The 60,948-nt window shown below is 35.7% G+C and overlaps 1 protein-coding gene across 1 annotated transcript; it reads left to right on the top strand.

Moving 5' to 3' along the window:
* The first annotated feature begins 19,725 nt into the window (after positions 1-19,725).
* On the top strand, positions 19,726-29,848 carry LOC105034338 (plant UBX domain-containing protein 1). Its single transcript, XM_010909461.4, has 8 exons — positions 19,726-19,873; positions 20,697-20,799; positions 21,060-21,134; positions 21,310-21,383; positions 24,521-24,650; positions 25,675-25,779; positions 28,256-28,470; positions 29,550-29,848. Exons 1-7 carry the CDS (start codon positions 19,814-19,816, stop codon positions 28,453-28,455), a joined length of 747 nt encoding a protein of 248 aa, XP_010907763.1. The 5' UTR covers positions 19,726-19,813; the 3' UTR covers positions 28,456-28,470; positions 29,550-29,848.
* The last annotated feature ends 31,100 nt before the right edge of the window (positions 29,849-60,948 follow it).

Here is a 60,948-nt window from a genome sequence, read left to right as displayed (position 1 = left end):
CACCAAAATCCCAAAGTTATTAGATCAAAACGGATGTTATTGTTAGGGTGATGTTTACGTAGCCCATATGGAGACGGACTCTCTCTTGCTCGTATTCAGATGGTTTTATTCAAACTCGTATTAAGCCTTCGAAGCACAATAAAAACAACAACAAAGCAAGGTGTGAGCCAATCCTTGTAACTCCGGATGGATTTCAAGTGAATGAAGTTGTCCGATTCAATGGCCGCCCTTCGAATTCCCTTATTGTTCCTCTTTTCTTCAATTCTCCTGCAGTTTTTCACTGTTTGGATTCATTTTTTCTCTTCAGCTATGGATTCTCTTGCACTTCTCGAAGCATCTCAAGGCTTTCTCTTCTTCTCTCTTAATTTTTGCTTCTTTTTGGTTTCTTGTAATTTTTTCTTCTTCTCTACTTTTCTCTTAATTTTCTAGAGGGTATACAATATAGATACAGATAGATATTTTTGTCCTTCATCGATATCCTACTCTCATTCTTTATAGGCAACTAGATGTCTAGAACCTTCCATGGATTTCATTATCATCTTCACCCACCACATGCATTCTCAAGGCCATGATCATATAATTTCTACAAACTTTTGTTACTTCTGATAAAAAAAATCTTGGAAGATGGAAAGAATAATACTTGAAAGATAATAAAAATTTTAGATACATATTAATATAAAAATTGCACATAAAGCCATAATAATTTAATCTTGACACAAATAAATTTAGAAGGATTTAAATTCTAGTTTCAGATAAAATTATTGTAAAATATTAGAAAAGATTGACTTATGAAAAATTAAGATAGCCCAAAATAATATTTGAAAATCTACATAAAATTGGTAGATTTTCTTTGCAACTTTTCAATATTTCCCAAAAAAAGAAAAAATGCATTGACTATGCTAAAACTGGTTTCAACAAACCATGATAATTTGGTTATGTTAGGTTATATAATTTTGTTTAGCCAAATTTAGCCATTATCAGTTTGCAGCAAAATAACTAAAGTACCAAACATTGCAAGTTAGTGGTGACTTGCAAGTAATCAAACATCTGCTAGTTTCTTGCAACAAATTGACTTATAGCCCATCTTGTTGCAAAGTACTAAGCATCCTTAAATAAGTGCTCGAATAACAACTATAAAACTTTATCTCATTTATAATGAGTTACTTATGAAGACTGAATAGTTGAACTCAAATATAGAGAGCAGTCAGTTCTTATAAATAACCTACTCTACTCCCTTTCGAAGATGATTTGCTTGATAAGTCACAACAGGGCATCCCATTTGACTCTATTTATATCACAAGGGTGTGATAGTTTATTGGCTCTAGTTGCTTGTTGGTGGCTGGGGCTCTGACATTAAGCACAATTGGTGCATGCAAATAGGCCACAGGCCTTGGTGACGAGCATCGAAAGTAAGGATGAATGAAAAAGAAAAAAAGAAGGTTGAAATAAATTTGAAGACTAGAAGTCCTTACTTCAATTTTGACGAGATGTCGAGGTCGCACAAAAATCAGCATAAGAAACTAGGATGGTCTTAACTAGTGCTCAGATTCAGTATTACATCCACCTTGACATTGGATTTCTACTGGAGTTAGGGAGAAGATGATTCCTATCAAGGTTTGCCTCCTTCTTTGCACATGTGGCACACTTATGCTACACTAACCCCTTCAGCATGTGCAAAGCACGTGCCTAGTCCTTTTTTCTCCCAAATTTTGCTTCGGACTAAATAAATCTTGGGTCAAGTGAGATTTTGGATCCAATAGGCTTCAATTTTTTTTTTTTATCATTTCAAAATGTCAGATTCTTAGGCTGTGTGGGACGGCCCAAGCTAACAAAGCCGGTCAAGTGGACTTGGTCCTGGTTCATTTCAGGATGGGTGTTACAAATATATTACATAAGGAGAGGTTAGTCCTTCGCTGTATGTCCTCATCCTTTCAAATTTATTAATGATAGAATTCATTGTTAGATCATTTGATACAATTGGCAAAATCTTCACCCTTCAGAGATCAATATTGATCATTAGAGAAGTTCAAATCTGATTGGGTTCGAATGTTAGGATTAATGGATTTAGGGATTAGGTTGGGTTAGGGTTTGCTATCAACCCAACCCAATCTAGCTAAGGCAAAGATAGGTTCTTTGCCATTGCAATCTCCGCAATGACATCACACCAAAACTCTGAAGTTATTAGATCAAAACGGATGTTACTGTTAGGGCGATGTTTACGTAACCCATATGGAGATGAACTCTCTCCTGCTTGTATTCAGATGGTTTTATTCAAACTCATATTAAGCCTTCAAAGCATAATAAAAACAACAACAAAGCAAGGTGTGAGCCGATCTTTGTAACTCTGGATGGATTTCAAGCAAATGAAGTTGTCCGATTCCATGACCGTCGGCATCGATGAATCTCAGATCAATCCACCCCTTTGAACTCCCTTATTGTTCCTCTTTTCTTCAATTCTTCTGTAGTTTTTCATTGTTTGGATTCATTTTTTCTCTTCTGCTATGGATTATCTTGCACTTCTCAAACAATCTCAAGGCCTTCTCTTCTTCTCTCTTAATTTTTGCTTCTTTTGGGTTTTTTGTTATTTTTTTCTCTTCTTTTCTCTTAATTTTTCAGAGGCTATACAATATAGATACATATAGATATTTTTGTCCTTCATCGATACCCTACTCTTATTCTTTATGGGCAACTAGATGTCTAGAACCTTCTATGGATTTCATTATCATGTTCACCCACCACATGCATTCTCAAGGCCATGATCATATGATTTCTACAAACTTTTATTACTTCTGATAAAAAAATCCTGAAAGATGGATGGAATAATATTTGGAAGACAATAAAAATTTTAGATACATATTAATATAAAAACTACACGTGAAACCACAATAATTTAATCTTGACACAAATAAATTTAGAAGGATTTAAATTCTAGTTTCAGATAAAATTATTGTAAAATATTAGAAAAAATTGATCTATGAAAATTTAAGATAGCCCAAAATAATATTTGAAAATCTACATAAAATTGATAGATTTTCTTAGTAATTTTTTAATATTTTTGAAAAAAGAAAAAAATACGTTGACTATGCTAAAACTGGTTGCAACAAACCATGATAATTTTGTTATATTAGGTTATATAATTTTGTTTAGCCAAATTTAGCCATTATCAGTTTGCAGCTAAATAACTAAAGTACCAAATATTACAAGTTAGTGGTGACTTGCAAGTAATCAAGCATCAGCTAGTTTCTTGCAACAAATTAACTTATAGCCTACCTTGTTGCAAAGTACTGAGCATCCTTTAATGAGTGCTCGACTAACAACTATGAAACTTTATCTTATTTATAATGAGTTACTTGTGAAGACCGAATAAGTTGAACTCAAGTATAGAAAGCAGTCAGTTCTCATAAATAATCTATTTTGTTCTTTTTCGAAGATGATTTGCTTGATAAGTCACAACAGAGCATCCAATTTGACTCTATTTATATCATAAGGGTGCGGTGATTTATTGGCTCTAGTTTCTTACTGGTGGCTTGGACTCTAACATTAAGCACAATTGGTACATGTAGATAGGCCACAGGCCTTGGTGACGAGCATTGAAAGTAAGAATGGATGAAAAAGAAAACAAAGAGGATCAGAATCAATTTGAAGACTAGAGGTCCTTACTTCAGTTTTGTCGAGATGTCGAGGTCGCACAAAGACTAGTATAGTAGAAGTGTTTGGGATTGAGAGCAGAAAGAATACTTTGGTGAAGAGACCTAAGATATGTGATGAGGGGTCGTTAAGAAACTAAGATGGTCTTAACTAGTGCTCAAATTCAGCATTACAGCCATCTTGACATTGGATTTCTGCTAGAGTTAGGGAGAAGATGATTCCTATCAATAGTCTGCCTCCTTCTTTGCACATGTGGCACATTTATGCTACACTAACCCCTTCAACATGTGCAAAGCATGTGCCTAGCCCTTTTTTCTCCCAAATTTTGCTTCGAACCAAATAAATCTTAGGCCAAGTGGGATTTTGGATCCAATGGGCTTCAATTCTTTTTTAATCATTTCGAAATGTCAGATTTTTAGGCTGTGTGGGCCGGCCCAAGCTAACAAAATCGATCAAGTGGACTTGGCCCTGTTTCATTCTAGGATGGGTATTACAAACCGATTACATGAGAGGTTAGCCCTTCATTGTATATCCCCACCCTTTCAAATTTAGTGAAGATAGAATTTGTTGTCAGATCATTTGATACAATTGGCAAAACCTTCACTCTTCAGAGATCAGTATTGATCATTAGAGAAATTTAAATCTGATTGGGTTCAGATGTTAAGATGAAGAGATTTAGGGATTAGGTTGGGTTAGGGTTTGCCATCAACTCAACCCAATCTGGCTAAGGCAAAGGTAGGCTCTTTGCCGTCGCAATCTCCGCAACGACATCACACCAAAACCCCGAAGTTATTAGATTAAAATGGATGTTACTGTTAGGGTGATATTTATATAACCTATACAGAGATGGACTCTCTCCTGCTCGTATTCAGATGATTTTATTCAAACTCATATTAAGCCTTCGAAGCATAATAAAAACAATAACAAAGCAAGATATGAGCCGATCCTTGTAACTCCGTATGGCTTTCAAGCAGATGAAGTTGTTGATTCTATGGCCACCGGTGCCAACGAATCTCAGGTCAATTTACCCCTCCGAACTCTTTTATTGTTCCTCTTTTTTTCAATTCTCCTACAATTTTTTATTGTTTGGATTCATTTTTTCTCTTCCGCTATGGATTCTCTTGCACTTCTCGAACAATCTCAAGGCCTTCTCTTCTTCTCTCTTATTTTTTGCTTCTTTTTGGTTTCTTATAATTTTTTCTTCTTCTCTTCTTCTCTCTTAATTTTCTAGAGGCTATACAATATAGATACAGATAGATATTTTTGTCCTTCATCGATATCCTACTCTCATTCTTTACAGGCAACTAGATGTCTAGAACCTTCCATGGATTTCATTAGCATCTTCACCCGCCACATGCATTCTCAAGGCCATGATTATATGATTTTTACAAACTTTTGTTACTTCTGATAAAAAAATTTGAAAGATGGAAGAAATAATACTTGGAAGATAATAAAAATTTTAGATACATATTAATATAAAAACTGCACATGAAACCACAATAATTTAATCTTGACACAAATAATTTTAAAAGGATTTAAATTCTAGTTTCAGATAAAATTATTGTAAAATATTAGGAAAGATTGACCTATGAAAAATTAAGATAGCCCAAAATAATATTTTAAAATCTACATAAAATTGGTAGATTTTCTTTGCAACTTTTCAATATTTTCGAAAAAAGAAAAAAAATGTGTTGACTATGCTAAAACTGGTTTCAACAAACCATGATAATTTTCTTATGTTAGGTTATATAATTTTGTTTAGCCAAATTTAGCCATTATCAGTTTGCAGCAAAATAACTAAAGTACCAAATATTACAAGTTAGTGGTGACTTGCAAATAATCAAGCATCAGCTAGTTTCTTGCAACAAATTGACTTATAGCCTACCTTGTTGCAAAGTACTGAGCATCCTTTAATGAGTGCTCGACTAACAACTATGAAACTTTATCTCATTTATAATGAGTTACTTGTGAAGACTGATAAGTTGAACTCAAGTATAGAGAGCAGTCAGTTCTCATAAATAATCTACTTTGTTCCTTTTCGAAGATGATTTGCTCGATAAGTCACAACAGAGCATCCAATTTGACTCTATTTATATCATAAGGGTGCGATAATTTATTGGCTCTAGTTGCTTACTGGTGGCTGGGGCTCTGACATTAAGCACAATTGGTGCATGCAGATAGGCCACAGGCCTTAGAGGCGAGCATTGAAAGTAAGGATGGATGAAAAAAAAAAAAAGAGGGTCGGAATCAATTTAAAGATTAGAGGTCCTTACTTCAATTTTGATGAGATGTCGAGGTCGCACAAAGATCAGCATAGTAGAAGTGTTTGGGATTGAGAGCAAAAAGAATTCTCTAATGAAGAGACCTAAGATCTGTGATGAAGAGTTGTTAAGAAACTAGGATGGTCTTAACTAGTGCTCAGATTCAGCATTACATCCATCTTGACATTGGATTTCTACTGGAGTTAGGGAGAAGATGATTCCTATCAATAGTCTTCCTCTTTCTTTGCACATGTGGCACACTTATGCTACACTAACCCCTTCAGCATGTGCAAAGCATGTGCCTAGCCCTTTTTTCTCCTAAATTTTGCTTCAGACCAAATAAATCTTGGGCCAAATAGGATTTTGGATCCAATGGGCTTCATTTTTTTTTTTTATCATTTTGAAATGTCAGATTTTTAGGCTATGTGGGCCGGCTCAAGCTAACAAAGCCAGTCAAGTGGACTTGGCCCTGATTCATTCTAGGATGGGTGCTATAAACATATAATATAAGGAGAGATTAGCCCTTAGTTGTATATCCCCACCCTTTCAAATTTAGTGAAGATAGAATTTGTTGTCAGATCATTTGATACAATTGGCAAAACCTTTACTCTTCAGAGATCAATATTGTATTGGGTTTCAGGTCACGCAACGGAAGACTCGATTTCAAAATTTTTAGGAAATCCGATAAACCCAAAATCCAAAATCCTAAGATCTCCTTTGGTGTATTCAATCAAACATATATGCCTATAAGGGAGGTTTAGAAATAAAACCTTAGGTCGGTGAAGAATGAAAGAAGCCGGTATCCTTTCTTTTCCACGAGACACCCAAATGTTCATCCTCCAACAGGTGATCCACACGAAATTAAGATCAAAAAAATACTCCGACAGAACCTTGTCTTATCAAATTCTCCTTCCGAGAACTATCTTGCCTTGCTAGGACCAATTCCCAGCACTCCTTCATCAATTCTCTCTTAAATGGCCTAAACCCCTCTCTTAGCCTTTCAAAAGGATCTTCCTAAACCCTTATCCTAATGGAAGACTCTTTGTCTTGAAGTCTAAGATCTTGTCTTAAAGAAGACCCCTTGTCTTAAAACTACAAGACCTTGTCTTAACAAGGGAAGGAAGTAACTTTATCGGACTTCTGATTTGATTTTTATTCGGACCAAGGGAGAGGTATTTATAACTATGAATAGATGCTAATATGTCTATTCATAAAAGTCTTGAATCTGATTATTAACATATCAAGTACATCCTTTAATCAGAAAGACTGTTGTTATGCATTATGAATTCATACGACGTTTAAGCATCGTATGACTTCTTTTCAATAATCGGACTTCCTTATGATTGTTTGACCAGGTCAAATCTGATCCTAGCCATCCAAATTCCATGCCATAATCTGATTAAGGTCTTGGATTTAATTTAAAACCTCGGGAGAGAATTGATACGTGAAAAGTTACGAAAAATTTTCAGCTTTCTAGAATTGGCGTCACCAAGACCCCATCTTGGCCCTCCAAATGTATTTTGACTTGGTCAAATCACTCAACCAAAGGTGGAGATTAAATCTTGGCCCTCTAATCTTTATCGCAAAAAGGTGATTAACATGCAAAAGGACTCTTAGCCCATCTGCACACCAAGAACAATTATCATGCGCCAAAACTATGCGCCAAATATTATCCAATTTATCTCCATGCCATTTAGGTATTTTAATCCCATTAAAATTCTTCAAAAAATGGCGTTCAACAAGATAAAAGAAAGAGGTTAGTTGGCATCAAAAATTAGGATTAGATCCTTCCATGAGAAGGACTCTAATCCTCTCACACGTAGCAAGTCCTCATGCGCTAAAATCAAAATGCATGATTTGATTTTCACACCTCATAAGCCATAGATTTTAATCTCATTAAAATCTCATAAAATTAGGCATTAAACCTCATCAAATAAGGATTAAAATGGCATAAAAAGTTGGAGTAAAATATCTTTGGAGAAGGATTTTTTGTACATGCACATTTCTTGCACCAAACAATGTGGTGCCTTACACCAAGAGTCCTACCAACTTGGGACTCTTGATAAATGATGTTAAAATTATGAAAAAATTCTAAATTAAGACTGATTAAAATAGGCACTAACCAAATTAAGTCTCACTTAATTTTGGTTGACTTATTGGCGAGGTTTCAAATTCAAATAGATTAGGTTAGGAGCTTGAGTTAGCCAACAAGTGCTAGCTTGTCAATTAGGCACCCAACCCGGATCCAATATCCCATGATTAAATCAAATAAAATCTTTGACTGATTTCTTAATGTGTGTGATCCTTTGGGTTCCACATCTAGTCAGCAGTAGATCTGAATTTATGTTGATCCGAATTGATTAGAGTCTATCTAACCGAATTAGGTCAAATCGATGCATATCCAAGTTGTCAAATTAGAACCCTTTCTAATTGACCCATGAATTAAACTCTTTAATTCATGAAAACCTACTAGACATGATTGACGTCTAGCAATGTATTATGCCTATCTGAAAGATATAAAATTTTTTGATAAAAATATCAAAAATATCCTTCATGGCAAGTTACCATACAATTCAATCCTTCGATCATCCAGCATCCCGAATATGATTATGGATATGAAACCAAGTCAAATCTAATTTCATATTCATATTTCTCTCAATCATAAAATGATGATTCAATTAATAAAATATTAAATTTTTTTTTAATTTTTATTCTGCTTTGATCAAAGTCTTCTTGAATCATCTCTCTATCGGAACAAGTAGGATGCGATCTCCTTTTACTAGAGTGATCGATTTTATATTGACCTACTCATAACCTCCATACATAATCCACCATATCCAGAACACCCCATACATGACTAAGTCATGAATGAGTATGAACCAAAACTATGATTTCATATGCATAAGGTACTATAGTGGTCTCAGGTCTAAGGACCACAAGCACAATCCCCACTAGAGAAGTATCTCTTGATATTAGAATTCCATAAGATGTTTCTCATGTCGAATCCATTCAGTGAACTTATTCTCTAATGAGCACCCACACCCTTGAATTAGTGTCTCACACAAGTAGCTTATGAGATCAGCTACTCTCTCTACCGAGCATACATAGGATGTGCCAGTTCTTCCAGAACATCGATCCCTGACTCAATGTCCCTCTAACTAGGAATGTTCTAGATCAGGGTTTTAGAGTTTTAGGTCTCATAGGTATGATTTCATCATAACCCTAAAATCATTGTCCTGATCTATGGGATTCATCATGATCTCAATTTAAACATAAGATGCAGCACATGATGAAACAAAAAAAATATCTTTTATTAATATAAAATATTATTTACATAAGTCTGAAAGATTACAAGAAAAATCTCTTATATACATAAGTCGATTGGCTTGTAGGGCATATTCTTTTCAATCTTCCACTTGCACTAAAGTCAATCGCTCTTATATTTTAACCCCATACAATCGAGATGGTGATCAAACTGCTGCTGTGGTAGAGCCTTAGTGAACGGGTATACTATGTTATTTTTTGTATCTACTCGTTTAATGACTATATCTTGTCTTTCGACAATCTCACGAACGAGGTGGAAGCGCTTGAAAATGTGCTTGGATTATGATGAGACCTTAGTTCTTTGCTTGAGCAACAGCTCCAGTATTGTCACAATAAAGTGGTACTGAATTCTCAATCTCAGGAACAACATCCAATTTGGTGATGAACTTCTTCATCCTAACAGCTTCTTTGGTGGCTTCACTTACAGCAATGTATTTTGCCTCAGTGGTTGAGTCAGCTACAGTCTGCTACTTGAAACTCTTCTAGCTCACTGCTACACCATTCAGAGTAAATACATATCCTGAAGTGGATTTGCTATCATCAAAGTCTGACTGAAAACTAGAATAAGAATATCCTTCTAGTTTTAGATCAGATCCCCCATAAACTAAAAAAATATCTTTAGTTCTTCTTAAATACATAAAAATATTCTTCATTATTTTATAATGATCCTCTCCTGGATCAGTCTGAAAATGACTAGCAATGCCTAAGGCACATGCAACATTAGGCCTGGTGCATAGCATTGCATACATGATTGATTCTACTACCAAAGTATAGGGAACAGAACTCATTCTTTTCCTCTCTTCAGGTGTCTTAGGAAATATTTTTTTAGAGAGATGTACGCCTTGACTCATGGATAAGTAACCTCTCTTACTCCCATCTATGCTGAACCTTTTCAGCACAAGATCTATGTATCTTGACTGGGATAAGCCTAGCATCCTTTTAGATCTATCCCTATAGATCTTTATACCAAGTATAAAGGATGCTTCACCCAAGTCTTTCATAAAAAACTTAGATGATAACCATAACTTGATCGATTGTAACATTGGGATATCATTCCCAATGAGAAGTATGTCATCCACATACAAAACTAAAAAGATAATGGCACTCCCACTAGTCTTCTTATATACACAAGATTCATCCACATTTTTGATGAAGCCATATTCTCTGACTGTTACATCAAAACGAATGTTCCAGCTCCTCGAGGCCTGCTTTAATCATAAATAGATTTCTTAATCTTACATACTTGATTTGGTCTCCCACTTGAGACAAATCCTTCTGGTTGGGATATATAGACCTCTTCCTCAAGATAACCATTAAGAAAGATGGTCTTTACATCTATTTGTCAGATTTCATAATCATGGTATGCAGCTATAGCAAGCATAATTCGAATTGATTTGATCATGACAATAGGTAAAAATATTTTATCATAATTGATGCCCTATTTTTATCTGAAACCCTTAACCATCAATCTGACTTTGTAGGTTTCTATTTGGCCATCTGCTCCAATCTTTTTCTTACAGACCTATTTACATCTGATAGGGGTAACACCCTCTAGTGGATCAACCAAAATCCATACTTGATTGGTGTACATGGAATCCATTTCGGATTTCATAGCCTCTTGCCATTTGTCTGAGTCCTTACTCATGATAGCTTCCGTATAGGTCAGAGGTTCATCATTTTTCATGATGTGGATTTCATTATTCTCAATAACAAATCCATACCTTAAAGGTGCATTTCGTACTTTATTTGACCTACGGAGAGGAGGTGTAACTTGTGATTGTACCTTATCACTAGGTACTTTTGGTTGAAGAATATTTTGTACTTCACTTCGAACTTCTTCAAGTTTAATATTTCTCCCACCGCTTCTTTCTAGGATAAACTTCTTTTCTATGAAAGTAGCATGTCTACTGATAAATATCTTTTGTTCAGTAGGATGGTAAAAGAGGTATCCCATACTTTCTTTAGGATATCCTATAAATAGATATTTATCTATCCTAGCACTTAGCTTATGTTCAAAATTTCTTTTGACATATGCTGGACAGCCCCATATCTTAAGATACAAAAGATTAGGCTTCTTATCTCTCCATAACTCATATGGAGTGCTAGGTACAGATTTTGAAGGTACCCTATTTAAACTATATATGGCAGTTTCTAGGACATACCTCCAGAAGAAAATAGGTAAATCTGTAAGACACATCATGGACCACACCATATCTAATAAAGTATGATTCCTCCTTTCAGCTACACCATTCAACTGTGGTATATAAGGAGGGGTCCATTCAGAGAGAATTTTCTTTTCCTTAAGATGATTCAAGAATTCACCAGAAAGATATTCTTCTTCTCGATCTGATCGAAGGATTTTAATATACTTTTCAGTTTATTTCTCAACCATACTTTGATACTCTTTAAATTTATCAAAAGTTTCAATTTGTGTTTCATAAGATACACATATTTGAATCTAAATAAATCATCAGTGAACGTTATAAAATAAAAGTATCTTCCTTTGGCTCCAGTTATCATGGGACCACATACATCTATTTGTACAAGTCCTAATAACTCATTTGCCCTTTCTCCATGTCCACTAAATGGAGTTTTAGTCATTTTTTTCATAAGACAAGATTCACAAGTCCCTAATGATTTATAATCATAAGCTTCAAAGAATTTTTTTTTGTATAACTTATTAATTCTTATCTCACTAATGTGATCAAATCGATAATGCCAAAATAAAATATTATTTATGTATTCTCTCTTACATTTCTTATTTTTATCAACATGAAAAATATTGTCGTCAAGGGAAAGAATCAGAAGATCATTATGAACAATGCCATCACATATATGCTTATTAGAAAAAGAAATAAAGCATCTAGTGCCCTTTCCATTTATTTCAAAACCTCGTTGTAATAACAATGATACAGAAATAATATTTTCTAATGATCTTAGGCATATAATGATAATTCTCCAACTCTAAGATCTTTTCAGAAGATAACTTTAACATATAAGTCCCCACGGCTTCTGTTTGAATGGACTCTCCTCCAGCGCCATAGAGCTCGAAGTCACCTTCCTTCAAAACTCTAAGATTCTGCAGCCTCTGCAATGACTTACATATATGAGAACTGCAGGCGGTATCCAATACCCAAGAGTCTGAATTAAAAAAACTTAATGATAAAATTATATGTATCTCATACATACCTTTTGGTGCATTGCTTGCACCAGCCTTTACAGATGCAAGATAAACTTTGCAATTCCTTTTTCAGTGTCCTATCTTGTTGCAGTGAAAGTAGGTACCCTTCTCAAAAGCTTTCTTTTCCTTCTTCCTTTTCATGACACCACTTTTAGGATTCAGCTTCCTTTTTGAACCCTTCATGTTTGATTTCTTCTTAGAAGTCTTACCCATAAGAAGAACTGGAGCCTTATCCTTTTTAATATGGCTCTCTGCTGTTTTGAGCATATTCAACAGTTCAGGCAATGAAGCACTCAGTTTGTTCATATGAAAATTAACCACAAACTGAGAAAATAATTTTGAGAGTGATTGCAGGATCAAATCCTGACTTAATTCTCCATCCATCACAAAATCTAATTGACTCAATCTGGTGATCAAGTCTATGACCTTAAGGACTGGTCTTACACAGATAATCCTTCTATCATTCGAGCACGGAATAATTGTTTGGATATCTCATACCTTGTAGTTCTACTCTACTCTCCATACAACTCCTTTAGATTGAGGAGTATGGAGTGAGTATCCATGCTCTCATGCTGCCTTTGTAGATCATTACTCATAGAGGCAAGTATGATGCATTTAACAGTAAGGGAATCATTTTGTCACATCTTGTATGTGGCTAGTTCATCCTCAGTAGCATTATCTCCTAACGGCCCTGGGTCTGGGGTGTCAAGGATGTAGGAGATCTTCTCTTATGTGAGTATAATTTTAAAATTTTTCAACCAGTCAACATAATTTGGACCGATCAACTTATTGGTATCCAAGATGCCTCTCAGTGATAATGAAGATGCCATTTTTAATTTACAATAAATAAAGAACATAACATAAGCGATCGACTTAAGATGGCATGCATAATTAAATAAGGTCTTGTATCTAATTGTGTCTTCTACTATTTTATCAGACACCATAGCCCTTACTATGATGAACGGGATCCTGTAGAGTTATCCAAGTAGGATTGAGATCCTAATTCCTCGTAAGAGCCTTGTGGTTACACAACAAACCCTAACGAGTTCATAGGTAGAAAACTCTTTCCAATTACAACTCATGCAATTCTCAACTCTATCCTGGCCTCTAAAACATTAATGGTTTTGTGATTGCATAACAAATTATAATGTTCTTGTTAAGTATGATCCTTCATTTCTATACAGTCAAAATTGAATTATAACTGCTCTTGTGGTAACACAACAAAGCAGTATATCCAAAATTACCGTAAGCATCTTGTATACACCAAGGCTACATTATATCAGTCTCTACAGCAAGCCTTGTGGTTACACAACAAACCTGCTATGGTTCTTGATATAATATTAACCTAGCATGAAGGAAGGCCCCTTAGTAGTATTTTTTAATATTAAGCAATCCAAATTCAAGATTTGAATTAATACAATTGGTCAGAAAAGTATAAAAATAAGTTTGGTGGGAGTCCTCCCATTGCTTTTTAGATACCAACAAAGTTGGTCAGGCCAGCAAATGGAATCAATTAAATAACCATCGCACTTGAAACGCTCTTAGACATCAATGGATTAATCATTTCAAGAATCGACAGCTTAATTGTTGTTATTACTACTGACTTAATATAATTTTTATGAGGGCTTAGACTGGTCTCATACACATTCTAATAAAGAAGCATATAGCATATAATAAAGATGATAAACTAAATACTTCAAACAATCAGATTATAACTATTCGAGTACTAGGCTACTAAGAGTTCAATTTTAACATATCATATATGTTCTACATAACCATCTCATGAATATAGCATATGATCAATGAATCATAAAATATTATGTATAAAATATAATATTTATTATTTCATCATTTTAAGATAACCATCTACCACATAGCGGACATTCATCACTATACCAGGGCAACCTTACAGAATGCTGAATAACAAAATCTGATCATCAATAAATATCACATCTGATTGAATCGATCAAAGAAGGCTCTGATACCACTGTTGGGTTTCGGATCACGCAACGAAAAATTAAATTTCAAAATTTTTATGAAATTCGATAAACCCGAAATCCAAAATCCTAGGATCTCCCTTGGTGTATTCAATCAAATATATATGTCTATAAGTGAGGTTTAGAAATGAAACTTTAGGTCGGTGAAGAATGGAAGAAGCTGGTATCTTTTCTTTTCCACGAGGCACCCAAACATTTGCCCTCCAACAGGTGATCCACACGAAATCAGAATCAAGAAAATACTCTGACAGAACCTTGCCTTATCAAATTCTCCTCCTGAGAACTATCTTGCCTTGCTAGGATCAATTCCCAGCACTCTTTCACCAATTCTCTCTTAAATGGCCTAAACCCCTCTCTTAGCCTTTCAAAAAGATCTTCCTAAATTCTTGTCCTAATGGAAGACTCTTTGTCTTGAAGTCTAAGATCTTGTCTTAAAGAAGACCTCTTATCTTAAAACTACAAGACCTTGTCTTAATAAGGGAAGGAAGAAACTTTATCAAACTTCTGATTGATTTTTATCCAGACCAAGGGGGAGGTATTTATAACATACGAATAGATGCTAATATGTTTATTTATAAAAATCTTGAATCTGATTATTAACGTATCAAATACGTCCTTTAATCAGAAGGAATATTGTTACGCGTTATGAATTCATACGACGTTTAAGCATCGTATGACTTCTTTTTAGTAACCGAACTTCCTTATAATTGTTTAATCAGATCAAACCTGATCTTAACCATCCAAATCCCATGCCATAATCTGATTAAGGTCTTGGATTTAATTTAAAACTTCGAAAGAGAATTGATACGTGAAAAGTTACGAAGAATTTTCAGCCTTCTAGAATTGGCGCCACCAAGACCCCATCTTGTCCCTCCAAATGTATTTTGACTTGGTCAAATCACTCAACCAAAGGTGGGGATTAAATCTTGACCCTCTAATCCTTATCCCAAAAAGGTGATTAACATGCAGAAGGACTCTTAGCCCATCTGCACACCAAAAACAATTGTCGTGCACCAAAACCATGCACCAAACATTATCCACTTTATCTCCATGCCATTTAGGCATTTTAATCCCATTAAAATTCTTTAAAAAATGGCATGCAACAAGATAAAGGAAAGAGGTTAGTTGGCATCAAAAATTAGGATTAGATCATTCCATGAGAAGGACTCTAATCCTCTCACACGTAACAAGTCCTCATGCGCTAAAACCAAAATGCATGATCTAATTTCCATGCCCCATAAGCCATAGATTTTAATCTCATTAAAATCTCATAAAATTAGGCATTAAACATCATCAAATAAGGATTAAAATGCATAGAAATTTGGAGTAAAATCTCTTTAGAGTAGGACTTCTTGTACATGCACATTTCTTGCGCCAAACAATGTGGCACCTTACACCAAGAGTCCTACCAACTTGGGACTCTTGATAAATGATGTTAAAATCATGAAAAAATTTCTAATTAAGATTGATTAAAATAGGTACTAACCAAATTAAGTCTCACTTAATTTTGGTTGACTTATTGGCAAGGTTTCAAACCCAAATAGATTAGGTTAGGAGCTTGGGTTAGCCAACAAGTGCTAGCTTGTCAATTAGGCATCCAATTCGGATCCAATATCCCATGATTAAATCAAATAAAATTTTTGACTGATTTTTTGATGTGTGTGACCCTTTGAGTTTCATATCTAGCCAGCAGTATGTCTGAATTTATGTTGACCCGAATTGATTAGAGTCTATCTAACCAAATTAGGTCAAACCGATGCATATCCAAGTTGTCAAATTAGAACCCTTTCTAATTGACCCATGAATTAAACTCTTTAATTCATGAAAATTTATAAGACATGATTGATATTTAGTAACATATCATGCCTATCCAGAAGATGTAGAATTTTTTGATGAAAATATCAAAAATATCCTTCAGTGGTAAGTTACCATGCAATTCAATCCTTCGATCATCCAGCATCCCGAATATAATTATGAATATAAAATCAAGTCAAATCTAATTTCATATTCATATTTCTTTCGATCATAAGATGATGATTTGATTAATGAAATATTAAAAATTCTTTCTAATTTTATTCTCTTTGATCAAAGTCTTCTTGAATCATCTCTCGATCGGAACAAGTAGGATGCGATCTCCTTTTACTAAGAGTGATCGATTTCATGTTGACCTACTCATAACCTCCATACATAATCCATCATATCCAGAACACCCCGTACATGACTAAGTCATGAATGAGTATGAACCAAAACTATGATTTCATATGCACAAGGTACCATGGTGGTCTCAGTCTAAGGACCACATGCATAACCCTTACTAGAGAAGCATCTCTTGATATTAGAATTTTATAAGATGTTTCTCATATCGGATTAATTCAGTAAACTTATTCTCTAATGAGCACCCACATCCTTGCATTAGTGTCTCACACAAGTAGCTTATGAGATCAGCTACCCTCTCTACCGAGCATACATAGGATGTGTTAGTTCTTCCAGAATATCGGTCCCTGACTCAATGTCCCTCTAACTAGGAATGTTCTAGATTAAAATTTTAAAATTTTAGGTCTCATAGGTATGATCTCATCATAATCCTAAAATCATTATCCTGGTCTATGAGATTCATCATGATCTCAATTCAAAATATAAGATGCAGCACATGATGAAATAAAAAAAAATCTTTTATTAATATAAAATATCATTTACATAAGTCCGAAAGATTACAAATTTTTTTTTTTATATACATAAGTCGATTGGCTTATAGGGTATATTCCTTTCATATTGATCATTAGAGAAATTCAAATCTGATTAGGTTCGGATGTTAGGATTAAGGAATTTAGGGATTAGGTTGGGTTAGGGTTTGCCATCAACTCAACCCAATCTAGCTAAGGCAAAGGTAAGCTCCTTGCCGTCGCAATCTCCACAATGACATCACCCCAAAACCCTGAAGTTATTAGATCAAAATGGATGTTACTGTTAGGGTGATGTTTACGTAACCCATATGGAGACGGACTCTCTCCTGCTCGTATTCAGATGGTTTTATTCAAACTCGTATTAAGCCTTCGAAGCACAATAAAAATAACAACGAAGCAAGATGTAAGCTGATCCTTATAACTCTGGATGGATTTCAAGTGGATGAAGTTGTCCGATTCCATGGCCACTGGTGCCGATGAATCTCAAGTCAATCCATCCCTCCGAACTTCCTTATTGTTCCTCTTTTCTTCAATTCTCCTATAGTTTTTCACTGTTTGGATTCATTTTTTCTCTTCCGCTATGGATTCTCTTTCACTTCTCGAACAATCTCAAGGCCTTCTCTTCTTCTCTCTTAATTTTGCTTTTTTTTGTTTCTTGTAATTTTTTCTTCTTCTCTTTTTTTCTCTTAATTTTCTAGGGTCTATACGATATAGATATAGAGAGATAGATGTTTCTGTCCTTCATCGATACCCTACTCTCATTCTTTATAGGCAATTAGATGTCTAGAATCTTCTATGGATTTCATTTTCATCTTTGCCCCCCACATGCATTCTCAAGGCCATGATCATATGATTTTTATAAATTTTTATTACTTTTGATAAAAAATATTGGAAGATGGAAGGAATAATACTTGAAAGACCATAAAAATTTTAGATACATATTAATATAAAAACTGCACATGAAACCACAATAATTTAATCTTGACACAAATAAATTTAGAAGGATTTAAATTCTAGTTTCAGATAAAATTATTGTAAAATATTAGGAAAGATTGACCTATGGAGAATTAAGATAACCCAAAATAATATTTGAAAATCTACATAAAATTGGTAGATTTTCTTTGCAACTTTCCAATATTTCGCAAAAAAAAATATGTGTTGACTATGCTAAAACTGGCTTCAACAAACTATGGTAATTTTGTTATGTTAGGTTATATAATTTTGTTTAGCCAAATTTAGCCACTATCAGTTTGCAGCAAAATAACTAAAGTACCAAATATTGCAAGTTAGTGGTGACTTGCAAGTAATCAAACATCTACTAGTTTCTTGCAACAAATTGACTTATAGCCTATCTTGTTGCAAAGTACTAAGCATCCTTAAATGAGTACTCGACTAACAACTATGAAACTTTATCTCATATTTAATGAGTTACTTTTGTGAAGACTGAATAAGTTGAACTCAAGTATAGAGAGCAGTCAGTTCTCATAAATAATCTACTTTGCTTTTTTTTGAATATACTTGGTAAGTCACAACAGGGTATCCAATTTGACTCTATTTATATCACAAGGGTGCGGTAATTTATTGGCTCTAGTTGCTCGCTGGTGGCTGGGGCTCTGAGATTAAGCACAATTGGTGCATGCAGATAGGCCACAAGCCTTGGCGACGAACGTCGAAAGTAAAGATGGATGAAAAAGGAAGAAAAAGGGGTAGAATCAAATTAAAACAAAGGAATCAATTTGAAGATTAGAGGTTCTCACTTCAATTTTGATAAGATGTCGAGGTCACATAAAGATCAGCATAGTGGATAGTGTTTGGGATTGAGAGCAGAAAGAATACTCTAGTGAAGGGATCTAAGATCTGTGATGAGTGATTGTTAAGAAACCAGGATGGTCTTAACTAGCGCTTAGATTCAGCATTAAAACCATTTTGACATTGGTTTTCTACTGGAATTAGAGAGAAAATGATTCCCATCAAAAGCCTATCTTCTTCTTTGCACATGTGGCACACGTATGCTATACTAAGCCCTTCATCATATGCAAAACACGTACTTAGCTCTTTTTTCTCCCAAATTTGCTTTGGGCCAAATAAATCTTGGGCTAAATGGGTTTTTGAATCCAATAGGCTTCAATTTTTTTTGTTTTTAATCATTTCGAAATGTCAGATTCTTAGGCTGTGTGGGTTGACCCAAGCTAACAAAGCCAGTCAAGTGGACTCAGCTCTAGTTCATTCCAGAATGGATGTTACAAATAGATTATATAAGGAGAGGTTAGTCCTTCACTGTATATTCCCAATCTTTCAAATTTAGTGAAAATTAAATTTGCTGTCATATCATTTAATATGATCGACAAAATCTTTATTCTTCATATATTAGTATTGATCATTGAAGAAATTTAAATTTGATTGGATCCCAATGATAGAATTAAGGGATTTAGAAATTAGGTTGGATTAGAATTTACCATCAACTCAATCTAATCTTGTTGGGGCAAAGTTAGGCTGTTTGCCGTTGCAATCTCCATAATGACATCACATCAAAATTTCGAAATTATCACATCAAAACGGATGTTACCGTTAGGATGATACTTATGTAACCCATACGGATACGGACTCTTTTCTGTTCGTATTCGGATGATTTTACTCAAACTCGTATTAAGCCTTCGAAGCACAGTAAAAACAACAGCGAAGCAAGGTGTGAGCCGAAAAAACTCCTTGTAACTCCGGATGGACTTCAAGCGGATGAAGTTATCCGATTCCATGGCCGCCGGCGCCGACGAAGCTCAGGTCAATCCAGCCCTCCAGACTCCCTTATTTTTCCTCTCTTCTTCAATTCTCCCGCAATTTTTTGCTGTTTGGATTCGTTTTTTCTCTTCCGCTACGGATTCTCTTGCACTTATCGGACAATCTTAATCAAGGCCTTCTCTTCTTATCTCTTAATTTTTGCTTCTTTTTGGTTTCTTGTAAACTATTCGATGGACCGCGTTTATGTTTTTTCTTTTTTTCCTCTGGATGGATTGTTGGTTGAATTTTGATGGAGGAGGAGAGAAATTTGGGTCTTTATATTTATTTTGCTTCTGCTAAAAAGGGAGCGGTGGATGCCCATTAGGGTTTGTGGCGATGAATCTGCTACAGAGAAGATCTGTATTCTGATGCATATTGGCTTCTGAGTTTTAGATTCAATGGAAATTTGGAACTTTTGGATTGAATTTAGGGGAGGTATATGATGACATGTGAAAAGAAAAATTGTTGAACGATAATTTATGTTTCTTCCGTGCATAAGATTTGTTTCTAGTAATAAAGTCATTGATTCACATGGAACAATTTTGATTCCTAAATTCTTACTTGACGGAAATTTCAGAATTTTGGAACTTTGGATTCTGATCAGGACTATTATCGGGTCAATTGTAAATTAAAACATGGTGGATGAGTCATGCGCCTCATGCTGACTTCTGTTACCTCCACATTCTGATAATTGGACATGTTCAGTTCACACAGCTGCATCTGGCTTCTTCGCCTGTATACTTGCTTCTTAATGTAATTGCTCATGCTATATGTGTTTCTGTTTGACAAGTTGGTGACTGAAATATATCTACTCAAATAATATCAGACCAAGCTTGCAGCTATCGCTGAAGAGCTTGGGCGAGAAATTCGTGTCTTCAAAAGTTCAGAAAACTCTCTAGCATCACATGTGGCATCTGCCACTTCTACTGGTATCCTTCTCCTCTAGTGTGTTTTTGATGCCTAATCATGATTTTTCTCCTTTATTTACATGGTTTCTAGGGACAGCCTGCTAATATTTTGCAAAAGTTGGATAGAATGTAGGGTTTATCAGCTTAAAATTCATGCAATGAGACATAACATGTTTGTGACCGCCTATGTCTATATTAGCTTTCTATGTATTCAGATTATCAACGGCATTTCATATCAAGTCCTTAGTTGTCTATTTATATTAATTGTTTTTATTTTGCAGCTGAAGAAGTGGAGGATAACTTTTATGATCTCACTCCAGAGGATTATTATCAACTAATGTCAGATAAAGCAGGAGGTAATTGTATTGACAATGAAATTTATGTATCCCTTTTCTGATTTCTAGTATTAGATGGTACTGGTCTCACAGTATTTTTACATTCTAGTTTTCAATTACAGATTCAATATTAGCAGTTTTTCCTTTCAAACTTTCAGCTATTACACTTTTGTTAATTAAGTCAAATCATGAACAGTCCAATCTCAGATTTTGAAGACCCGGAAAACTCGAGAAGCAGAGGCATCAGCTCGCAGAGCAAGAATAACCACGGTGCTCCAAAATTACTTTAGTGTCATTCACTTGCTTTTTATTGCACAACAAGCCCATTGTTTTGACATTCTTTCTTAATTTTTGAACACTCTAGTTGATAACACAGCAGCCTTTTCCTGAAATTTATGTTGCCTACTCAAGCAATGTATTATTGATTGTCTTTTTCTAATCGTATGTTAATATTTTTTCTTGTCATAATTGTTCTTTTTCTGTTCCATGATAATTTAATTTGAGAATTGATGGCACTTATTTTCGAGATTGCAAAGTGTTTTAATGGCTATAAGTAGACAATTTTAGGTTCCATCTGGACATTTTATCTTTATGTGCTATGATTTCTTGCTTTTCTTTGTTCACATAATTAGAATTCAAATGTAGAGGTTTTCTGGGATGCCTAGCTTAGTTTTAGCCTTTTAGGAAATGGAGAGAGTTTAAAAAAAGGAAAGTGGAAGAAATCATGAATTTGAAAAGTTCTTCTCTTGACAGAAATTTCCATTCTGCATTTCTAGTGTTCTTCTAATTTTCTGAAACCCAAAGTTATATTATATTCACTGAAGTTGCAACTTTCTCCATAACCATGCAAAGTCATGTGTTTTGCTTGGTGGGTCGCGTTATTGTGATTTGTTAGTTCTTCCTAACACAAATGCAAACATTTTGGACCTATTCATTGCTTGTATGCTTTGAGGTTTTTTCTAAAGATGGATGTTTTAGCCTGTATAAACTTGAGCATCACCTCAACTTGCTGCTTGTCCTGTTGCAGCTGAGGCATTGGTAAGTTAGAGGGCCTTCTTGTGCTAACCCATTCGAGCTCGCTACAACACACAAACACAAACATTCAGCACCATAGATGTTGAACGAGCAACACGTCCACCCATTTTGGTCTTTAGAACACATGGTTTCAAAATATTTTGTCTTCAAAACTTGTCTGAGTGCCATCCCCCAAGGAAATGGGTGGTGGGTGTGTGAAGAATTAAAGTAAAAGAGAGGAAATATATGAGTATATGTAATATATTTTATTGTTTAGAAGAAAAGTGACTTGCTTAAAAGCATCATCAATAAAAAGAAATTTGTGGTTAAATTAAACAACTTATTTAGGAGAAGGGAAAAAAGGATAATCATCAAACATATCAGTAAAAGAATTGTTGGGCCTGGATAAATTTCTTGAGAGAAATGTTTGTATCTCTATTTTGTGATAATTATCCCTCGATCTATTTCCAAAGTTTCCAAGTCTTGTTATATGGAGTTTGGAAAATCCTACAACCTGTATGATGTTCAATATCGATACAGATACTTATATTAAAATAGTGTGGGTATAATGTCATTATTGCAATGTATTAATACTTGTATTAAGATAGCATGGTGTAATGTCATTATTGATAATTTGTAGAACAAAACGTATGTCTTTGCTAGAGAGCAAAAAGTATCTCACTTTATGAAAGGCTACGTATTGTGAAGCTTTGCATGGTTGTGGTTAGTACAGGAAATAGTTGAGTGTTTGAAAAATACTATAGGTTGGTGACATGATCTTTAACATTGACTCACTTTTTCAAAAGCAACCCAATAATCTAGACATCGATCAGAAAACCCAAGAACTTGTTGACATTGTCACTCTCCTTGGTAGCTTATTGAGAAAAATCTTGTATTGATTCCAGGCTATTCACTCTCAAAGCATGCTATATGTTGGTATAGGTAACAATTGAATGTTTACAAGATGCTGTGGGTTGGTGATTTGATCTTTGATAGTGGTTTGCCCTTTGGAAAGTGACTCAATATTTTGGGCATCAAGATTATAAATACAAGAACTCATCAACATCTTCAGTCTCCTTAGCATGGATAATCTTATTTATCCATTAGTTTGTTTGTGGTTGGAGGGTGCACTAAAAAGATTTTATCCATTAGGATGGAAGGAAGCTTGGCTGAAATCAGGGTGACAGTGTGAGTGAACCTGGGCCACTGGAATAAGTGCCCAGTGATTCACCAACCAAACTGGTTGGCACCCTTCCTCATGAAGAATTCTTGTTTGTGGCTATTTCTGAAGTTGCAATTTTAAGAAAAGACTTAAGCTCTTTATTTGTGTTTGTGCATGGATCGAAACGCAACAACAAATCATCTACTATTTCATCATATTATCGTGATAGTGTGTGACATTTGAAACACATGGTTTGTCCTGACTGGAAGGTGGCATTGTATCCGTCGCAAGTAGGAAGCATATTCTGGAAGTAATCCCCAGTTGATGGTTTAGGTTGTTAGAGAAGATTGGAATGATAAATTGCTTGAAGAAACTAGTATTTTTGAGAAGCATGAGCTATCCAAATGGTCAGAAGCAATATTATGCTTTTTTTCAAAAAAACTTCATTCCCCCCACCCCTCCTCCTCCCTTCAGGTGCTAGTTGAAACCAACTTCTGTGTAGCTTGTTGGATAACTTTCGAGAGTTTTGGAATTGGTGGGACTCTTTCATGCTAATAAAAAAGTTCTTGTTTTCTATGACTCGGAAAAATGAAATATTCAATGGAGCAGAGGCTCAGCCATGCTAATGCAAAAATGAAGAAAGTCAAATTGTATCTTGTGATCCTACAAAAAGGAAAACGTTTATCCCTTAGAGGAATCATTTTTTTCTTTTTGTAGCCCTTGGTGGAGTGTGATTCGCATTTAGAGTAGGCTAAGATCAAAGCATGTGTATATAGATTCTTGCCTTGATTATAAGGCTTTGATTGTTTCATTTTTGCATGTCATCAAGCTAGAATGGGCAGTGCAGCATCATTTAGGGGAGGAGGTTTGGAAATTTATTGCATTGTTAGAAACTTCTTCCTTGAATTGTTTAACCGGTCTGCCCATCCTTCATCATTAGGGAGTGTTCAGTGTTGTTCTGTTATTTCAGCCATTTGGTGAAATGCCAAATATAACCTATGAAAATGTGTGTCAGTTAAGGCAGGCATGTTTCCTGTAATTATGGAGTATGTAATAGTTGTAAGCTGCTTTTAGGAATTTTTGGGATTAGATTTGTTTCATATCACCTCTTTTTATTTATCTTTATCTTTTTTTTCTTTTTGGAGTAAAAGGGAGGATGGTGGTGTCAAGAGTTAGTTTCCTAACTTTTGATTTGCGGCATTTAATTTTAAATACCTTTATGATTATGCAGGCAGTAATCAGGGTTCGCTTCCCCGATGGCTGCATTCTTGAGGCGAATTTTCAACCATCAGAGAAAATTCAAAGTTTGGTAGATCTTCTTATTCAAGTAGTTGCTCAACCAGAGTTGCCGTTCTATTTGTGTAAGTTCCGTCTAATTCTTACATATAAATGTGTGAAGAATGAAGTATTTTCTTACATGTGGCTCATATCAATTCATCGTGTCTACATTCTTATCCACTAGAGTTTGGCAAGTGCAACCCACATAAAGGGTACTTTGGATGTCTATGACGATCCTCTAATATGAGTTTATTATTTATGTAATTTGACAAATACATACCTATGTTTGAGAAGTCATTAGTTGATTATGTTCCCGAGAGTCTAGGGTCATGGGAGGGGCGAACTGGGGGTAGACATAACCATTGGCATTTTTTTTACACAAAGTGGCTGTCCCAGGACTCAAACCAATGGCATTGTGCTAGTTAGCCCAAGCCTTTACCATTACACCACGCAATAACCCTCCTTACCTAATTTTGAGAGGTGCATTTCTATATTTTGTCATCAAAGTAACAACTGAACTATGTAGGGCATATTAATTAAGATAATAGGGGTTTTGTACCAACACTTGCTTTTCAGAGGCTGCACAAAAAAAGTTATGATTCAGATATCAAAGAGAAACAGAGCACACAAATCATGGAATTAGATGTTTACTTCTTTATGCAGTCACAACATAAGAAACCCTGGACTATAGAAGAACTGGTTAGTTGGATAAAAAACACGAAAAGAAAATCTCATACACCCACAGTCCAATTAAACTTCTGGTTAGCTGCATTTATCATTGTTTAATTGAATCAAAACTTCTTAAATGCGAAACATTCTAAATGACTATCTTAACTTAACTTAATCAAAAAGTACAAAAAGAAATGTTTTGTGAAGTTATCATGTAACCTATTGGGCTCATTTGAAACCTAGAATCATTCTGGTAGATTAGGAAGGAACTCAAGTCACATAGCTGTTTCTAGGACTATTTGTTTATTCTATATTGGCAGTACTAGATAGTTACATTTAGTAATAATTAATGCTTTGGTGAACTTAGTTGGCTTTCCTTTTAGCTATGCTATTTCTGTGTTTCATGCAGTTGCTTCACCAAGTTTTATGGTTTTTCAGATACAACTCCTCCAAAAGAGCGAATTAGAGATATGTCAAAGGATTTCTATTCGGCTGGCTTTGCTCCTGGTGCTATTGTTTACTTTTCCCATGATTTGCCAAAAGGTTTGCTCTTGGCTTATTTTAATTGTATGTAAATTCTTATACAACAGTTTTTCTTTTGCTCTTGTACGATTACTGCTATTAATTTATTGTTATCGCTTCATTACATAATCATCATAGTATTTAAATATGTGTAAGTAGTACATAAACCTTTAGCATATAACTGTGCTAGTGTGGCAAATTTATTGTCAATGTGTCATGCATAATTGCACACATGAAATTAGCTTGGCAAGAAAGAGCAAAGCCATTGCCTCATATTGTAATATTTCATACCTTTTTTATTTTTGGTTATTATTAAAGTTTAAGAAAAGCTAATCATGATGCTTTTTTATGTCGTTATGGATTTTTCATAAGGAATATATTTGAGCACCTAATCCATGCGAAAATCCTTCTAAAAGTTATCCTATATCTAAAGTATTAAATATTAGTCATGTGCATTTACATGAAGGCTAGGCCTTGGTGCAATGGTAAGATTACTCCATTATGATCTGAATGTCATGAGCTTGAAACATAGAAATAGCTTCTCCACACGGAGGGTAAGGTTGCATACATTCGACCCTCCCTAGACTCTATTGTAGCAGGAGCCTCATGCGGAGTCTTTTTTTTTAGCCATATGTATTATAACTCTTGCAATGAGATATGCAATTTTACTTGTGTACTGGAACATCAAGCCACATGAAAAGAAGGTAACAAAGGGAAATTTGGGAACTTTTGTTTTCTCAGTGGCACTTAGAGAGTTTGTGCCCTCGAGCATATGCTATAATGTGTATAAGCTACAGGTTAGGGATAATTTACCACAAATTTGTTTGATAAAAGAATGCCCTAGTGCCCTGATTACTAGACAATGTTTCACGAACATTTTATACCACGGTCTACGATATCAACCTGAACTTCCCAATGAAACAAGTGCGAAACTGGGTTGGCTTGGCCTATTGGTTTGGGACTTAGCGTGAACCAGCCCGAATCATGGTTCTGCTCGGTATGACTTGATTCAGTGCCTCTTATGTGTAAAACAAGAGAAGGCCACATGATTCATTTTCCTCTGGTTTCTTCAAAATCAGTGAAGGGAATAGTAGGTTTTGTCGGGATAAGAAAGAAGAGAATGGTTAGAAGAGAATGGTTAGTTTTGTGCTGAAATCCAAGCCAATTTAGGTATAATCCCCTCCATTCTCTCTCCTTTTTTTTTTTTAAAATTTTTACACCTAAAGTAGAATGAAAATTGGTAAAATCTGGGAAATTGTGCAAAAATTTTGTTATTTTGGAGTTCATGATATGTTATAGATATAAGGGTGTTTTGTTTATTGAACAAGAAATTGTAATTTTTCATTCATAATGTAATTTTTAGATTAAAAATATATGTTTGATTTAATAGAGTAATAAATAAAATAACATTCAAAAATTTAAAAATAAGTGGTAGAATGTCTGGGGTTATGCACGTTACTTGCTATCTTATTAACAACAATTTGTTTAAATTTGATTATAGCTACTAGAACCTAAGCTCAAATTGAAATAAACTTCAAAAACCATTGAGACATACCCATAGGCTGAAAGGAAATATGGTACCCATGGTAGGTTCCACATTAATCCAAATCGAAATTTATTTTTATATATTTTATAATTAAATATTTTTATTAAAAAAATAATTATACAAATATAGAAATATAGAAATATAAAAATATGTTTCTTATTTCAAGATCTTGATGTCTACAAGTTAATTTGGTATATATTTTCAAGCTCAAAAATATGCATTGTCTATGTTTAGCAATTACAAATCTATGCTTAATTATTACAAATCCATGTTTAATTATTACATATATATGTTTAATTATTACGGTTTTATCCATTAAGCAATTATACAGTCTCCTAGGACCAATATAAAATTAATAATATAAAAATACCCTTAAAATCATAATTCAGAGATCCTTAAATCTTAAAATAACTATAAAAACCAAAATTGATAGATTAAAAAAGGGCAAAAAACGGTGATAAATGTATGCTTCTATGTGCCGAGTTTTGATACGGTTGGGTTTGGTACTGGTACTGACCAGTATGGTCTCAGTAGCAAGATTGCAAACATTGCTTTACACTATGGGGTTTCTTGACACATGGGACAAATGGACATATGATGACATTCCTGAGGGCTTCATATCGTTAAACTATTATGGATCATATTTCTGACATTAGCACTTCTCACTTTTAATAAGTGATCTGTATGTCTAACACTAAATCTAGAAAGTGTCTAGTTACTTTTTTTGTGCATTCTGACATAGATCCATGTATATTGTGAATTTGTCAGTGAGCTTCTGAAGGTTCCATCTGAGATTCTTTTAGACGCCTTGATGGTTAGACTAGTATCACATTTTTATCAATTTTTTGTGCTGAAAACTTTATTCTATGTATGTTTATCAAGAAGTATTTTGTTTGTTATTTTGTTACTATTCATCAAATATGTTAATGCTGTCTTGTTCTTTCTGTTCAGAGTCTAACAGTGCAGTGACAAACAAAGGACCTTATCTTCGTGATGATATCTTCTCTTTGCAAAAGACAGTTCCTATTCTGGAACAGGTTGATCTAAATTGTTCTAAACCAGAACATGTTGTGGTGGAGAATTCTCCAGCTGTATTCAAGCCTAAACCTGTCATGAATAAGTCAACTAAGCCAAGATGGTTAAAACTTTAACCGACATTCATGCAGGTTTCTACTTCAACTCTTATTTACTAGTGATCAGCAAATGGGAATGAACTGAAATTACTTTAGAGTATTCTCTAAAGATGGCTTCAAAAATCTTTTAAAGCTGATAAATGCAAACTTCTCTTTTCTCTTATATTTCTTCTTCTTCTTCTTCTTCTTTTGAAATACATCGTACTAGCATCAATTTCTTTCTCAAGGTACTATGTGGAATATGTTTGTCATAAGAGAATTGTACACATATGAGTTATTTTTTAAGATATCGCATGTTCTGTTGCCATTCATGGCATTCCTCTTCTTTTGGGTAGAAAGAATTCGATCTATGCAGAGTATCTTTTTGCTCAGAAGAAGATGAGGACACCTATGTGTTGGGAAAAGTAAGGAAGATGAAAAGCTGAGGCTATGTCACGTTAAGATGAAAACAAAATTATGGCTAGAAACTATGAAATCAAGAAGTGATGAAAAGTTTATTTTCCAGCTTTATCGAACTAGGACTTGTTTGGTGAGGGGGTTTGATATGGTAGGGGAGATTATGGCATGGTTCATGCATGTTTATTTGTGACTACTACCAGGCTCTTAGGAAAAATTATAGCATGCGCTGCATGCACCAGCGTGGCCGTCCATGCCACCAATGAGTGAGGTGTATTCATGCAGGCCAATCACCAAGACGAGTGCATAATTAATGGAACCCATGCCAAGGTGTCTTGGTGATTGGCTGCATCCACCACTGGTGCATGCGGTGTGCGCGTAATAATTTCTCGGCTCTTAGTGACCTTGCTTTTCATGTCCAAAAGTACACATACCTATGGGATCATATTAGGATTTAGCTTGCTTAGTCTGCTATCAGGTATAGCTTATTGAAAGTTACAGAACAATGCTCTGTGTACCCTTTTATCACCAAAAGCTGGCTTACAACGGTAGCCTAAAACGTCCAAGGCCTTCTCAGCCAAAAATTGCATCCATATGGTACTTTTGTGTCTCATGCTTGATATGCTCTTAACTTTGGTTTGTCCTGTACGTGTGTTTACTTGTATGCATGATTTTTTACGGCACAGAATCTCATTCTCTTTTCCTTACTGTGATAGATAACCTTTTGTCAATCACAACCACGGGTATGTGACCCATCTCAGCACGGTGGATAATGCAACTGGGGGATAAGGAAACCCTAAAATACAGGATGTAATTTATTTGCATCTGGATCTTGGACATGTAATGCTTGCGAGATGAAAAAATGGAGCATTGATCCCATTATCTGATGAAAAATTATTCTTGTCAAAAACAAAACAGAGAAAAAGTTGTATGAGATGGGGTATCTAAAAACTGAGATTCTCGGCTTTTACATTACAGAGATTTCTTTAAAATTAAAAATCTCTTGTTTGTTCCATTCATTCATTCATTCATTTTTGGTGGCCATAATTTAACGAACATATGTGATTTTTGATGGATGTTGATCAGTAGATAAATTGGTTTGGAGAGGCAGTAGCTTTTGTTAGCCTCACTTGTCAGGCGTAGCAAGATCAATCTTTTCTTGTGCCATGCACAATGGCCGATTTCGACTAACTCTTATTGGCAAAGGATAATTGTGGTAAATGGAATGTTATATATATTTTGCCATAATGAAAATTTGGAAAGTTGAGGATAGAATGATCATAATACTTTAGCTATGGATATTGCCTATCTTCATCTCAAAGATAATTTTAAAAATTATATTCTGTATGTATGTATGTAATGAAATTATTTTGTTGTATAATTATGTACAGAAATAAAAATTTATAATATCTTTATGATGTCAAGCTTTATATGGTCTCTTCAGCTTGAATGATTGAAAATATAGAGCTCCCACTGAGCAGTGGAGTCGAGCTTCTTGAGGAAAATTGTACAAGTAAAATGCTCTTTTTGAACACTTATTGGATTTGAAATTCTCTGTCCTCCTTATATGTTCATAACAACCAATTACAATATAAAGTTATAAATGATTGATAGCTTGATCTTTACATGCTTGGATATCCTTAAGCATTAATTTATATAATAGTTTAATTCTAAATTCTTTATATAGATGTGTCACGGTTTGGATCAACAATCATGAGAAGTAACATGGCCAAACTACTGAAAGACGCCAATTGTCTAAAAATTCATTCTGATGGCAAGTCATTGCCCCAAGATACCAATTGCATAATCTAAACCGAGACAATAATGAGTGATATAATTGATAATTTCTTACTGTGAATCTATATCGTTATAAAAGAAAATCTTCATGTCTGGTTAAACCTTATTATGTTGCTAGGGCAACCATGTGTGGTGACTGAGATAATCTTAAGACATGTTGCAGTCTATGGTATGGTCAAAAAATAGTCCATAGGGCTCAAATAAGTAGTTACATCATGATCAAGTGTAGATTATTATTTTTTTTTCCAGAAGAATATAATTAAAACACAAAGATTACATGCCATTGAATCTGGGTCAAATGAAGTACCATTAAAACTTGTAACAGGGCATTGGTGTGATCATACTAGAACTAGTGCACCGGAGCCTATTAGAGCTTGTAATAGGACATAACATGTGGCTAAAACAAGTGACCCATAACCACTCTTTATGCTGAGAGAATCACATTTTAATGAAGCCGATCAGTTTTTGATATTTATGTTCATAAATTAGCACTCAAGTGTTTTGGTCTTATGCATTTGTAGTGCTCAATCCTAATGGATCTATGCCATTAATGACAAATAGAAATGAAAGTTTCTCGGCGATCTTAAGATTTTAGAAATTTAACGAAAGTGGTAGAGCTATTTAAAATTTATGATAATTGATTATATATATGTTCAACGCTATTCAATTGTAGAACCCCTACTTGTTAATAATTTGCATGATTCCCTTGAGTGAAGTAGTGAATGCTCGGAGGAAAAGGAATGCCCCATCTTATCTGAGAAATTTTCATGCATTTCAAATGTAAAAAATTTGTAATTTCTTGATAAATAGATTATATCAAAATATATCAAAAAAATAAATAATAAAAAAATAAGAGTAACAGTGGATTGGATAATATCGATCCAAGTCTTTTTTCATATTCGAATCAATTCAGGTAAGGATAGAATTTGAGTATCCGACTAATATTTGTATCTGTATCTATATCCATTAAAAAAAAAGATACAGATATGGATAGATAATTATCCAATTCATATCCAAATATTTATTTTATTTATAACTCTCTTTAATTTTTTTTTATAGTACTTATTAATTTTTTAAAAAGATATATTATCATGTTAATATAATATTAATTTGATTTACTATTTATTTCGTAATATATTTGATTCTATAATCATAAAATTTAGCTATCCGACTTATATTTATATTTTTAATATTTAATTTATATCAAATATAAATTTTTATATTTGATTAATATTTAAATCTATATTTATATTTATTAAATAAAATAAATATGATATAGATATATTTGATATCCAATCCATATCTATCCGGTTTCAGCCGTGGGACGAAGACTTTCTTTTGCTTAAAAAAACCATCGCGTGGGAGGTGGTTCCCATCCAAACTCTAAAAACGAATAGAAAACTAAAACTAAAAACCACTAAAGAACAAAATAGGCTAGGCTTGGATACATTGAGCCAAAGGCTCATCCCAAGCTAACTTGGATAACTACATAAAAACAAATAAATAGATTGCTTGGAGTTCATGATGATTCCAACAATATTTACACGTACGCTTGCTTGCTAAGTTGAAGTTTTACTGCATAAATTGTGGACCTACATTAATTCTGGAATAGAAGATGCAAGAATAGCGATAATAAAGCAGAACCTCTGTTAGACGTGTATAAATATAAAATTTCAATTAAAAAAAAAAGAAAGGAATCCCAAAATGAAATTAGATAAAAAATTATAACAAAGGAAGGGAAGGATCAACTGAAAGACAAGACATTGTCAATTATCATGTTAAAGAAGAGAAAAAAGGGCATGGGAAGGAACATTAATTTAAAATTCAAAGAAAATTTTTTTTTGGCCACTAGAAATCTTGGCAACTCTTTGAAAATGAAAAAAATAAAAAGAAAGAAAAAAAAATTGTCAAGCCTCTTGGTGGCTTTATTTTCATTCTGGACCCATAATGCCCTTCGCCGAGGATTATGTGCATGCATAAGATCTGAAAAGAAAAAAAAAAAAAGAAAGAATGAAAAAAAGATTGTGAAGCCTCTTGGTGGCTTTATTTTCATTCTGGACCCATAATGTCCTTCGCAGAAGATTATGTGCATGTATAAGATCCATAAAGAGTACCACCTAAACATTTTCTATATATTTCACCATCAAACATGGTATGAGAAATTTGTATGCATTAGTCATTAGAATTAATTTTTTTTTTTTTTTTTTGATAAAATAGAGTGTTCATACATTACGAGTATGAATGTGATCCATAAAGTTAGAAAAAAAAATAAGTCTAAAAGTAGCAGGCAAAATATCAAACTTCGACTCAGTGGCAGAATTAATATTTCACTTTGACTACCTGCTTTTTGCACCTCTTCATAGCATTCTCCAACTAATTTCATCTTCCTCATTCTTACCTAATTAAAACCCAAAGATGCATTTATTGTCATGCAAATATGTGTCTATTTACCAAGATACTGCAAGTGTCTGATGTGTACATAAATAAACTTGATGTGGTGGATATTTTACTTGACCTCGGTAATGACTGAAGTAGAGTCATCTTGATAATAGCCGACCTCACTACTTCAGATATGGACGAATTAAAAATACGATCACGCTAGCCTGAGAATATATAGTTATGTCCATTCAGACATTATCATATGATTAAGATGGCTATAATTATGAGATAATGCAGAAAGCCATTATAGTGCAATTAAACACTATTATAGCCACTGTGCAGTTATTGTACATCCTATGTGTTTTAGCAATGGCTACCAAGCTTCCTCTAGTATTAATAGGGTGCCCTATCGGAAAAAACTCAGATAAGAAAACTTTGTTTCAGGCCCAACTGTGAACTGAAGGGCAGCACATTCGGAGGTCAGTGACCTCACCGCCACCTCAGCCTTATCGATTCCAGTCTAACCTTGGAGTTCAGTAGCACAAAACTCAATATTGTGATCAACATCTCAGCCTATTCCGCTGATTCAACCACTCTTTCATAGATTCTAATTTGGCAATCATTTTGAAAAATAACTTGCCTTGCATTACAAGGTCAGATCTGCCAGTTGAGTTTATTATTTAATACTGAAACAGCAGGCAAGCTAAAAGTAGGGAAAGGGGAAGGTATCTCCGTTAGGTACAAGGCTGTTATAAAGACAAATACCCTCGGACTAAACATATGGTGCTAAACTCAATCATTTGCCCTATGCAATCAATCATTTGGTTTTTGAAAGAAAAGGTTCCTTTCTTTCTTATTGGTTGATCTCCATGTGGTTTACTTAAAGTAGAATCTCTTAGCTTGAGTGGGGTCTTTTTTTATTTTTTTTATAATATTCATGAATCAGTAAAGAGGTTAAAAGGTCAGGGCTTGTCTCTTTTAACTAGGTGTGGTAAAATAAGCTCAATTTGAAACTAAATAAACCAAGCTTGAACAAGCAATTCAGGTTCAAAAATAGTTTTGGTCCAAAAAGCACCTGGCTTGTTCAAGCTTAACTCGATAAAGTTTGACATTTTTTTGGGACAGCATGGTCAATTGCTTAAGGATTTATCAGCTGCTATTTTTAGGTCTGTGTTCGGCACGATTTGGAGTTGAATTTGAATTGAGCTCAAAATTATAGTAAGCAAACCAAACTTGAACAAGTATTTCCAGCTCCAAAATTAAGATTGGCAGTGTGCCTAGGTGTTCAGGATAGTGGATTCATGCAAGTAATTTTAATTTTTGTCTCTCTCAGATGCTGCAGAAGAACTTATATTTAAAAATTTTGATAACAAATTTGTTGAGTTTTGACCTTGACTGCTCTCTGTTATTGGGATAAATGAATAAGAGAACTTTTAATACATACTTTAGAAATCAAAAGCTCAACTTTTGGTCTTTTTCTATGTTGGTTAATTTACTCAAAGATGGAATTTAATCTTAATGAAGTCCTTAAATTCTAGTCTTAAGAATTGATAGAATATTACCTTTGAAAATGTGAAAAGTTTAAAAGAATATCATGAGGTAAATATTGGAGTACATCACAAAGACTTTATGCACCTTGAGTCCGCTTGAAAGTAGAGTGAGTTTGCTTAACAAGCATACTTATCAAGATAAAACTTTTAATATCACTCATTGAGTCAATATGGTCTTCTAGATATATATGTAACTTGAGTCAAAACTCAATTTGAATGTTTGGCTTGAGACCTTTTTCTTTTTTTTTTTTTTTTTAAAAAAGAAGATAAACTCTATGACTCAATATTATAATTATGTAAAATTCTGATTGGTAAAGAAATCATGATTATAATAAAATGTTCCTTTCATCAGTACAAGAAATGGCCTCGAGACATGAAGCCTACCGAATGTCGATTATTGGATAGACATCTATACGAAAAATAAAAAACAAACTTTGAAATGCTATAAACTATGATTAGCTATTAGATTAGCAAGCATTAGGACAAACACATGGTGCCCGAAGACCTGGAAAAGTGGGAGGCTAGCCCCACTTGGGGACCACCTCACATGGCTATGCACATGAACTGCCCCTCCAAAAGGGCAAGATGCTGGCAATTCACCAAGATAACCCTGCCATTGGGCTTATATGTACCATAACAAGGGTAAACCTTTTGTACCACCCAGTCCTCAATTAGGATTATCATGGGATTAAAGAAACTCAAATGACTAATATCGCAGATTAATTATTTCTTTTCATAATCATGTTAGCTTATGTACTTTCTTAATTAAAATTAAGAATTCCACATGATTTTGTTTGTTTGCAGTGGCAGCCTACCATTTTCCAAGGGTCTCCTGAATGAGATGCTAATCATGTCCCTCCACCACTCAGCAAGTTTCTTCCCAAATATAACCCATCCTGAATTTTAACTTGATGATTTTTTTAATGAAATTCTCTCCAACCTTTTTTTATTTTAGTTTTGGGGAGGGAGGGGGAGAGAGCTGCAAGTAGATGAAGGGGAAGTAGCTTATTTGGTCTATATATTACCTTCAATTAGAATGATTAATCAATAATACACCATAGGGAAAAGTTTTGGTGGAAGTTAAATATGGCTTCCAAAATTATGGCTCCATCAGGATTGAGGACTTTCTCACTGAGAAAGCCTTGGAGCTGGGTTTGTAATATCATCCAAACCAATGGGGCAATAATGTAGCCCCATGGGGAACCCAAAAGCTTCTTCACTCCCCTGTGTCCTCTATAAAAGGAGCACCATGTGAGCTTGTTCCCCATGCACAAGTAACCAACCTTGCTTTTAAGATTTGGTCCAAGAGAGAGGAGGGACAGGAAGGATGGTGTACAAAGTAGAGTCCAGCAAGCTTAGAAGGCAGGAATCCATGAAGAAGAGGCAAAAGAATGAAGGCAGGGGAAAGGAAGCAAAGCAAGATGTGGTGAGGCTTCAATGCAACAAAGGGAAGGCTTGCAACTTCAAGAGAAGCTGCTTTGGTGGGAGTGAGGAGGATGCTGTTTCCTCTGCAATCCTCCTCTTGGCTTGTGTTTTCTGTGCTCCTTCCTCCATTTAGCCACACCTTCCCCCACCTTCTTTCTCCATTCATGTTGTAATGGATTATTAATCCACCAAGTAATCTATGTGGTACCTTCTTCCAACAGTAATGAATCAATTTTTAACCTTTTCTTTTAGAAATGCATCAATTTTTAACTCATTAAGGACTCCTACATGGTCCAAAAATCATGTCCAACTTTGAAGTTTCTGGGCACCAAGAAGATATTCCATTTTAAATTGGTTTCAGAATCTCTCGCGTTTATTATTATTATTATTATTTTTGAAAATGTGGTTGAAGTCGGACTTCTTCTTGTCAGGCTTTGGGGGCCAATTACTCCAAGCATACTACATTGGCAAGTAAATGATCAGCAGGATGAGACCTTTTCTAAAGTTTGAGAAATTGAGTATGAGAATAGTTGGGAAAACTTGTCTAAGTTTCTCTCCAGTTTTTTCATGGAAATGTGGTCATGACCCAAAAGAGTAGTTGAACTTGCATGATTAACTCCAACCAAATCAACACATGTTGGCTTGAATCCTCTACTTCAGATAAGAATCATTGTTTAGGATTGAATGGCCAATTCTGCCTATCCATATATATTTGGTTATCCAAATCAAGTTCAATTGTAGCTACTTTGTAGTGTTTATTTATTTTTACATGTGCGCCTTCTTGCGCTTGTGTCTTTGACAACAAATCATACAATGAATAGCTAAGTAATATGATTGTTCAACATTCTAGAACTATTGAATAAAACATCCATGGATTTTCTAATTACTAATTTATAATTAAATGATTGAAAAACTCTTACATGTATAGAGAGAATAATTTTCTGATTAGCAATTCTTTCTTGGTAATTTTAAAGCCTCTGGTATGGTATCTTTTACTTGTAAATTTGTTATCCCAGTCTAAAACAACTATTGAAGTTCTCAATTCTGACTTTTTTTTTTTGCAAACATGGTCCATGGCCGACGGCGACAGATTAGGACTCAATTATCAAGGATAGCCACATACAATGGACCTCTTTGGATTTCTAAAGGCCTTAGAAGATTGAGTGAAAAATTACCTACATGTTTGACCAATGATTACACCTATCGATGCACTTCGTTTAGGTTTGTAATTCACAATTGTTCCTTCATCACAAATGAATTCACAAGACATTAAGGTTGGCAAGTTCTATTGGTTATAACGAAGTAAAATAATGATCAAGATGGAAGAGTTAAGTCACGAATGATCGTTAATAAGGAAATCTATGAAAATGGGAAATGAAAAAAGAAAAGATGTAAATTTTGTATTGCATAGTTGTTTGACCGCAAACTAGTGAAATTATTACGAATATACAATACTAGAAAATAAATCATATTTTGCACAAGGTGTTGCATGCGAGTGTTATGGCATATTATGAAGAACCTCTGGTGGCCATTTATTTTGATATAAATTTAAAGTCTTTAAGTTGTTATGAGCTCTATAAAACTAAGTTTTTCTATAAGATATCATAAATACAGCATTGTTTATAGATACCTCATTGACGTGTAATTACTTAAATGTGCAATGATACAATGTACTTGTAAGTTTCATTTAAAGGATAACAATATGCAAACACGGTGCCAATTCTATATAGGATAAATGAAAAACTATCATGTAGATCTTTTTTTTTTGAAATAACAACAGTTAATATCCTTGAGACAAACCCGATTTCTTAAAGAGTTTTTGATTTTTGAGGATTTGTCATAAGAAAATGATATAAAATAATTATTGCTATAATGATGTTGGAGGTTTCATTACAAATCATTTAATAATTATGACTCTAAAGCAAAATCAAACCTGCATGATTCACACCCTATGGTGAGGATGCAACTTATCAGGATGCCTTAATTTTGATCTCCACAAACTGATTCCTTTCATTATACATACTTATGATCATTATTGAAGTAATATTCCTTATTAGTTGCTTTCCATTTTCTAGCAAGCAATATAACAAGTATAATAATTATTCTATAACCATTTTCATGTTGATTTAGTTAAAATAACATTACACTCATCAAACATAGTGCATTAAAATAATGAATTCTCTCAGAACAATACTCCGATTTTCTTAATAATGTGCCAATACTTAATTGAAAGTTAAATCGTCATCAAAGAAAAAATTTTACACATTTAGCCATGGAGATTATCTATATATGTTATTAAAAAACATGATGAGAGAGGCAAAAAAAGGTGGACAAAAGGGCCGTTTAGTTGTCGATATGATCACTAATCTTGATCAAAGCAAATAGAGAGAGGAATGAAGAGGCTGGAGAGGAGAAGATGGATAGAAGGAAGGGGGCTCAAAAAAAGGAGAGAATCTAGGTTTAAACACATTTTGCTTAATAAAATCCACAAGCAGCAATATCTTGGATTACCACAAAAGACCATCAAATTCATAATTTGATCCATTTTAATAGCAGATACTTCACAATGGTGTAATAATTTGATGCTACAATATATTTTAACAACAAAATTTAAACCAATCATTATTAAAAAGTTGCTACTAAATAATGACATGGGGGAAGGAAACTAACTTTTTAGTACTCAAATAATGGACTTTGCTAATAATTCTTAATATCAAAAACAAGATCTTAATTATATTATTTTCTTGTATAGCTGCTAATAACTATATCTTATGGTTCTTAACTATTTTTCAAAAATTATTCCTATAAAATTTATAATATCTCTTCCATCTCAAAATATGAGCTCACTTGATATATCCAGCTAGGGACATTGCTAAAAGAATAATTCCTATAATGCATCCATACATCTAGAAGCAGTCCAAATTTTTCGTTTTTTTTCTAATTTTTATAATGTAGAGAGCAATTTGAAATTTTCTAATATTGGGAAAAATAGGAAAAAATAGTGCACAAGTGGATTTGTGAACCTAAGGCAAAAGGTGGATTGGGATTCTTGACTTCAAGAAAATGCAAACAAGCTTTCTTTTGAAGGTTGCTGCTCAACTCACGTTGAATCTCAACTCATTGTGGGCACAATTAGTCAAGGCCAAATATCACTTTCCAGGTACCTGGCATAACTGCATCAAGCCTCCTTACTGTTCAATTATTTACAGCTATTTATGCCGTGTTAGATTCAGATTGAACTTTCAGTAGATTTTGGGTGCTGGCACCTTTATTCATGTCTTCATTGGTCCCTGGGTTTCTGAAATCCCTTTGATTGCATGGCCTACTTACTTCAATGTTGATAATATAGATTATAATCTCAAAGTTGCCAATCTTATTAACAGCGATCAAACTTGGAATATAGCTGTGATGACTAATCTATATGTTAGAATCTGGTACCTCTTGGATATCAGCCACATCGATGTCTTGTGTGAAACTGGGTATTAATCTAGCAAACCTGAAGAAGAGACAAGAAGAACGCCGAAGCCTTATTGGACTACGTATGAAAATGTGTGTGAGAGAGAGATGACGGCTAGGATTTTAGGAGAAAAAACTCCATGTTTATTCCATCCTACTTTGATATTACAATGACTTATATATATACCAATACAATAGGTTAAATAAATTTGAGCCCAACAAACTCCCTAGGCTAACCCATATATGAAAGTACTCATCCAAGCTCAAATCTTGCATGCTCTCATCCCTTGAACTTAATCCCAATTCAAATCCTTGATTAGCTCCCTTAAGACCTCTCAGATCAGGTCATAAGACCCTTAGGATCAAATCCGATCCTACACCCATGTAGAAATCTCATGCATTCTGCCCGTGTAACTGAGTCGACTCAGTCTCAGATTGAATCGACTCACCTGCGTGCCGTGCCAGAAATCTCGAGACGCTGTCTTCTGTCTGGTCTCTTATCCTGAGACATAATCGACTCATCTGAGACTGAGTTGACTCACCTTGAAAGTTAGTCGATCCAGTCTCTGATTGAGCCAACTAACCTGCTGAAGCTGCTTCTTCCCTGTAGTCTTCATCCCTTAGTTGATTCCTTGCTCTACCTTGTGTCCCCAGGTCTCTAGAGCACCAACCAAAATTCTTACGGTCCTCAACACTTAGATCTCGAGCTTGTGGAGAGCTACACACCGCCTCTACCCTAAGACCACTTCTGTTTTAGCTTTAGAATCCAAACATATCCTAGTCTTCCGGAGCCAACATCTTGACTTCTCTCTGTGGCCTTCCAAGTCTTGGGAGTACCACACCAACTCTTACAATCTCTACCTTGATGTTCTCAAGCTTTAGCATACCTGCAATATCCTTTTGTATGATCCCATCATCGTTGCATGTCCTGACAGCCTCCTGTGTGAACATCCTTACTAACGCCAACCTTCTTCAGCTTCTGAGCTTCCTTGGAGACCTTTGAGATGACTACCTCCATAGCTGAAAACTTTTGCTTGCTCTTTGGCACCACTTTGGAGTTTGTTGTAGGCATCCTTCTGCATGACAGCTACATCAATTGTTGCCCTGGACTTCTCTGGAGAAACTACAACATTCCTATGCCGACACTCACTGCAACTAATGCTCCATCTGACATGATCTCCTCAGAGTCTCATCTCTCCATCTGCACACTCTGCTCCACTTGGCTCTGTGCAGTCCTTGCACTGGTGTTGGGATATTGCTCATTCTCTTGCACATCCCTGCTCTAAACACATGCCAAAATCCTCTCTACCTATAAAGCCACTTCTGTCTGGTGCTCCATCTGAATCTGAAGTCTACTTGATGCCATAGAAGATAATCCTGTACTTGAGGTCAGCCACCCAACGTTGTTCTACTGGACCTGCTGCTATATCTCGATCATCATCGCTGCCCCTTCGAACCCTCCGCGCTCCACAAACCCCTTTGAAGCCATTTCAGATCCTTCGCACCTCGCGGGCTCCTTCGAAACCAATAAGAGTTCCTCTGATTCTTTTGACTCAGTGACTGAATCTATAAAATTTGATCTTTTCCTTTCTCCTCCCTTGTATTTCTTCCAAAGTGAACACTCCTGATGCCTTGCTTCATTGCACTTGAAACACCTAGTTTCCTTGCTGCCCTTTCGAAACTGTCTCTGCCCCACCTACTCGCCTTTTTTCTTCCCACTTCTAGGCCTCTCCGAAACCGAAGACTCCTGGAAAGCCTCCTTCTTCATCATCCGCTCTCACTGCTTGCTGGACCTGAGCACTGATACGATCTCTTCGTATATCAGTGTCTCCTTACCGTACAGCAACATTGTAACCAATGGATTGAAGCTTCTGGATAGCGAACACAACGGCAGCAAACTTTTATCCTTCTCTTCAAGCTCCATCTTAATGTTGAGCAAATCCATGTTCATTCGATCGAACCACTGAATATGCCCCATAACATCCTTGTCCTCCCGTATCCGAAGGCTGTACAGTTGCTTCTTCAGTATCAATTTGTTGCACATTTTTTCTCTATGTATAATATATGCAACCTCAACCATAGACCCCTGGATGATCTCTCCTCCAACATGCCATACAATACCTCATCCATCAGACAAGCCCTAATCGTGACACATATCTTTTTCTCTAAGGACAAGCCCTCTAACCTATCCTCCAAGGCCAAATTCAATCTCACCTGTACCAGTAGATCCTCCACCCTCACCTTCCATACGATGAAACTATCTTTTCCATTAAATTTATCAAATCCTACATTCATCCCACTACTTTTTATGATCAACCCAGATCAAAAACACAGTACAAAGGTAGATATGAAAATTACCTAACTAGGGATGGTAGACAGTGTGATAACCCGGCCCGATGGGCCAAAAGCCCACTAAACCCATTTTAAAAAAAATAAAAAATAAAAAACAGGGAGGAAGACTCCCGATCGGAGTCTTCTCCTTCCCCAGTTTCGATCAGGAATTGGAGTCCTAGGGCCATTAAAAGACCCTAGGACGAGCTCTATAAGAACCCCTCTCCTCTCCTCTAAGAGTAGACACATCAATCACCGACGATCGCCGGAGTTCTTCTCCAATTTTTTCGATTGAAGCCGCGGCTCCTCGACTCGTGCTCGCCACGATTTCACGCCGGTGGGGGTCATCGGAGGCCGTGGTAAGTCCTTCCTCCTCTTCCTCTCTTCTTTCCCTTCTTTTTCATGCCTGTGGACATGACTGCCGGCGACAGGAGCCGTCGAATTTCGTCAGAGAAGAAAGCCCTGTTCTTCTCTTTCTTTTTTTGATTTTTTATGGCACCGACGGTCACCGCCGACCGCCGGCTTCGGCCTCCGAGCACGGGAGGGTCGCTCCTTGCCGTCGGCCACCGCCGGACGGAGAATGGCCATGATCGATCGGTCAAGGCACGGGGACCTCTAGGTCCCCTGTTTCAGCCAAAGAAGGCCACGGGAAAAAGAAAAAAAAAGGAAAAAGAAAAGAAAAGAAGAAGGAAAAGAAAAGAAAAAGAAAAAGAAAGAAAAAAAAGAAAAAAAAATAAAAAGGAAAAAAAAAGAAAAAGAAAAAGAAAAAAATATATAATAATGATAATAATAATAATAGTAATAATAATAATAAAGAGAGAAAAAAAGAAAAAGAAAAAGAAAAAGAAAATAATAATAATAATAATAATACATGTGAGAGAAAGTTTCTCTCATCTCTCTCACTTAAGTCTTTCTCTCTCTAGAATTGAACTTTCTCTCTCTATCTTCTCTCTCTAGATTTTCTTCCTATTTTCTCTCTCTAGACCTTTTATCTCTTTTATAGATTTTGTCTCTCTCGAGTCATTCTCTCTCTCTGATTGCATCACAGATTCTAAGATAAACTTGAGATAAAAATATGATGATCTGAGACTGCTCTGAAATTCGTGCAGTAGATTGGATTCCGATCCGATCCATATTCAAAATTGATAACATCGATCATGGTTAATTCATATTAAATCATCCTGATATAACTTCTGATGATCTCAATCATGATTGCCACTTTTGAAGGATACGAAGATTCTCTCTCACTTTCTCTCTCTACTTTCTCTCTCATGATTGACTTTCTCTCTCTAAGAAGGACTATGAATCTTGTACCGAGTCATGCCTTCATCTTTTAGGGGCTCATATTGATTTTAACAAGATGATCCAAAGTTGCTTTGATATCCGTACTGTATGTCAACCTCATTTGATCATATCAAGGATCTTTCAAATTCATTATTAAAGAATCCTATTGATTGATCTTGACCTTAATTCGATCTGTGCTTCACGATTTCTTGATCAAGTCACTTAAATCTGACCCTCAGATCAGAGATCCTGAATTGCCCTGGTATCTGGATGGTGCGACACATCCAGTCAACAGTCTTCTTTTCTTATGATTTAATCTTATTATATTCATAGAATAGAAATTGATGATGATTTGATATTTTAAATAGGATTAGCTGATTCTTTTAACGAAGTCTGAAGATCTAAGATGAACGAGGTAAGTGGATCTTATGCTCCTTATTTATTTTTAAATGATCATATTTTTATGCAAAGAATTGCTATTGATGAAATCATAATTTTTCATAAAATAAGGATCGGCATATGTGATATGAAAAAATATATTTTATTATGAGCATTGATTTCATGAATATGTCTTATGAAAATAGCATGATTATGAAGCAAGAATTTCATTGTTTTTCCATCTATGTATATGTATGCTTTAAGAAAAAGATATAATGATTTCAAAGGCTCTCAGATGGCTATGAATAAATTCCTTCGGGAAGGTCGATATCCGGAGCTAGCATCCACACCAAACATGGCCCTGCCAGCGGGTATAAAGTTGGCACATGAATTAAGAACTCTATCGATTAAGAAACATGGTCCTGTCACGGGTATAATAGTGACCTTAGCACGAATATCTGTGAGCAATTTTTGAAACATGACATGAATGCATGATGAAAATGATTTACGATTCATGATTGTGAAATATACATAATTTATACATGCATGATGAATTTATAACTTGTTTTGTTATATGCTCTATGAAATGCTTTATTTTGTATTACCTGTTATTTTCTAAATATTGTATTATCATGAAAAACTTATGTTTGATCCGATAAGGAAGCGCAAGTTCTACTTACTGGGCTAGTGTAGCTCATATTCTTTTTATTTTTTTTTGTTTGAACAGAGAAATAAGGTTAGGATCGGCAAAAGGAATCCAAGCTTGAAGATCGGCATAGCAAGTTGAAAAATTTGATAGCAGAAGTTTAATTTATTTTATAATCATGGATTTGTAGTTATTTATGAATGTTGAGATTCGGGTTAGTACTTGCTTTTGGATTTAGATGCTCTGAACCAATATTGGTTCGATTATTTGATGAATAATAGAATTGAATCTTTTTATTTGACGGATTTTAGATGATTATGATGGATTGGCTTCATGTTATCGTGGGTTCCATCCCTCGGTAGCATGGCCGTGTTATGTCCCGGATTTGGGGCGTGACAGACAGCAGCCCTCAAATCTCTTCCTTCCTCATAAAATCTGGAGAAAATCTTAGAACTGAAACCTTACTGCTGAACCTCTACTGCAGAAAACTCCTTGATCCTCTCTTCTTCCTCCTCCATGCTCAATCTGGCTTTGATACTAATTGTTTGAACTTGGTACCTCTCGGATACCAGCCACCAATCGATATCTTGTATGAAACTGGATATTAATCTAGCAAACCTAAAGAAGAGACAAGAAGAATGTGGAAGCCTGATTGGATCGTGGATGAAAACATGAGAGAGAGAGAGATGGCGGCTAGAGTTTCAAGAGAAAAAGCTCTTTATTTATTCTATCCTACTTTGGTATTACAATGACTTGCATATATACCAATACAATGGGTTAAATAAACTTGAGCTCAAAAAACTCTTTAGGCTAATCCATACATGAAAGCACTTACCCAAGCTCAAGTCATGCATAGTCTTATTCCTTAGACTTAATCTCAGTCCAAATCTTTGGTTAGCCCCCTTAAAACCTCTCAAATTAGGCCTTAAGACCCCTAGGATCAAATTTGATCCTAGAGCCATGCAGAAATCCCGTGCAGTTCTGCCTATATAACTAAGTTGACTCAATCTCAGACTGAGTCAATGAGGCTGAGTCGACTCACTTGAGTGTCATGCCAAAAATCTCGAGATGCTGTCTTTTGTCTGACCTCTTATCTTGAGACATAGTTGACTCTTCTGAGATTGAGTCAACTCATCTTGGAACTTAGTTGATCTAGTTTCAAATTAAGCCGACTAACCTACTGAAGTTGCTTCTTCCCTGCAGTCTTCATCCCTTGGCTGATTCCTTACTCCACCTTGTGTCCCCAGGTCTTTTGAGTGTCACTCAAAACTCTCAAGGTCCTCCACCTCTCCATGGCCTTCCAAGGCTTGGGAGCACCACACCAACTCCTACACTATTTTCATCAAATCTTATCAATCATATCCTTACTATTCCCATCCCCCTAATATCTTAGTTAGATCAGTTAGTATGGGCCTCTTCTAAGTCATCTCTAGTCAAGCTTAAAGATTTCTATAGATTCTCAACCATTAACTCATCCCAGCTTTGCCAAACTTTGCTTGGCTCTAGAAATTATTGGTGCAACCAAGAGTTAAAACTTTCCTTTGGAAACTTCAATGGAGAAGGCTTCCTTGCAAGAGCACATTGGCCAACCACAACATCATTGGGTTAATGACCTCTTATTGTGATCTATGCCAGGCAGATGTGGAAGACATTGAGCACGTGATTATAAATTGCGTGTTTGCTCGGAATTGCTGGCAGTTATTAAGTAATATTTGCCGGATAAATTTCATTCCTACTTCTTTGCCCGCATTGTTTGAATTTTTGACAAATTTATCCCACTTAGCCCACCAAGCCTTAGACAGCGATTGTACTTGTTATGCATAGTCTGACTTTGAATTATTACTTCATGCTGATGCTTATGGAGTACCGTTTTTTCGTGGTGCTTGACTTGGGATATCAGTTAATAATGGTTCCTCTGTCTTACTTTGAATCAAGGAATTTTTCTTATTGTTGTGTTCTGGGGCTGCCTTTTTTCTACTTTACCTCATCTAGTTATTGACTGCTGAGGCTGAGAAAGAAGGAGATTTCCAAACTTGGTGACTCAGATTTCAGACTACCATTAGAGAAGCATGAAAATAATGAGCAAGAATATATCTTTGACAATTTGATGCCATTTGTTGACCCCGATATGACGTTACTTGGGCTTTTAACTACTTATTATTTAATATTGCATCAAAAGCATTGCTATTGCTTGAAGCTCTCAGATCATGAGGATGGTTTAGTACAAGATAACTCTGATGGGATTTACTGCATAGTCTTTAATGAGGCAATTTTTGGTTCTCAGATGGAAGCACTGCTACATATTTCCTTTCTGGTAGAACAGGCTTTACTCAATACGAGTTTGGCCTTGTGCTATGACTATATGTTCAGGTGCTCCAAGTTAAAACCTCTTACGTTATGCTGGTTATTATCTCAAATGATTTTATTTGAATCCAACAGGAGAGCCTATAGCTTTGCTGGATTGCTATATTGTATACCCACTACTTCCCTGCTTTACAGTCATCCTGTTCCTAATGATTGGAGCTTTAAATTGCCAAAGGATTTGTATGGCTGTTCATGGAAGAATATGCATCAATGTGGTTACTCTAACCCTCCCAGGTGATGTTTCAGGTATCTGAGCACTTAACTTCAGGTTCTGCAGGGTTCCTTAACAGATACTGCACTTTCTCCTTCCTTTGCTTCCATTTTTTCAACTGCTTCCAGGTATCTGTGTTATCCTATATTGCTTATAACTGTATCGCTCCGGTATACTATCCCAGATGATGATTCATTTGCCAAAACTTGTGATGGGATTTGGTTGGCAACATCCAATGGCATACTGGAGGATTGGGTGATAGCAGTAATTAACAGGTTTCCTCCTGTTACTCGGGGCCATTTCTTGCTGGTCCCTCTTACCTATTACTACATTACATTGTGGCGTATTCGTGATCCGTTCAATAACTTTTTGTTTATGATGGAATGAATTATGGTACACAGACCTAGTCGCAGCCACTCTCTTTTGGAAACACTATAATCAAAAGGTTGGCTTGTGCTCTGGACTCAACACTTGGCTTCAGCTTCCAATATTGTCAAACTCCAAGTCAAAATTCTAAGAGCTTTCTTGTTTACTAGCATCTTTTGTACACTATAAGTCCTTTCCCAAGTGAGTTACTCATGTACAATTATTCCCATAAAATATTGGGTCTGTCCACTACAATTATGGTTGGCAACTGTGGATGACTCGGGAGCGTAACACAAATTAGTTCAATCCAAACACAATCTATTTAAATAAATTGATATGTAAAATATGAATACGATATGAATATTTATAGATTGATATAATATAATCCATCTAACATGATTAATAGTCGTGTTGACAGATCAAATAAAGACATGATCTGTCTAATGATCAATTTAATTATTTAATTTATTTATAAAATTTAATTAAAATAATAAAAAAATTAGTTAAAAAATTAAAATAATATAAAAATAATTTAGTTATTTGCTATACTAATTCACAGTTTTGAATTCCATCATTATTTGTTTTAAGTTAAGATTATAAATTTTTTATTTTTTATTTATTTTCAAATAATTTTAAAATAAATATATTAAATATATTTAAGTATATTATATAATTTGATAATATATTTTAATTTATTTAGTTAAATAAATCAAAATGAATTACGTAGATCAATTCGTTGAAGACATAAATTTATCATATCATTTATTTATTTATAATCTAAAATTATTTATCCTAAATTCAAAATCATCTAAGTACGTATCGTGTCTATGTTAACGGGACGTAAACTGCTATTTCAGTTTAATATGGCTCACAGTTTCATTGCTTACCCAAAAGAGAGAAAAAATCACAAGCATCCGTTGTTCTAAGCAGCCTACGATTCCCCGTGGAGGAGAACCACTCTTCCCTCTGTTCCAAGTCCCTGTCTTTTTCCTTCCTTCTTGGCGGGAGAACTAGAGTCCCTCGTCTTCCTTCCTCTTTCATTCTTCCCTTTCCTTCTATCAAAAGCAATGGCTCCTCCCCAAGGCAACGGTGGTACCAACAATCGCAAAGGCGACGATCGAAGTGAGAAATCCCGCTAGCGATCCATCAAGAATCGGACGAAGACCCTTTGCAAGAAGGCGGACGAGCTCGCCACTCTCTACGACGTCGAGCTTGCCCTCATCTCCTACACCTCCGACACTGACGAACTCACCACCTGGCCGCCCGACCGCTCCAGGATCAAAGACACCATCCACCACTACCTCGAAGCCCCGCCCACAAGAAGCTCCCCAAGAACTAGATCACCCTCGACAACTCCAATCCCGGTGCCGTCGAGAAGAAAGACGCCACCAAAGCGATAGCATCGAAGGCATCGGAGGAGGCCGATCGCCTCGACATCTCCTTCCTCGACGACGCGAACAAGCTGATAGCACTGTGAGGGATCTTGGACTCGAGGCTTGAGGCAGTGCGGAAGATGATTGCGGTCCGTTGGGCAGAGGAGAGGAGGGATCCGAGGCCGTCCGCTCGAGATCTGGAGAGGGAGATGTTAGATATGTGCCCTAGATGCCAGATTAGCTGACACATTCCTGTACAAATGTAAGGGCAAATTTATAATTTTGACTATAAATGAATAAAAGGGTTATTCTACTATCACATTGTGTACATTATGTCTGTGATACATCTTTTGAGTTAGTAGGAATGTTAATTCATATTTTTAAGAGTTGAAAATTTAAGGCATGAATTTACATAACTAACTCATAAACAGCTCCTGACTATAGGATCATCACGAGAATGGTGATCGATCCGAAAGGTTAGTGTACGATCGCTTTCTTAGGATAGATGAGTCTTGAGTCTACGGTGTGGAGATACCGGAGTGAGAGTACAGATATTCGTTGAGAATGAAAGTACTGAGCATGACCACCTCGAGCAGTCATAAGGAAGTCTACCTTCTCGTCGATGACTAGCTCGATGCTGCAGCTGTATGTCTAGTTCTTTGACCTGAGGTACATCGACAGTTCACCTTGAGTGTGTTATAGTTTGACTACACTATAACTCGATCTTCTAGCCATTCAAAATTCTGAGGTGTATGTTGCCTGTAGTATATTCATTGTAGGAACCAGATTGCACCAAGATGGGATCATCAACCTCGATAGATAAGAGGAGTAGTCATATGATGATCGAAAGATTGAGTCTTTAAGCCCATGGCCATGGCAGTGTGAAATAATGGAAAAAAGTTTTTCATTAGGATTTTACATCGAACTTGGATCGATCGATTGATTCATATGACTGATGTTGGGTTTGACGAGTTCACCTTAACCCTAATTCAGTCGGAACTCATGATAGAAGAACTCAATTACACAGGTAGCTGCACCAAGAGGTTCGTCTTCATTTCTGATGGGTTGCCACCATATACTGCTAGGTGTCACTGATAGATTTTGGGAGCAATTAGAATGATCTTGATGATCGATCATTCTAATTGTCTGAATCAGAAGAGTTCTGATCCATCGAAAGGAGTTTCGATGATGTCGATGATGAGATCACGACATGTTTCATTACCATACGAAAATGAACCTAACTAGGTCACACAAATAAGAGTTAGAGTCTGGATGTCATCAATTGACCTAGTCCAGTTCGATTGATTTGGATTAGATCTAATTAGGTTCAAGAAAATCATGCTAGCACACGATTGAGCCTAACTTTCTCCTTGTGCAATCTTTTTCATCTCGATCGAGCCAAATATGATTTGACTCACCCAGAGAACCTTGAGAAGGTTTCTCTCAGTCTGACTGGAGCCAGTCCAGCTCAAAAAAATCTTGTCTTAATTCATGAGATGAATTTAAGACAACACCTGTCAATTTCTGTCACCTGTCATTTCTCATTTAGGACATCGGTCAAACATTGACTTATGGATCTTGAACTGAAGGTCACTTGGCAAGAGGTCATTAGAGAGTTTTTGTGGAGTGTCTACCTGCTAAATTAGACCTCAAAGTGGGTGCCAAGATTAGATTGGGCGTGCGCCCCATGTGGATAAGGATAGAGTCTCATGAGATGAGGACTCTATGCCTTGATCGACTCAAACTGTTGGGCGCCAATCTCACTATGTTTATCCAGTGTTGGCACCAACAGTAGGAGGGTTTGATGGGGTTTTTATCTGATATGATCAGATAACATCACTCCACCAATCAAAATTTTTTCAGAATTAATTAAAATTTTTTGATTGATCGATGATGTGGCACTACATGGCGCAGCAAGGTTTATTTAAACCCTGTCTGCATCTAGGGTTTTTAGAATTTGCTCAATACCCAGCAAAAGCCTGATATCCCTCCACTTCTCCATGCCCCCTCTGGTCCTCTCTCTTCCCTCTTCAAGTTTAGAAAGTTGGGCATCCATCTGGTACTTGTCCAAGGTGTGGTGGCTCCCTGATCAGAAGGCTGCAGGGATTTGTCGAGAAGCTGCTGCTCCAGCTTCAGAAGATCTGTTAAAGATCTTCTAGATTAGATCCAGATCTAATTTTTGGAGTAGAAATTTGCAAGGAGAAGATGATCTAGATTCTACTTGAGTGGATACCGGTAGAGGCCAGGCGACTGCGTGGCTATTTTTGAACCTCCGGTATTACTGCGATCATCTACAGGGTAATCTAGTTACCCTAGAGGTATTTCTCTAATCCTCAAGTTTTAGATTTAATTTTAGATTAAATATTAGATAATAAAAATTAGATCTAATAGATCTTAGATCTAAAATATTGTAGGATAATTTTTTTTAAAATATTATGCCCCAGATCTCATTAGATCTGGAAGATCCTATAAGGAAAAAGGTGATTTTTCCTTCAATTGATATCAGAGCCAGGTTGATGGCTCTATTTCAGATCTAATTTTTATTTTTATTTATTTGATATTAATAGATTTCAGATGTCACATCAGATATTATTGGATCTAAAATAAAAAAAAATAAAATTAAATCTAAGTAGATCTAACATGTATGAGATGCATGACTAGACTAAGAATAGTTTAAATTATGAATAGTCTTGAAGTTTTATATTTTAATATGATTAAAATATAAATTAGATCTAATTTATTCTCTAATTTTCTAATATTATAAATATTATATTCAGATCAAAAAATAAAAAATAAAATTTAATTAATTCATAAGATTGATCTGCTGCATGCCTAGACTAGTTGTAGAATTATTCTAGTAACTGTCTAGAATAGATTTTATATTGAATAGTTTAATTTAAATCTTATTTTTTAGATGTTACATGTGATGTTTCAGATCTAAAAGTATGCTAATTAGATCAGATTTTAATACATGAGATGTATGCAAAGCATGTATAAGTTAGATCTGAAATTATATATGTGATATGTAACTTAGATCTAACTAGTTTTGTAGTTAAATCAATATTTCTAATTAAGGTGTTCCTCATGACCGTCCGGTCATAAGAATAAGTAGGGTTTAAGACCCTCTCCTCCCATTCAATGGGGTATTCTTATGGCGTGTAGGGGTGCTGCACGTTCATCCTTAATCAGAAATCAAACTTACTTTTCTGCAAAACCCTAGATCCTGAAATCTTAAGATTTATTTTACATATTTTGTATATGAACCCAAGACTTAATTAATGAATTAAGCTTATGAAATTAAATTAGGTCTAAAATTGAGAATTTCAGATCTAAGTCATTTTCATAAAATTGGGTTCGGACTTAGGTAGCTCAATTAGGTCTAGCGGTTGATCAAACTGAATCAAAAATTAGTTAGGTGGGATCATGAAAGCTAATAATTGACCAGCCTAATAGGATTAAGTCTAGGTCAAAGTCAAATTACATTTAGATGTGACTTGATCAAGTTAAGACCTAATTTGGCTCAATGGTTAGAGCCTGGATTGTAGATTAACCCAATTGATTCTGGTTCGATAATTTGGTGTCTAAGGTAAGTTGGAAGACGTGACCGACTGATTTTCAATTGGGAGCTACTCGACTCGAATGCGTTCTTGTCAAGTTAATGGCATATCCCTTCCACCGGTCTCACTTACCTGGCCATATGTGTCGACCTAGTTCTGATTTGAGGTGGCTAACAATTCGAGCTAGCCCATGTCACTAGGTTAGTCATAATTATTATGACTATGTCAAGTCAAGTTTAATGAGACCTAAATCAAATCTTCCTAAGAAAATATTAAGTCTAAGGTCTTCCACCATTGTGAATGTGCGGGCCCTTCCCGGGGTTGATTATTCTTGACTGGTTATAGTGGCTCAGTTGCACCGAAAAGATGCAATCATGTCTATTAGGCATTGGATGCTACGGATTAGAGGATGGGTTGTGCTCAATATTTCGGATACGGTGAGGGACCCAATCAGGAATCTAATTCATGCAAATGGTGGGTCTGACTTAACTAAAGATTGGAACAATATTTCGGGCACGGTGAGCTTCATGAATTAGAGATCAAGTTTTGGATACACCATGATTAGAGAATCATTGGACAAGAGTTGTCCACTTATCGGTTGACCCATCATCAATAACTGTTAGGTGAGGTGGTGAGCCAGTCGGTGAGACCGCACCATCCATTAGAAATCACTAATCACAAAGATTTTCACATCTCTACCTAGGAAGTGTAGGGATCTGAGAAAATAGTGGGAGCCTAATTTATTTAAAAATAAAACTCCTAAACAAATTGGTTAAGTTTGATTATAAAATCTAACTAGAAACTCTTGACTCTCTACAGAAAACATGTCTGCATCCAACCTCCTGACCAAAATACTAGATACCCACAGATTAATTGGATCTAATTTCAAGGACTGATTGAGGAACTACAGAATTATTCTGGGTTCTGAAAAACTGACTCATGTCTTGGATCAGGACCCACCTGCCATGCCAGCACGTCCGATTGCTGAGCAGAGAGCGTCTCTGAAAAGGTGGATGGATGACGATAACAAAACCAGGTACTACATATTGGGTGTCATGTCTGATGACTTGCAACGCCAGTATGAGAACATGATGACTATCGCCAAATGTTGGCTCACCTATAAGAGTTTGGTGAACAAAGTCGCGCAACCAAGTATCAAGTCTGCCAAAAGCTTTTTAAGGCTAAAATGTATGATGGGCAGTCAGTCCAAAATCATTATTTGATAATGATCAAGAATCTTGAGGAGCTTAAGAAGCTCGGTGTCATCTTAGATAAGAATTTTCAGATTGATGTGATCCTTCAATCCTTGGCTGAGTTAATGAATATGTTGGTTACGTCTGAGCTTTCTTTGATGAGTTCAAAAGACTCAGTCCTTACTATGGAGTGGACTTCTTCCAAGAGAAAATCTTTTGGAAAGAAGAAAAAGTCTGCGAAAAAGCAGAAGGTGGATGGAAAAAGGAAGAAGATGGAACCGAAGAAGAAGGCTGGTGAAAAGGAAAAATATTTTCATTGCAATTCAGACCGCCATTGGAAACGGAACTGTCCTCAGTATCTGGCCACCCTGAAGAACAAGAAGGATGGTCCTTCTGGAGGTATGCTCGTTGTAGAATCTAATCTTACGATTTTTTCTGCATCCAGTTGGGTACTTGACTCTGGTTCTAGTGCTCATTTGTGCACTTCTATGCAGGGTCTTGAGGAGAGCAGGAGGCTGAGGGATGGGGATATGATCCTACGCATCGAAAATGGAGCAAGAGTTGCTGCTGTGACCGTGAGAGCCTACCCTCTGCGATTACCGTTAGGACTAGATTTAGTTCTTAGAGACTGTTATTATGTGCCTGCAGCAAGCAGAAATTTGATTTTTGTTTCATGTTTAGCACAAGAAGGCTATGTGATTAGCTTTCATAAGGACCATTATAACATATTTTATAAAAATAATAAAGTTACAAATAATTTTCTTATTAATGGTCTCTATCAGCTACATATTGATGTATCTGTATTTAATATCGAGAAAAATATGAATGCCATAAGAATTAAAAGGTCTAGAGATAGTCTAAATGATAGGTATCTATGGCACCTAAGGCTAGGTCGTATAGCGGAAGACAGGGTTAACAAATTGAAGAAATTTGGGCTATTGAGTCTGTTGACTTTCAAGTCATATCCAGTTTGTGAATCATGCCTTCAATGCAAAATAACCAAGCTCCCTTTTGTGGGACATGGGGAAAGGGCCACAGACCTACTTGCCCTAGTACATACGGATGTGTGCGGTCCATTTGATGTGCCGGCTAGAGGCAACTATGTCTACTTCATTATCTTTATTAATGATATGTCAAGGTACGGATATATATTTCTAATGAAACACAAGTCTGAAACCTTTGAAAAGTTCAAAAAATTTAGGTATGAGGTAGAAAAACAAACAGAAAAGCCCATTAAGATTCTTCGATCAGATCGAGGAGGTGAATACCTTAGTCTGGAGTTCCTAAACTATCTTAAGGATAATGGTATAGTCTCTCAATGGACTCCACCTGGAATACCATAACTCAACAGAGTTTCAGAATGGAGGAACTGGATCCTATTAGATATGGTCCGTTCTATGATGAGCTTCACAGACCTCCCTGAGTTTTCTTAGAGACATTATCTCATGACAGTAATTTATGTATTGAATAGGATTCTCTCTAAAATCGTTCTTACCACACCGTATGAGATATGGCATGGTAAGAAGTCAAGTCTGAGTCATCTCAAAATTTGGGGTTGTCCGGCTCATGTCAAGAGACAGCAGGCGGACAAGTTAGAGTTCAGGTCTTTGAGAGCTCGGTTCATAGGATATCCTAAAGAGTCATTAGGATACTATTTTTATATTCCGAAAGATCACAATGTGATTGTGAATCGATATGCTATTTTTTTTTGAAAAATAGTTTATTCAAGATAGTGGCATCGGAAGAATAATTAAGCTCAAAAAGAATATCTCCTAAGACAACGAGCTAAAGAACCTGAGGAACCCAATCAATTAGAACCGGTCTTAACACAACCTCTTCCACCTCATAGATCAACTAGGGTTTTTCATCCTCCTGAAAGGTACTTAGGTACCATACAAGAGGATGTAGAGAAAATATTCCTCACGAAAAATGAAGCTCATGGTGATGACCCCAAGATCTATGATGAGGCGATATCAGATATCGACTCCGAAAAATGGTTAGAGGCAATGAGATCAAAAATTGACTCAATGCACTCAAACCAAGTCTGGACCTTGATAGATCCACCTGAAGGTATTGTACCTATTAGGTGTTAATGGATCTTCAAGAGAAAGATAGGTGCAGATGGAAATGTGAAGACATTCAAGGCTAGGCTCGTCGCGAAAGGTTATAGTTAACGCAAAGGCATTGACTATCAGGATACCTTTTCGCCCGTAGCCATGCTAAAATCCGTTCGCACATTGCTTGCTGTTGCAGCCTATTTCGATTATGAAATATGATAGATGGATGTGAAAACGGCATTCTTAAATGGATATCTTGAGGAAGATATCTATATGGAACAGCCGCTTGGTTTCACATCCAATGATGATGATCACAAGGTCTGCAAGCTGCAAAGATCCATTTATGAACTTAAGCAAGCATCTCGGAGCTGGAATACTCATTTCAATGATGTGATCAAAATGTTTGGTTTCATCAAGAATGAGGAGGAACCATGTGTGTTCAAGAAGGTTAGTGGGAGCGCAGTTGTCTTCCTCGTACTGTACGTAGATGACATCCTCCTAATTAGGAATGATATTTTCATGTTGACCTCAGTCAAAATATGGTTGTCTAAGGAGTTCTCTATGAAAGATCTAGGAGAGGTATCCTTTATACTGGGTATTAAGGTCTATAGAGATAGACCAAATAGGATGCTGAGACTTTCACAGAAGATGTACTTAGAGGAGGTGCTAAAAAGGTTTAGCATGAAAAACTCCAAAAGAAGTTTAGTACCTTTTAGACATGACATTCATCTCTCCAAGAAGATGTGCCCTAGCACACCTGAGGAGATTGAACGCATGAGCAAGATCCCTTATGCTTCCGTAATAGGGAGCCTCATGTATGCCATGCTATGTACACGACCTGATATAGCCCATGCTGTGAGTGTCACAAGCAGATATCAGTCGAATCCAGACGAAGAGCACTGGACTTCTGTGAAATATATCCTTAAGTACTTGAGAAGGACTAAGGATACATTTCTAGTCTTTGGGAATGGAGAACTCCAGGTTCAGAGATTTACAGACTCAGACTTTATGTCTGATATAGATGATCGAAAGTCGACATCTGGGAGTCTATTCATTTACAATGGTGGTGTAGTTAGCTGGAAGAGTTTCAAGCAGACAGTGATTGCTGATTCCACCATGGAGGCAGAGTATATTGCTGCATCGAAAGCTGTGAAGGAGGTATTCTGGTACAAGAAGTTTGCCACAGAGCTTGGAGTGATATCATTGGATGCCATCCCTCTTTACTGTGACAATAATGGCGTCATAGCCCTAGCTAAGGAGCCAAGGTCTCACCAGAAGTCCAACCATATCGAGCGGCGATTCCATCTGATCCGTGATTACCTCAAAAAGGGTTATGTCGAGGTTAAGAGAGTCGACTCCACAGATAATGTGGCAGATCCACTGACAAAGCCATTAGGCCAACAGAAGATCGAAGTCCACCTTGAGAAGATGGGACTTAGATATGTAGCCAATTGGGATTAGGTCAAGTGGAAGTTTGTTAGATGTGTGCCCTAGATGCTAGATTGGCTGATACATTCCTATACAAATGTAAGGGCAAATTTATAATTTTGACTATAAATGAATAAAAAAATTATTCTACTATCATATTGTGTACATTATGTCTGTGATACATCCTTTGAGTTAGTAGGAATGTTAATTCATATTTTCAAGAGTTGAAAATTGATGTGCAAATCTTAAAATTTGTAAATAAAACCGCAAGCACATAGTGTGCAGAGTAGCACGACCAGCGAGTACGGGTCGATCCCATAGAGACTTGATTTAAAAATGATTTTCAAATCTATGCTCAAGCGAGCTTTAACGAAAATCGAAAAACGAAAGTTGTTTGCTAAAGACAATAAGACTAAGGATCTAGGGTTTTTTGAATCCACTAGATCTAGATTAGAAAATTATACCTAGAATTTTTCTTATTGATCCTAACGACTACTCCTCTTATCTTTTCCAAGCATAGATTATGAAGGGACTAAGGCCCAACGATAACCCATCAAGATTCTTTACAGGGGAGTAGTAACTAAGATCTCTTAGGGTTTTCTCCTCCTATGCACTGAATCAAGCATGAACTATGAAGGGACTCTGACCCAACTGTAGTTCATCAAAAATTTTTGGCAAAAGAGGAAGAAAAAGAAATCCTAAGAAAAAGAAAGAATCCTATGTAAAATCCCTACTCATGATCTAGCTTCATCGCAAATCCTAGAAGGGATGCTTAGCTAGACATGATCTAAATCTACTTACAAAATTTAAATGCAGAAAAATAAATTATCCTAATTTCATAAATTAAACTATCCTAATTGCATAAATTTAAACTGCATAATTTAAACTAACCTAATTGCATAAAATTAAATTGCATAAATTAAACTATCCTAATTGCAAGAAAAATAAATTGCATAATGTAAAGAGATAAAATTGCATAAAAATAAGATTTTATATAAAAAAAATTTATTACAAATACCTCAAAGCTCGAGGCTTGAGAAGAAAGCTAAAAACCCCACTATCTAGGATTACAAGCTTGATCGGAAGGAAAACATCATTAAAACAAGGGCCTTTGGGGGCTTTTTATAGGTATTTGGGGGTTATAAGGTTTTCAAAACTTTAGATGTGGGACTAAGAGGTTTTAGAGGGCTGTTAGGGGGGTTTAGGAGCTCAAATCTTGCTCAAAAAGTACTTAAATCCATCAAGAAATCCTAAAAATTATTTCAGTCATCCGATCTTCATCTAAAGGACCCAATTCATCTAATAAATCAAGCCAGAAGCGATTCTGGGCCGTCGGATCATGATCTGGGTGAAGCACTGCCGTTGGATCATGCTGCAGAGATGGGATCAGGTCGGATGCATCGCAGACCGTCCGATCAAGGCGCTGGAAGATTTTGTCCGTTGGATCGCGCTGCAGAAGGATCCCGTGTTGTCCTAGTGTTTATTGATTCTTGCAACTGCCTTGATTACGGTTGGATCTTGATCGACTGCGATGGTGGCCATCCGATGGCGCAAAAATGTGGAGCGTTGGATCTTGATCAGAGAAGATCGGACCATCGAGTGATGTGAAGTTACCAGGTTGCCCTTCGGACCTTCTTCTCTCTTCTCATGAGCCCTGGACCGTGCGCGTGGATCGGGCTCGCGATGCATTGCGGTGAGCCGAGACTCGCTGATTGGCTGGTTTATGGTGCGCCGATGGGTCCATGGTCCAGGCGCCTGTTGCTGTGGACCAGGCGGCTAACCAGATCACCAAATCAGTTGATTTTTGATCAATTTTGACCTGATTTAACTCGGGTTTGACCCAATTGAGTCTTCTTTCTTTATTCTTCAATTCCTGGGTCAATTTAACTCCATTTTGCTTAAAATTTATACCGTTGGAATCCTCTTTCCTTGTTCTTTCTATTGATAACCTCTTCTTCTGTACAATATAATAACAAGTATCAATTTTCTAATAAAGTTAGATAATTTAGATATTAATTGATACTTTTTATGTCAATTTGTGACATAAATCACACCCCCCAACTTAATCATTGCTAGTCCCTTAGCAATGTACCAAAATAAGATCATATTTCAAAAAGATCCTTCCTTTGCAAATTAATTTAAGATCAAAATTCAAGAAGTTTTCTAGTATTACTAAGTAATGAGCTTCGAATTAGAATCGGTAGTCAGTCTACTTAGGAGCTTTCTTAGAGTATACTTAAAGTTTTATAGCACTTGTGTGAGTGATAACTAACTTAGTATTTCAGTATTAACTTGTACAGGCCAATTGTATCATTTTTCATAACTTAGTTCGATTAATTTTCTATACACCCCAGATTAAACAAAGAACTAAGGTAGCTTTCACACTGTTTTTTTTTTTTTTTTTGCTGAGCATCCTGGCCTTCCCACCATCGTTTGACGCGAATCTCAACACTTGACTTAGGTGAAGAGACCCAGTTACTAGGCTTAGGGCAATCCACATTTACTTTGTATTTTGCATTTTATTTCAGGCAGGTAGCTCTTTCCTTAAATTCAAATTTCTTCAATTGGGGTGTAGAGAAAATTATCTAATTTAAATAATACTCAAATCCTTAATTGGCCTTACAATTAACACCTACTTTATCTTGTTAGTGTGCATGTGCAATTGGAAGTGCTAATAGTCTTTAAATGACCTAGGCCACCAAGAGTCTAACCAGCTAATCTTCTCCGTGACTCACTACATTTATTAGCAAATACTTTCTAACTTACTCTTATTTTTTTTCTAGATTAATTTATTTCAATTTTTTTTAATATATTAAATGCAAGAAATAACTCATAGTGGAAGAAAAAGAAATGATAACACCTGATTTTGTTCAAGCTCTCCCCCCAACTTGACCGACATTGTCCCCAATGGAGTTTATCTAATTTATTTGTCCTAAGCAAACTGAAAACAAAGAAAGTATTAGAAATTAAATAAGCTGGGTTGCCTCCCAGAAGCGCTAAGTTTTATGTCTTCAGCCAGACCAAACCTCGAAGCAATTTAATCAGAATAAGTTGGTTCATAAAGAACCATGGCATCTTCAACAGTCTCGACAGGTAATTCCAAGAATGATTTTAATCGTTGACCATTAACTTTAAAGATAACACCATTACTTGGGTTTTCTATCTCAACAGCTCCGTGTGAAAAGACTTCCTTTACTAAAAATGGTCCTGTCCATCTAGACCTAAGCTTTTCTGAAAACAGATGTAATCTAGAGTTATATAAGAGCACCTTTTGTCCGATATTGAAAGTTTTTCTCATAATTGATTGATCATGAAATGCTTGGGTTCGTTCCTTGTATATCCTTGCATTTTCATAGGCTTCATTTCTAAGTTCTTCTAATTCATTCAACTGAAGCTTCCTATGGTTTTCAGCATCGTTCAAATTTGTATTTAGTTGTTTGATGGCCCACATGGTTTTGTGTTCTATCTCAATAGGCAAGTGACATAGTTTACCAAACACAATCCTATAAGGAGATATTCCTAGATTGGTCTTGAAAGCGGTTTGGTATGCCCAAAGTGCATCAATTAATTTCAAAGACCAATTCTTTCTATTGGCACTAACAGTTTTTTCCAGGATCTGTTTGATTTATCGGTTTGACACTTCAACTTGCCCACTAGTTTGAGGATGATATGGTGTGGCCAATTTCTGGGTGACATTATACTTTTTCATCAATATTGCAAAAGGTCGGTTACAAAAATGGGTTCCCCGATCACTAATGATTATCCTAGGAATACCGAAATGAGAGAGAATATTTTCTTTAAGAAACTTAATGACCATTTTGCTATCGGGTGTTCTACATGCAATTGCTTCTACCCATTTTGAAACATAATCAACTGCTACTAGAATATATTCATTTCCAAAAGAATTTGAAAATGGTCCCATAAAATCGATCCCCCAAACATCAAAAACTTCAACTATCAAGATTGGGTTGAGTGGCATCATGTGTCGCTTGGTGATTCGACCCATTTTCTGACATTAAGCACAACTTTTACAATATTCATGAGCATCCTTAAACAAATTGGGCCAATAAAAACCACATTGGAGAACCTTAGCAGCAGTTTTCTTAGACGCGAAGTGACCCCCACATGCTTGATCATGACAAAAAGATAAAATATTCATGACTTCGTTATCTGGGATACACCTTCTAATAATTTGATCAGGATATTGTTTAAAAAGATAAGGATCATCCCAAATGAAATACTTCACTTGGGCAAAGAATTTATATTTATCCTGCTTAGTCCAATGAGAAGGTATCTTACCTATGGCTAAATAATTTACAA

This window comes from Elaeis guineensis, chromosome 8 (genome assembly GCF_000442705.2).
Source record: "Elaeis guineensis isolate ETL-2024a chromosome 8, EG11, whole genome shotgun sequence".
Classification (NCBI taxonomy): Eukaryota; Viridiplantae; Streptophyta; class Magnoliopsida; order Arecales; family Arecaceae; genus Elaeis; species Elaeis guineensis.
This window is presented reverse-complemented; position numbering and strand designations above follow the sequence as displayed.

Bases quoted from the DNA above. Each gene is read 5' to 3' on its own strand.
- LOC105034338 (XM_010909461.4), top strand. From the start codon at position 19,814: ATGGACTTCAAGCGGATGAAGTTATCCGATTCCATGGCCGCCGGCGCC. The intron at 19,874-20,696 runs GTCAATCCAGCC...AAATAATATCAG, and splicing joins CCGGCGCCGACGAAGCTCAG to ACCAAGCTTGCAGCTATCGC. The intron at 21,384-24,520 runs GTGCTCCAAAAT...ATGATTATGCAG, and splicing joins GCAGAGCAAGAATAACCACG to GCAGTAATCAGGGTTCGCTT.